The 63,207-nt window shown below is 42.6% G+C and overlaps 3 protein-coding genes across 3 annotated transcripts in view; 2 read left to right on the plus strand and 1 right to left on the minus strand.

Moving 5' to 3' along the window:
- The window catches only part of LOC121617338 (neuronal migration protein doublecortin-like), a 23,787-nt gene extending 9,011 nt beyond the window's left edge, over nt 1-14,776 (plus strand). Inside the window, exons 4-7 of the mRNA XM_041952488.1 lie at nt 8,034-8,136; nt 11,255-11,344; nt 14,271-14,368; nt 14,484-14,776. Of these exons, the coding sequence (XP_041808422.1) occupies nt 8,034-8,136; nt 11,255-11,344; nt 14,271-14,368; nt 14,484-14,540 (348 nt within the window). The 3' untranslated portion in view covers nt 14,541-14,776. The remainder of the gene's footprint in view (nt 1-8,033; nt 8,137-11,254; nt 11,345-14,270; nt 14,369-14,483) is intronic.
- Nucleotides 14,777-22,602: 7,826 nt separating this feature from the next.
- Nucleotides 22,603-31,914, plus strand: LOC121616853 (calpain-5-like). The gene is made up of 13 exons (XM_041951680.1): nt 22,603-22,830; nt 24,714-24,902; nt 25,188-25,319; nt 25,800-26,008; nt 26,216-26,408; nt 26,499-26,689; nt 27,066-27,143; nt 27,231-27,426; nt 27,521-27,643; nt 29,621-29,823; nt 30,304-30,425; nt 30,520-30,656; nt 31,152-31,914. Exons 2-13 carry the CDS (start codon nt 24,738-24,740, stop codon nt 31,332-31,334), a joined length of 1,932 nt encoding a protein of 643 aa, XP_041807614.1. The 5' UTR covers nt 22,603-22,830; nt 24,714-24,737; the 3' UTR covers nt 31,335-31,914.
- A 53-nt stretch (nt 31,915-31,967) lies between these two features.
- On the minus strand, nt 31,968-60,487 carry LOC121616854 (serine/threonine-protein kinase PAK 3). Its single transcript, XM_041951681.1, has 16 exons — nt 60,354-60,487; nt 46,861-47,054; nt 46,633-46,733; nt 44,833-44,986; nt 44,695-44,732; nt 41,924-41,986; nt 40,415-40,570; nt 40,160-40,334; nt 39,420-39,483; nt 38,222-38,270; nt 37,988-38,100; nt 37,076-37,193; nt 36,754-36,853; nt 36,324-36,520; nt 36,074-36,211; nt 31,968-35,559 (listed from the first exon to the last, which is right to left on the minus strand). Exons 2-16 carry the CDS (start codon nt 47,030-47,032, stop codon nt 35,470-35,472), a joined length of 1,728 nt encoding a protein of 575 aa, XP_041807615.1. The 5' UTR covers nt 47,033-47,054; nt 60,354-60,487; the 3' UTR covers nt 31,968-35,469.
- Nucleotides 60,488-63,207: the final 2,720 nt, after the last annotated feature.

A 63,207-nucleotide genomic window follows, 5' to 3' on the forward strand; every position in this document is an offset into this window, starting at 1 on the left:
ATGGCGCCAGTCAGACTCCAGCTTCTTGCCTTCATACAGTGCTTTCATGTGCTTTGCTTTTAAGACAATTAAGAGCAGATTGTGAGAGAGTGCATTAGATACTTGATGTGGCAACAGTTCAATACTACTATTGAAATGAAGTAAATAAATTTCTTGTATAGGCAAGTATCTCCAATAAGATTAGCGGAATACTTCCGTCATAGATGAGATACGTCGACTGGCAATGGGACTCTGTGATTTCAGCTGCAACAAAAGCCCAAGAATGGCAAAAGCTGGTCACAACATGCTTTAATTTTGCCTAAAAGTCTCTCCCTGGGGGAAGACTATTGTTTTCTCAACACACTGGCTAAAAGGACACAATGTTTTATTCATGTTCATGCTTTATTGGAGCAGTGTTCAGGGACAGGAGTGGCCACCATGCGGGGTCACCCACCTGGAAAACTCTGTTAGCTGGACCATCTACCTTTATATCAAGATGTGTGCCACTTTATGAAGTAGTGGATAAAATGTGAGTGAGTGGTGCGGTCCAGCTGTAAAGGTTGGATATGGATAGAGGTGCAGGGTCAAAAATTGGTCCTAAATCTTTTTCTGTGCAGGAGGGAGTGACCCTCTGACTACAAAAACCTTCTCCAGCATCATAAAATGCATCTTGCAGATAAACACAGCTACTGATCTTACCTCTTGATCATTTCAAAGAAACCCACACCTGTCACACCTGTAACTGACTCCGTAGATCAAATACCTGTGCTTTTCCACGCTATTGTGAATCACAGTTAATTAACAGAGGCGGGGATGTGGAGCAAGCGTGAAAGCACGCGTGGATATGAGCGCGGACATCTGTTCCTCCGTCCTCTCTTTGATATGGTTAAATGTTTGCTAATTCTCCTCCGGGGACTTTTCTCCTGTATCGTTATTCAGTACAGATGGACGGGGGATCGTGCCCTGCTGAGCTCCTTTAGGTGTATTTCTTCAGCGCTTTCTTGTCCTCTGGATGAATAAGGTCCGAATCACATGCGGCTTGGAGGAGGGGAGCTGAAATGATAGATGGGGGAGTTTGATTTTAATGCTCTCTCCCAGGGGTGCAGTCTGGCTGCCCCAGGTCTTGTGCTGGTTTTCCTACAGCAGCACTCGCTAAGATGTTTGGATGTTGTAATCGCCTTATGGAATATGATTTTTTTCACAATTCATTGCTTTTATCTGTGAACTGTTGTTAGGCTTGAATTTTGCCATGCATTGGTTTTGATATGTTCCCACAGAATGAATTAAATAGCCGCCATATGGTGGCTGTCCCAATCTGAGCAAATCCTCTTGTCATCACTGTATATAGAGATCGATTATTTCTCAATTAGTGTCCGTGGATCGCTGATTGATCGTGCCGGGGACTCCCGCTTTCAGTGCGATGCACAGAATAGGGAGAAATGCTGCACACGTTATTGCGGCGTCTTTGTGTGCAGAGGCACACTGCAGCTGCTCTGTGGTGGAGGTGATATGGTAGAAGCAATATTGATGCAGTGCCCGCCCCTCCCTGACTCTGCGCCGATCCTCCTCTTCCCATTCCATTGCGATAGCTGCTGGGACCGGTTGCTAGGAGACCACATCCAAGGCACAAAGAGAGCCCAGCTGGTGTGGACTGGTCTGTCAGATACCACATCCTGTAGTGGGTGTGAGAGTTTACTATCAATGCAATCCTTTGGTTTAAAAAATCACATGTCATGTTTCTTTTTTTTTTTTCTTCTTTTTTTTACCTGTATACCTTCCATAATTGGGTGTGAAGCATGATGGACTGGACCGTGTGCATATGTAGCTTTAAAGGGTCCGTTCTGAGATGAAAGGTGCTTCAGGTTGTGTTTTTGTGGCGTTTTTCAAATGCCTACTTTTCATTTTCTTCTTTGCCTCAGTGCTGTGTCGACTCTAAAGACAGCCTGCCCTCCTCTCTTTGTCAGTGTTGTGAACAAAATCACTCCCATTTTCCCCTCAAATGCTGGTGCTTTTCACTTCAATCGGGAAGGGTGGGGCCAGTGGATTCAGGACCCATTTTCCATTCTTGGAGCAAATTAGGATCGTTTTATTTTCGCTGATGGGTAATAATTATTCCCTGTGCCTAAAAAAAAAAAAGAAAAAAAAAAGACTTGATTTGCCCTTACTGCTTCTAAAGGCTACATTAAACCGGAGAGAATTTATTTAATTGCTGGCAGCCATTTTGTATTCATTGCATTTTGATTGATGTGTCTGCATCAGAGAATAGTTCTGATTTGCATCCGCTGCTTGTTTATCTGAATAGCATTTTGGGAAGGTTTGCGTCTAATAGATGCCAAATCCAAATGTCATTTTGTGAAATATGTTACATTGTGTTGCTGTGTGATTTCTCCTCCTGAGTTATCTTGACCAGGCTGCAGCATCGCAGAGGAGTCTTTGACGGATCTGAGTGGCCATTATTCTCGCCCGGTTTAGTATCTGATGTTTTTGGCAAGTCCTTTTCTTAAATTGAAGAAACGGAAGAAAAGAGATGGATGCTTCAGGCACAAGGTCACGTTGTTATTGCCAGAGAACAAAAGATTCCAGTTTGTTTTAAAAGTTAATAACTCACAGAGTGATTATTCACAGAATAGGATATGGATACAGGCATGGGTTCGGGGCTTCTTAACGACTAAAATACATCCAGTAATGGGGATGAAAAGCCTGCTTTTTCCTTGGTTATCAGTGCTCTCGCAGTCTGTCTGCTCTTTGCCATGCTGCAGAAGCAGTTGTCATGGCAATAAGCTCCGCCGTGATGGATTCAGTTTGTGACAATGGCTGTAATACGCTGAGTGTGCTCTTTACAATGGGTCTTACCTGCTCGCTCTCTGCTCCTCACACTTCAGCAGAGCTCACTGCAGCCACATTTCACACACACACACACACACACACACACACACACACACAGTGTTACACAGAGGCAGACAGCCAGGCTGACAGAGGGGCGTGGTCCCCATGATGAAGCATCTCGAGCAAGCATGGAAGCCTGAATCCCCTCACAGCCCCCTCCCCCCCCGTTCCTGCACAAGCGCCACATCATCAACAAGTGAGCATGACCTGGGGAGGGGAGGGGAGGGGAGGAAGCACAATTTAATAATGCTAAGGCCACATCAGTCAGCCAAATGGAAAGCCTGCTTCCTCAGGGTTGGGGAGGAGTGGGGTTAAAACAACATGCACCAGCTGCGCCCCATGACTGTGCAGATATCGCTGCCTAACTGGCTCATCTGGGCTCCAAATGCATCCGGGGCACCTACAGGAGCACACAGACAGACACCGTGCCAGTGCACAGAGGTCACAGACAGGTCAGAAAGGCAACTGGCTTTAACAGTAGCACAAATCACCGCAATGCTCAAATAATGGCTTTCCTTTTTTATTTTGATCTGCTGGATTTGACTTATGTGCCGTAATTATATCCATCAGCTGAGCTGTTCGCTACAAAAGCAAACAACCTGACATGACGTCCGAGCTCTGGCTGTCTTTTGTACTTCGTGCTGTGTGTGAAACCTTCAGCTGAGATAGACAAAATGGAGACACAGCGTGTATTTTGGAGGAATATTCCGCTCGGTGCAGAGGCAGTGATATTGATCAGGTCTGTGTGCCTACAGTGAAGAGATGGTGTGGGAGTTTCCCCATGGGTTGCAAAGCAAGGTCTTTATCTTTTATTTTTTTATGCCTCACTTTTCTCTCACACAGCACTGCGATCCTGAGACTAAACAATCTAATATTTAATGAACATGAATTTGTTAATTCTGAGATTTGTTTTGTCTATTTTGCCTTTTACCTTTCAGTTGAACACTCTGTCTTCAGCCTTACGCCATCCTCAGGATCATAGCCTCTGCTAGCATGAAGAAAACACAGGAACATAGAAAATGTGTTTTGAAAAGATTAAAACTGATCTGAGATTACTCCTCAACTGTATCTTTCAGAGCACAGCAGATAAGTGCAATTGGTTACATTTGAGTCTACTGACGGGCCACTTGCTGACGCATGGACGCCGGTGGTAAGCCCTCAATGTTTGTCAGATAAGTAATAATCAGATGAGCCACCCAGGTCGCCACACACTGTCCAAACATTATAATGCAATACAATGAATAGCTTTAGTTCTGCACAGAGATCAATCAGCGTGGCCCAACAGAGTCGGAGATGAGGCAGATAGTGGACCTGGAGAGTCATCAGACATTCATTCATTATTGCTGTGCTGCTGAAAGGAGGAGCTGAAGTCAAGACAAGCAGCTGCTTGTGGAAGACAAAGGATGCATGAGCTTTGTTTGGAGATGCTTCCTGCGGCTTCACACAAAACCTGAGGCACGGAGCTGCTGTTTGACCATTGTTGACCTGAGATATTTGATGTTGTTTTGCAGACCTGATTGTGTAATCGGTTGGCACTGGTTTGACAGTTATATCTGAAATGATTGCCCTCACAAACATAAGTATCATGAAACTTTTAGGCACTGCCCAGCCCAGATTATAGTTATTTTCAAACTGTGTCTGTTTTATAGAACAAATCCTGACATGAAAAACTGCTCATTGAGAGGATCTATAGAGACCTGAATTACACAGCGCTCAGTTTCTATATTTACCAGTAGACTGCCATGACCTACCTACCATTGGCCAGAGTCCGGCTAAAGGAACTCTGAATAATTCAGTTGGTGGAGTTGGTGGATCTCTGCATAGCTGCTGGTGGTGTTGGTGGTTTTCGGGGGGTCATGTGGTCCTGACAGCTGGTGAGGCAGAGATTAGGGATGGGCTTGGTGGGACAGAGGGTGGTGGGCACCTGGAGTCTGGAGGGAGCCAGTTTTTCAGAAAACCCCACCCACCTGCCTCCAATAAACACACTGATAGATATATAAACACTGAATTTGATGCATGCTTTGCATGTGCAATGAGTAAAAGTGATAGTAAAGCTTGACAGAGCTTATGGTCATCTTTAATTTGAATATCATATTGTCCTAGATTGCCTGGTGGATCTGGCTGACGACGTCAACTGACCTTTTCAAATGGAGAGCGGATGCTTCTTAACCTATATCCAAATGTTCCCAGGCTGGCCTGCCCTTTCCTCACTGCAGCCATGTTTCAAAGACACTCTGACATTTCACATCTGATGTGATCGCATGGAAAGCGGAGCGATTTTCCACAACACTTCTATCAACTGTCGACAGATGTCAGAGCAAAAACTCACTGAGGGTTACAGTAACTATTAACCCCTGACAGGCATCCCGTGTGGCAGCAAAAACAAGTGACAATGATGTGATGTTATTAATCAGGAGGCTGTGCACATGCAGGCCAGCTTTGGGTGATTTGTTGAGGTGTCTGTGGGACATTTGATAGACAGTGTACATGAATAATTTGTGGGCTTAATGATGCAAAGAGGACTGGTCAAAGATCTGCACTGTAACTGTATAGATGATGTGGATCTTGAGTGATCCCTGCAGGGAATAGGATTAGCGGGACTGCTTAGAAGGTTTTTGCTCAGGACTCTTTAGGAGCGTGGGTGCTTTTGAAACAAGGGGTTAAACCCAGGTTATCTGAGAGCATGCCATCTTTGCACTGTATCAACCTGCTTCTAGTACATTGATACATTGCAGTACAACCTTAGATAAGTGTAGTTTTTGGCCTCATCTAGCAATTGAAGTACAAACAATCTTGGTCGGAGATCAGTGCGTCTGGAAGTTGCAGGCAAAGCTCTTGGCCAGACAGGAATCTTTTTTTGCTGTGGAAGCCAGGAACCTGGAGACACCTAACCTCATTCACCATTTGGGATTTTTTTTATTCCCGATCATGTTTAAATGCATGCAACATTTTTGTTTTGAGGTATTTCTATTGAATCCCATCTTAGTTTGGTGCGTGGACAGATAAATAAGCTCTTGCTGCCTTTCAGAAACCTGCAGAGAGGACGGCGTCTTCGTTTCCAACAGATATTCTGTTAAGAGCGATTAAGGTAGCAGTCTGTTGGATAAACACTTTATCCCTTTAATCAGCTCTGTTCTTTAAGCTATTAAAACATGGACTAGCCTCTACCCTCCCGCCCCAAGCCAGCCCATTTCCATCTCCTCTCCTCCACCCGCTGGCCTTGGGGGAAAAAGAGCACTTTAATGCTTCCATCTTATGATTAACTGTCAGGTGCCCTTGTTGCCACACAACAGTTTAACCTAATGAAAGTAACATGTATCTAATCTCTTGATAATGAACACAGAAGAAAACCCAAATTTGCAGCCTGTGAATTAGCCCTGGCTGGAAAATCAATTAGAGTTTGATCCCTCGAGTCAAAATACCATCTCTGTATCTCTACAAGGATCTGCCAGGCCTGTATCCAGGGTATCTTGTGGGACGCAGAGAGGGTACAGCTGTTGGATGCCTCGCCAGCGAGTCACCACCGCACACTTTTAGCTTGTCTAGCAAGACAGAGAGTCAACATGGCAGCTGATGGGGTGGGGTGCTCCCAAATTATCTGCAGCTCATAGTTTGGATGTGTATCACAAAGGAAACCATGATGCATCTTGGCTATGCTGGCGAACGTCCCAACATGGGGTAATCTTTCAGGCCGTGGACCTCTCGGAGAGCCCAGCAAAGAGTCTTAAGTCATTGAGAGTTGTGTGCTTTTTAGAAAATTAGCACAAAATTAGCCCTTTGAATGAAGACAGAGTGAATCATCTGCGGTTCAGTCAGTTCGGACAATTTGATCCAGTAATGTAAGTGAGAAAGAACAAAATTTAAGTGGTGTTGAAAGGCAAACTAGAAACGAGGCTGAGATGCTTTGTAGGAAATCTCATCTGCACCAGGAAAAAAAAACAACGGGGAAGCAGAGCTTTTAGTTTGAATGGCTTTAATAGGCGTGCCTGAGCTGGTAACAGTGCCTGTATAATGGAGAGCAGAGGAGAAGGTGTGGCCCAGAGACATCTGTCCACTAAGGCCATATTGTGTCAACAGCTGCTATAGAGTGAAAAGACCCTGGGGAAGGAAGTGGAATCATTTAAACATTACGGCAAAGGTGTAACATTATACTCTCTGTTTGGGCTTTTTTGTGCCTTTGTGTGCATCTGTTTTGTTATGTGGTGTTTTGCACCTACTGAAGCTAAAGGCATGTTAACATGACAAGTCAGACACAAAGGCGGTCTACTACTACTTGAAGCTGACTAAATCCTTTGGCTGGCGCACAAGAAGACCTCACTTTTACTTTTATTCATGCACATAAGGCCGCATGTTTACCAGGTGCATCCTCTTTTTTTTCAAATGTAATCAACACTCCTCACTTCTGTTATCAAATCTGTGATCACATCAGCCGTGGCGCTTCCTCTGCACGACTATTAGCAGCGCTTCTTCATGCTGAAAATGCCTGCATAGAGGACGTTTTTTTAAATGCACTTTATTAAATTATGAATAGCAGCAACTCAGACATAATCAGATGAATATGAGCAGATAATCCTCTCTTGGCAATTGCATGGTCTTGGGTTGTGTAACTCTTTCAATAAGTGCAGAAAGGGCCTTGATTAGCATTTAAAACTGACATTTAAACCATGCTAGCTTGTGGCTGCAGGGATGGCACTGTCGATCCCGCAATCAGTCCACCACCCATCGCTTATAGTGAAATATCTCAGGAACTTTTGCACGGATTGTGTGGCACATACATCCATTTTCCTCTGAGGGAAATTTTAATAACTTTGTGATTCCTTAACTTACATCTAGCACCTTCACTGGGTCAAAATTTGTCCAATACTTAACTAGCCTCACTTGTACTTTGTGCTCATTGCTTATAAGCAAATGTTAGCATAATAACATGCAAAACTAAGACAGTGAATATGGTGAACATGCAAAACTTAGATGTTGAACATTATACTTGCTTAGCATCAAAATGTCAATGTGAGCATGTTAGCATGCTGATGTTAGCATTTAGCTCAAAGCGCTGCTGCAGTACAGCGTCACAGAGCCAGCAGCATGGCTGTAGACCCTTGGTCCTGCTATGACCCCAGCTGATATGGGATTATTCAGGGTCTCAGGTTTTCTGTCTTCTGGCCTCACAGGTTACCTGCCTTCAAGATTTCTTCGGTGATGATGACGTCTTCATTGCATGTGGACCAGAGAAATTTCGCTACGCCCAGGACGACTTCTCTCTGGACGATAACGGTGCGTGTGACGTAGCTGCTAGGCCTCTAGCTGCATATTTACTGTACATACAGCATATTATTTTATTTATTATTAGTTTATTATTTTTGCTTAGTGCAATATTACTGCAAAATTATGTAAAGTATGCAAGCTTTATAATAATCATACAGTCAGATCAATCTAAAGACAATAAAACATGTAAAAAGATGAATGACTTTGTGACACCTATAAATGTATCCATACACATTAAGGCACACTTGGCAGGCTCATGTCTGCGTTTTGATTTAGATTAATCAGTTAAACTGTATATGTGACAGCAGCTAGTGGAAAGCATCCAGTGGAATTTATGTTTTGCACTTTGTATTAGGAATTTGGCTCATGCCTTTACTGAGTCACCAAGCTGTACAGTGCAGCAAGTGAAATTTATATATTAATGTTATGGTTGTATGTACCAAATGACTGCAGTCACGGAGGGTGAGTTTTCCCAATATTCTGGACTATTACTGTATTACAGAGACTTCTTTACTCTGAAATCTCATCCCATCTGTCTAGTAAACACAATATTGTGAGATATACTGGGTGATTGCATATTTTAGAGAAGGGACTTAAAAAGAACGATTAAAGAAAGAAACTTGAACAAGCAGCAGTGCACTTGAGCACCTAAAATGGATTGTGTGTATATATAAAATGAAAATGTCCACATGTGAGTGAGAGCTCAGTAACTCCTGTGGTGTCAGTTAATATTATATGTTCCAGTAGGGACTCCTTAGATGTATTCTTATGCATTTTTTCTGTAACTGATGTTATATTCACATGCGAAGCTGCGTGCTCATTTATAGTGAGGAGAAAAATTATGTTTATGAGAGGGAGGCCATGAAAGAGAGGGAGTCGACGAGAGAAGTGTGTTATCTGCAGCTGGCAGCAGGGACAGCAAGAGGTAGGGAAGATGAGGAGCCATTAATCTGTCCGGTGACAGGTTTAGGCCAGCCGATCTGCTGGTGCTGATACTGCTGAGAAGTCGAGGAGAGAAAATGTAAAAACCAATCCTCTCACAGAGTCTCCCTGCTCCCCACAGACCTGAAAGCCCTATTTATAACAGCCCACTTCCACCTAATGTCTCCTCCTCCAGACATTCAGTATCTTTCTAAATGTCTTTTAATCTTAACGTAGCGCTGATGCAGGCCTGATTTGTCATTATGCTCCCTTCATTCCTTCTCCTCCCCTCAGTTCCTTGTCAAATCTCGCTCGGATGGAGATGCCGGTTCATTTGCAATGATCTGGGTCCTTTCCTTTCAGCGTGCTCCCCGCCTCTCCCCCGTGGAACCAAAGCTAAATTGTTTCATTCAGTTGAAAATGACCTTGGGGCAATACTAAATAAAATTGCTGAGAGTCTCGAGCATCCAGACATCAGTGAGTTAGCCTCAGCGGAATAGAGGAGGAGAGCCCCGTCTGTGACGCATGGCATGGACACTACGGCAGCCCACGGCTCACTCTGGATGATTTATGGTCAAATCCTGATGTTTTATAAGCCGGTTATCCCTACAAACATGATTAGAATAGATACCCTTGATGTGTTTTCAAGGAGTTCGAGTTATTTTTCTGCAGAAATCAGAAACACAAATGCCATGAAATGTTCCGTCTTTACTTTTGTCTGCACTGGAAATGAGCTTTGTGTGAATAACCAATATAGATTGAAATCCCTTGTGGTTATTTTCCAGTCTTTATGTTGAATACAAGACGTGCAGACAGAGAGGAGCACATGTGCACCAGCAGCTCTGCCTATGCAGCGACAGCATCAGTCGAGAGGGGAATTTTTGCAGATAGACTCGGGGGGCTATTTCGAGACCACTGAGTAGACTAGACAAGCTGCCAGTCTGAAGCACTGTCAAAGGCCTGGTGGCACACCTTGCAAACAATAGCACACGCACGTACGTCTGTATCCAGCAGTGTGTGAAGGTTAAGAGCGCGAAGACAGACGTGGTGCGATCCCAGGAGACGGAGGGAGGACAGATAGTATAATTAGCATCAAAAGTGGAAGAAGGGAGGGAGGGGGAGGAAGGAGAGAGCCTGACAGTACAAACAGAGGGGAAGATGCAGAGGGAGGGGTAGCAGTGTCTGGAGTCTGTCTACGCTGATTAATACAGTGACCCAGAATATACTGCATACATTTCTATATGATTTAACAAACACTCACTGCTCTATATGTCCATGAATTCACAAGCAATAAATATAACTAACAGACAGTAAGATGGCAATCAAACTTTTTACAGTTGGTGCCAGATATTATTCAATTTGGTTGGTATTCAGGTTTGATTTGCATTAATAATTGCACATGAAAGTGACGTCTAATGCCCTGCCAACCCTGCTGCTAGTTGTCTTGTTTCAGCAGTTTGACACAAACCAAAGTGCATCAATAAAATCCATTCTGGCTGAGACAGCTAGAATGGAGACAGCTGTCTAGCTTGACAGAAGAGACACAGCGACATTCTGCAGAGATCAAACCTTAATTTTATGTTTTTCTTTATTCTAGTTTATGTTCTTTCTCCTCATCATGTCCAAGCTTCTTACCATTGTTATCAGGCAATTTAAGCAATTTATTGTTTAGGAATTAGCGAAAACGAAGAAAATCATCTGTTTGCAAACTTAACAGATACAAAGACGATGCACTTTAGAAAAAATGAGGCCAACAACTAAGGAAAAAGGGCTGCGAGTGGTTTCAGATCAGATAAATTAATATAAGAACTGAAAGTGAACTTGCTGTCAGCTCAGGATCACAGCGGTTACCGCACTGGCTTATTAAAACTACACATGATGTTGTTAATTATGGCTGTGATCAGGCCTGAGCTCAGTTTACTGAAACATTTTTTATTTTTGCAGAAGCAAAAGATTTTAATCAGCAACATTTGCATCCAACTTTTCATTTACCTATTTTACATGATCAGGATAGAGTCAGTGTCTGAATCGTTATTTGAAATGTCAGTTCATCCAAATGATTGCAAATAACCCCAAACATGTGTTAACTTTTTCCAGTTTGTGATTAATAGAGCTGCGCTACCAAACCTTAATACATGAGCTCACTCGTTCAGTTTTGGGGGAAAAAAGTGATGATTTGTGACTTTATTTGTGCTTCTTTCCGCAGAATGCAGGGTGATGAAGGGACCCAAAGCTCAGCGTGGTCCAGCAAAGAGCCCAGGTCAGATCAAGCGCAGCAAGTCTCCTGCTGAGTCGAGTGAGCCCACTATTATCTCTCCTCCACTGTGTGATGCTTCCTGTTTAAAGTAGAGCACAAACTGACTTTACCTTGTTCTGTGAATCAAAACAAAGAGAGCTGATGGGGAATAAAACTAGGTCATTTCTGTTCCTGGAAATGGACTCGAATACAACGCGAGACTTAACAGCAGAGAGATGTAGCTGTAAAATGCTAAATCCCAATCAGATCTGGTGGTGCTGGTCTGTAGCTGACCTCGACCTTTGACCTGAGTCTGAAAGGAATGGTGAGCATAAATATGGATTTCTCTTTTAAGATCAATAGTGTACGATAAAAGATGAAAATACCATCAAGCTTGCTTTCAACAAGCACATTTCAGGGATGCTAATGAGAGGAAAACTGTGCTTTGTCTTTTCCTCTTTTTGTAACTATAATCTGCATTTTGGTGTCTGGAATTTGACAAAAGGTAGAGAAGGAGTTAAAATGCTGGTTCCTCTCTGTGTTGTCTGGTTGTGCTTCAAGAGCTGGAGTCAGACTGGTTTTACTGGGGGGTCCAAACGACACCATCTCCTTAATCTCACTCCAACACCTCATAAAAGCCCTCCATTACTAGAGAATGGGGACAGTAAAAAAATCCAGCCTTTGTTTGTTATACTAAATCTTAGTTAAGTATAATAAACCAGCCTTTGTTTTTATACTAATCCAGTGAGGTTTGGTATAATGTTACTCATGCAGATTCTTTAAAAGTCATGAATAAAACATGAAAAGTAAAGACTGTAAACAGCTTTCAGCTGTTTGTTTGACAATCAGGCATTTTAACAATTAATAATATCCAGGAGGCAGCAGAACATAATAGAGACACTGCTGCTGCTCATGCTTGAATCTTACGCTGGAGTACAGTGCTGTACCTCTTTGTTACAATGCAGCATATATATAGATTTTGTAAAACTGTATTAATTCTCCCACTGCTTACTGCAGTGTGGCACGATGGCACACCCACATACTGCAGAGGTTTAAAGCCTGTTAAAGTCTGAACAAGTGACAGTGCCTCCCCAACAGTGGAAAGACGGAGCAGGTGAGCCGTTAAATCCCCTGTAGGATAAATAAGGAGTTGACGCTCTCAGAGTTGGCAGTGTGTTAACAGCAGGTAGTCCACAGGTCATGTTTCACGCCACTTTATGGTGGTGGTGGTGGGGGTTCAGGTCTCCAGCCCTGTCTGTCCTTCAGCGGTCTTGAATATTTTATTGATCACTAATGGGGGATGCCTTGCCTTTAAGACAGCAGATGGTTGGCCAACACGCCGGGGAGGCTGTAAACTGTGGCGCATTAACCACCTCTATAACACCTGAGAGGTCAGCAGGGTGATCAGAGGAGAGGTATGTGACTAGACTGTGTTAACAGGGATTAGTATATGTAAATAATGATGAGTCTTCAGTCATTCAACAAGTATTTACCTTAGTCTTTAGAACTGAAAGATCTTTATTGGAGGGGTTGTGGATGCACAGGTGTGTATGTTCTCATGCTCCAGGCCTCTCGCTATGAGTCTGTGTGAGGTTAAAACAAATCTTTAGGCATCTTTCTTTTCCAACAGCTTAAGATATCAATTAAAAACTGAAAAGACAAGCACATAAAGCCAAATATATTCATCCATTTAGTTTCACTTTAAGCTTTTCCTGCCGTGAATTTGAAGGCTCACCGACATAGAACCTGCACAACATGACAGAAAGTGTAATTATTTTACTTAATATGGGGATCACAGATCCAGGGAGCTGCCACAGAATCTGTATACTTTTATATAATTGAAATTGTACCCAGCCAAAGCACTTCACCGTGCAGTTCTAATCAAACATGGAAAGCTACAAAGTGCTGTATTATGCCATCTGACTCTGGAGTGCTTCTCCTGCCTCCGATTGGCTCGTAGCTGAAATGGAGGCCTCTTATTGGGCCAAAGCTCAACAATAGGTCTGCATGTGCCTTCAACTGCAGGGTCGTGTTCTCCAACATGTTACATCAGGCTAAAATATATGTTGAATTTACAGAGCAGTTACCAGCACTCTCTCCAGCTTCTGGCATCTAAACAAACAGCTTGTGTTAAGGTGCACAGGGTTTAATGAGTTGAATGCATTGAAAAGCGTGTTTGGCTTTGGTCCTGGGACAGAAGCCCCCAATGAAACACATTTATCTTCAATTAAACGTGGCCACGCTGGGATGAGTTCTCTACAGAGGATGAATAAACCTCTCAAATGCAAAAAGGCCAAACCTTTGCTGCATGTAGAGAAAAGTTTGCTCCGCCTGTGCTACAGCTGAACTCTGTTCTGTATGTGTGGCAGAGCTGCTCATGTTTAGACGTCCTCATTCTAAGATTCCAGCATAATAAGACTCGCGATTTGTCATTTTAAGTGTTCAAACAGCTTGTTAAGTCTACATTTGTACGCCTGTTTATCTGGCTGAGTGGTTAAATGAAGCCAGTGGCATTAAGTTGGTTAACAATGAAGCTTTATCCGCGTTGTGTTTTCAACACTCGCTGGCGCAAATTTACACCGGCCATCTGGCTCATAGTCTCCAGAATTCTTTTCATCTCTTATAGACAAAAAACTCTTTTAGGGCACTTAACACACACGGCTACATCACATCGCGCCGCTCTTAGATATAAACACAATGTTCCACACAGAGGGAATCCTAGCAACGTGGTGGGACGCAGAGCGAGTGAATAAAATGTCATCGAACAAACGGAGAGCTTGTCAGCCACCTAAACCTGGACCGACGGCGTCCCTCTGCGCTGGAGCCAAATGAGGCCACGGTTCAGGAATGACTTTCCTCCACAGCCAAGGAAAGAGGTCCAGTCCTCTCTTGCTCACTTTCTAATCCACGCCGCTGTTAACCTCTTTTTCTCCCGTTTTCCCCTCTCCTCCCTCGTCCCTCCCTCTTTCCCCCTCCTCTCCCTTAGCCAACGGGACGGGCTCCAGCAGCCAGCTCTCCACCCCGATTTCCAAGCATTCCCCCACCTCCACCCCCAACAGCCCGGGCCTCAACAACAAGCAGAAGGTACCCGGGCCTGTCCTCCCTCTCCCGACCTGTCATCTTTTTGTCTCCAAATGCATCACTGTTTGCTGCTAACTCTGACTTTAACACCTCTGGTTTTGCCCCTCTGTGTCTGCAGGACCTCTACCTGCCCTTATCTCTGGATGATGACGATTCTCTCGGCGAATCGATGTAGACTCTCCTCCGGCAGCCTGCCTCCTTAATGGCCTGAAACACAGAAGTTTTGATACCTCTGCTGCTTTCCACCTTCACTCACAGTGCCACCTGTTGTGTAGGAGAACCACTCTTTGTCTCTTTTTAAGGCCTTAGCCACCAGGGCTATGACACCATTTGCTGCTTGAGAATAACACAAACTACAAACCTTTTTCTTTTTTTTTTTGAAAAAGATCAGTTTCGACCTTGTCGTAACAATCAGCTCACCAACGTTCGGACATATGTTTCTATGTGGAGGTATCTCTCAAAAAGGGCACACAGTTCACTGACCAGCAGATTTCACGGTGTGAAAATTCCACTTTGGTCTCCCAACGTTTTGTTAAAGGATGCACTTAATGTTTCAGTCACAGAATTCCAAGCAGCAAATGGATATTTTTAGGGGTGTTAGTCAAAGCGGACTCAACTTTTGTATCACTTGTATTCGTGACGTTCCTCCATGTCCTCCTGTCCTTCTGGTTAAAGGTGTGAAAGGTAATGGTTCCTCATCAGAGGAAATCTGTCAAGCCAGATTAAGTCCTTCTAACCCGCTGTAAATACTGTGTATAGCTACCCATCGTAACATCTCTGCCCAATGTCCATTGCTGTGCTTCCATAGCGTCACTACAATGTCTGTCTAACATTTGCTCAACATGATAACAGGGTATGGTCAAAGTAAAAGAAGAACCAAAACATGAAGTCCCACCACAGAGGGTGAGGATGTGTGGGATGCAGCAGCGCCGGACTGGAGAGGATTATTGGTCAGAAGCAAACGCCTCTTCAGTGAGAATTCATGTTCCCAACTGAACATCAATATGAGAGATTATAAAACCAACATAACGACGGAGGCCTCAAAATGTTGGCAATAATTGGCATTCATCTTGTCTGATCAGGGACAAGGAAATAACTAAGAAAAAGCATCCCACAAAGCCCTCAGTGAAGTCTTCTTGTTGGTGTTTCCTCTATTTTGACCTTCTGCATAGACAGTAGGCTATACATGGTATATACCCTCTGTGTTTTAGATTTTCACAAACTGCAGTGCATGATATTAATGACTGATAATGAAACTTTGGGCATGTAAAAAGCTGATTTGAAGGACCTAATGGTGCATAAAAACAACCAAAGGAAAAAGTATTAGGCCATTTTTTTTTTAAAAGACAAAAAAGAAAAGCCAACACACGCTCAGTTTACAGTTTTTATTGACCAAGTCTAAATAATTCCCTTTTAGTTTATCACAACTGGAGGTGACGTTTTATCGTACAACGTGTGAAATTCAAAGCTAAATAAATAAAGGTCTCAAAGCCAAAGTATGATTTTTAGATCAAGAACTATAAGAAAGGGGGAAAATGTGTAACTTTATCAGTTGTAAAATTCTTTAGATATTGTTGGAGGCAGCACACCTGGAGATTTCTGCATGTTACTTTTAACGCATCAAGGTGAAATCATGCTCATCTGAGGATATTAGAGTTTTTTATCAGGGCGCTAAACAGTAGTGGGATCTCTCCTATTTTGCATGGCTCAGCATAGTTCTCAGATTCAGGGGAGATGAAAACGTAACGGTTGTCTAAATCTATGTGTGGGTTTCAAATTTTTATAAAGTTTATTAATTTATATCGAGGGTACTCGTCTAGGTGTTTTTTTTCCTAGTTTTAACTTTGCTCACGTGAGCTGTAAACTCTAGTACTTTTTTCAGGCCTCTGTGTGCAACTTCCTATGGCCATACTTCTTTTTCTACTGAAAAGAGTTTTCTCAGATTTCTGCAGGGAATCGAGCCTGAGAATCGCTAAATTGGACGACACTGAAGCACAAAGCAGGGAGCTACTTGTTCGTCAGACACTTTACTGTCTACTTGCCAGCATTACAATGCGTGACCACAATTAATTTCTCAATATATTGGAAAAAAAAATGCTGCACATGTAGCGTCCTTTTTAGATGAACATCTATGCATTCGGATTCAAGAATAGTTAAAATTATTTTCTGCAGGAATGGCCTTTTTATACCCAACAGCGTAATAAGGAATGAACTAAATCTGAAACGTCCATGCAGTTGTTCCATTGTGATCGTGTGACAGTCTGAAAGTTGTATGTCTTACGAGTGATCCGGTGCCCGCCCTCGGGATGAGCTTGGAATAGCTGTTTTCATCAGTCGCTTAATGCTCACGACGATCCATCACCGAACGATCTGGTGCTGTGAATTCCACCTTTCTCCTGCAGGGAGTGCTGTCTGCCACATCAGCACAGCAGCTACTGCTATCAGCTAATCCGACAGCAGGGACACCTCACTTTACCCGCCATTTTGTACAAAAACTCCCGTTTGTTGTCAATTTTCTCAAACTATCGGTTCTGTATAACCTTACATGCTAATACTGTTCTTGTTTCCTTGATTTGTTTTCTACGGCTTATTACAGCGCTGCAGCATATAAAGCATTAACAGAAAACGTTGGTTGTCTTGTGCTAACCGGCCCGCCGCCATGTAAGATGGACGGTGTGAATTCATCACCTACAGTGGTGCCTTTTTTTTTTTAGATTACTGTCTTTTGATAAAAAGGAATAAAAAAAAATGAAATGGGACATCGAAGGCTTGTTCTTTGTTAACAGCTGTTTGTAAAACATTTTTAAACATCTTGAATGAGGAGGCCTCCCAACATGCTTTGTTTTGAAGAGTCACAGGACACTTTATCACGGTGTACATACGCTCCCTTCCTGTACTCTTTCATATGTATGCCTTTCTGATCGAATGAATGACCTTTTTTTTCTTGGGAATTTACAATGTCCTTTTTAGTGGTATTTTGCAATGTCACAGTGGCTTGTTTCAGTGCTTCATTCAATGTACTAACCGGTATCCTTTTGCAATTAAAACAGTCGTATTTCACCTCTCTGGTCTTGACTTTCTTGCAATGGCTTAATGCCACTTTATTTGTCTCAAATAACTGCAACAACACTTTGCTTTTCACACCTTTATCCTTCTCACTGATGAACCCATCGTTCAGAATTTAACCAAGCGAAAAAAAAGAACAGTACAAGTGTGTGTATGTGCGTATTGTATGTCTGCAGCATTAATGGCAGATGCTAAATGTGTGCTAAGGACCTATTGAGAAACATAAATAGATGAAAGATTTGTGAGTTAAAAATAGTGTGTTCATGTGGAGATCACTACATACTACATCTTCATCACCATGGGAACAGGCAGTCTGTCTCTCACATTTTCAGCGGTGGCCAAACATGTCAAACAACAGCCGAACTGTAAACACTGTCCTTTTATCATTCTAACAAAATACTGAGTGATAATGTTTAAGTTCATTATGTTTTTATTCATTGATATAGTATGATATACCAACTGTACATATATTAACGACTGCTCAAGTTTACGCTATGTGAGTGAAAAGCATCAGTACAAACATTTAGCAGAATAAAACTGACCTGCATTAGATCTTAATTTTGGCAGCTCTTTCCCCACCATGGTCCTGCAATTCTAGTCCACATCACAAAGACTGGGGGCAGTTTGTAGGTTCAGTATTCATCATATACTAACAGCCACCCGGTGATCCCACATGTGTCTAAGATGTGAAATATGAGAATAATATTCATCTGTAAATGATCACATACTCACATACATAATGCACAAAACCATTTATCTTAATGTACATACATGACTGCATGTTGTTTACTGATCAGAACTGCACCTTTTTGTCATTGTTGTATTGTGCTGGAGAAAGCCTGCTCCTCCCGCTGCTACAGTATGACACTGGACCTGATGTGCTCAAGTTTGAGGACCTGCTCTGGCGGCCTCTGCTGCAGGGCTCAAGTATGGACACACACATACAGTCATTTTTCTTAATGAATGTCCTGCCATCTGCTGGCTATGATGTCTGCATGTGTGCATACTGTAATGGGCACTTCTTCCCAACAGAAAAGTGCACTTTAATTCCAATAAAGCTGATTCTACTTTTAGATCAGCGTCCTGCCAGGAACAAAGAAAGACAAACAGGATATCTCTATCTCATACCGCAAATTCACTATAATAAAGGCTGTAAATGTTTAACACGGGCACTGAGAATTGAACGTCTGTCTTTGTTGCAGCCATTCAAGGTTGTGTAAGGTCATAAGTCTGTTTGTTAAAGAACTTAAAACCATCAGCAGCAAAAGGTCATGTTCCTGTAACGACCTTTTTTCTACAGAGGTGACGCCACAGGGTCTGGCTGTTGTCTGGGTTGTTATCAGCTCGTTTAGTTCATTATCAGGTTTCAAGCACGGAAATAGTGATTTATTGTCTGTAGAATGAAATATTAAATATCACCCAAAACAAGCAAGCATGCAGTTTATTAGCCATTCTGCCAAAAGCATAATTTATAAGACATGTGGCCATTTAGTCTTTGAAAGCTAAATATGATGGGAAACTGTCAAAATTAAGCCAACAGTAGAAGAACAGTGCTAGTAAACAGGCTTTGTACTCATTCAGGAATTCATAGCTGTAATTCCTGAGGCCTAGAACTGTGAAACCCAATCAATATTTATGAACAGTGCTATCTGATAACATTATGATAGATTCTGGGCAGCTCAGTTAACATATTTTTTTCTCCTGCTATTCATTTTGTGCCAGAGCACAAACAGCACCAGTTTTATATGTCACATCTCGAGGACATTGAGGGTTTACGTTCACCGCCCTCTGCCTTTAAGAGAAATTGCTTCGCGTTCACAAATATTGGCCGGGCAGATATTTCTCTTTGACCTGTCCCCGTTCGAATCAAATTCAAACAAAGTGTGCCTGCGAGGTGATGAAGGACGAGAAAGATGAGAAGGGAGCGAGTCTAATAATGATATGTATTAGTGTGGATCAGATCTCAGCTGGAGAACAAGCAGAAACCTGTCAGCTGTTGCTTCTGTGACAGCACAGTGAAAAGTCTCTTTCTCTGCTGATAACCCCAAGAGGCTGTAATGTCCCTCATGTCCCACAATCCTAAAGCACTGGACAAAGTACAACACAGTGATACCTTAGCTGTTTGTAAGTTTGCCCTCAGGGTGGCACTACAGGCAGGGACATGAGGTCATAATATCTGCCGAAGCATCAGCCAAATGTTTTTTCAGTGTGTTTTAGTTACTCAGTAAATATCACAAAAATCTTACATTTTGATATCTCTAGAGTTTTGTGCGTGAGGAGTCCTCTGGGGACCGTGAGCATCCACTCCACGCTAAAGAATTGGACGAGAGATGATGAGATATTTTTCTCTGGACCGCACTGTTGGCAGGACAGACCGAATGACCAACATCATCATCATCCTCAGACCCCGCAGACTGGTCGGCCTAAGCTACTATGAGTTTGACCAAACAGGTATGGAGCCCAAACGTGTTCAGTGAGTCGACTTATATTGCTCAATGCCATCATTCCCAGTGACACTTATACGTATTTCATGCCACTTTTCGTGTCATGTCAGCTTTCATATGTCCTTTCCTGTTTCATAGTGTCACTTTACGGGACAGCGTGAAGTCATTAGTTACCACTTCCTGTCCTCCCAGCCTCTCGTAAGCTGGAAAGCTCAACCGCTACCAGGTTTAGCCAGTTAGCTCCCGTTTAGCTAGAGCAACAACAACGTCAACGTTATTCTGAATCAGTCGCCTAGCCGTAAAATAAACACAGGCCAAAGCTAAATCTTTTACTTGGTTTCAACGTGAGGACTCATGTTAACAGCAGTAGCTGGTCAAGAAAGTACTGACATGGGGAAAAAGTGACAGAATATAAGTGTCACAGGAAATAATGGCATGAAATAAAAACACCCTTAAAGATGGTAGTTCTAAATTTTTATTTTGATTAAAATTAACTGAAAAAAAAAATGCATTATTTGGCCACCTGGGGGCAGTAGAAACAAGTTATAACAACACTGACATATCGTTACGTTTTAAGTTGATACGGTGAACTCGTCAGCATACAGCTGCTGTTTATTTACTCAACCAGCAGTTATGGAACAAAATTATCATTTGTATTTCTGGCCAGCTGGTGAATGTAAGTAGAATATTCACTATCTTTTAGCTCTGTGTTCAGTCTCCACCACCTGCTGAGGGAAATATGTGACTCTTTACCTGTTAGATGCTCCACCATGTTCACCAGCTCGTCTCTATAACTGTGTCTGTTAGCAGCTTGCGGCTGAGCAGTTACCGTACTGGCTCCACTGAAAGCTGCTGCTTGCTGCGGCTGAAAACAACACTGAGTGGTCAGAGTGAACCACAACGGTAAATATGCTGCCGGACAGTTAAATAATGAGCCGAAACCTGCTATAAAAAGAAGAAGCAGAGTCAGGTGATAATTCTCAGTAGATGCATCACTGTAAGTGACATCTTTCACATTGTCACATTGTTTTTACTTTGTAATTTCACACGCTGTTGAATATAGCTGCTTTAAAGTGAAATCAAATCAAATTTTAACAATTTTAATAACATTTTATAGTAATGCTGAGTTAATGTCTTTCTTATTTAGTTATTTCACAATTAATTTGATCATTATTATATTTACACAATTTATCCATACAGTACTTCATGATTGATAGCTACGAGGGACATAACTCACTTCATTTAAATGTTGTGGACTATGTTTATTGTGGAAAATTCAATAAAGACATGTTTAAAAAAAATGTTGTGATGTCCCCTGGTGTCATCTTGGGCTTTAAACGTGTATCTCTGTTGGCTCTGCAGGGAGCTGATTGGTGTAACTGGGAACACCTGTGGCACCCAGTGTTCCCAAAAGGTTTCAAAAGTCCTGACTGCAAACAGCTCTCTGCAGCCACAGAGATGTTTGGTAATTTTGGTCCTTACAGCACCTGCATCCACATTCTTCACTATTCTTCACTCATACACATCACACCCCACTGAATTCACTGATTTCCACACTGCTGTTAATGTTAAATAATTTGGTGTCATGATTTGGTCAATTTGGTTTCAGTTGATTTAATACAATATACTTTTGCACTCAGAATCTTCCTTTTGTTTTTGCCACTTGAGGTCAGGTCATAACCATGTTTAAAGAATTTAAAAAGTAAATTTAGAATATTTTGTCAATAATGTGCATAATTTGGCTACATCGCCCAAGAAGTGCGAGTTTTGGTCTTGCTACCCATTTGGTGTTGAGTTTATTTGTGGCCAGCAGCTCATAAAAACTAATAACTAACTGGCATAATTGTGTGAGAACATATACATTACCACAAGGAGGAGACCTTTCGACTTTGGTGACCCTGTGACCCTTTCCCCAGTGCCACCATCAGACCACGCTTTGCCTGCCCTTTATAACTACAGTCAACTGTAGATTATTAGGCTATTACTGATGGCCTGCACTCTTTTAAAGTGCTGCCCTCTTTCTGAATAGGTTCTTGTAGTGTTTTGTGTGACTGGATATTTTTCCTCCCCAAACATGCCTTTTCTCACGAACTTGTGATCATATCTGAAACCGTGCATTGGTCCTCTCTCATATCACTGCTAATCCAAATTATTTACTTTTATTATAGGATTTTCCTCAGTTTCTTGTTCAGCCTATCTGCTTAGCTCCTGCATGGATTTACCCTATTACTGTTGGCTCCCTGCAAACATTCTTCATCAGCTTCCTCTCTTTTGCCTCCAGTTTCAAGGCAGGAATCATCCAGACAAGATTTGTCTGTTAGAACGAGTCAAAGTGCTTCTTGTTCTCCTTAAAACTTAAGCCCGGACCTCTGAGAGCCTGCCAGTTTGTCTCATTACCGCAGTTCACTTACAGCTTGAGGACAACACACAGCCTATTAGCTGTGTTTGTTCAGTTTAACTGACCTCTGGCTAACTGGAAAATTCTTCTTTTTTATAGGCAACAAAACATTTAACGGAGATGGACGTGACAAAACATCCAGCCCACTTAACTGGTGTGTTACGCTCTTATATTAAAAGAACAGACAGTAAGGAGGACAAGTTTTTGCTTGTTTCACCTATGAGTTTCTGAGTGGTGGGAGTGAAGGTGTTCAATTTCAGTCTCCCCTTCCCTCCCTTCTTGTAATCACCAGCCTTTTGCATAACACCTCCTGCCGCAGAGAGGTGCTGGTCAGACCGGTTTTCAGTCACTGTTTCTGTGCCGCTGAACATATTTGGGGAAGCCCTCGCAGCCAGAAGTTCGAACTGAGGAGGCTGATTTGGTTCTGAGGACGGTGTAACTGGGTGTGTTTTGGATAACATATCTTATGACAGAAATGTGGGATTTTTGAACATTGGATACTGGACGAGGACATTAAATGTGTCTGAGCTCATCACTGGAAGGATAAGACAGCTCAGGTGAGTGTTGCTGAGTTTCTTGATGTATGTTTAAACATTCTTATATATTCTGTTTCACTGTGGCTTCATGGCAGGAGCTACATGTGATTTATCGTGCTTTATTTGATGCATTACCAGCACTTTTAAGTCAAACGTCTTCAGTTCCTTTCTTGCCTCAAACCTTTCAGCCTCTTTTTCCTTACTCACCAATGACCTGTACTGACCTGTGTCAGTCTGCATTTAATATTTCACACCTCTTTGTGGCCATTTAATGCTTTATAAATAGGTTTTCTAAGGGGCAATTCAGTACAAACTGCTCTTTAAAATGTGAAATATTTAAACACTACAGCAACCTGCAGATATCAGTTGTCTTATCTGATCTGGTATGTTAATTTTCTTGCTGTGACAACGCTGAAAAAGACACTTCAGAACACGACCGCTGTGCTCTGGCACGTATGAAGGAAATGTCTGGAATGTGAATCGCTGTCACCTTTATTCTTGTAACAGAGATTAAATAGAGAATATAACAGCAAACAATGGTTACAGTCCTCTACTGCACTCACGGTCCACTAAAGAAGAGCAAATAACCAACCAAAAATAACCCGCCTGACCACATTAGCCAGGAACTCTCAAACCGATAACACACACACACACACACACAAGCAGTCTCGCAACCTTTTCTACCGCCTTACCCACACAATGATTTATTTTCTCAATCAATCGATTTGGTAGCCATGACATTTGAAGATATTTTACTCCTTCTTCCCGATGTCATATTATTGAGTTAAACAATAACATACAACAGCACAAACACAGCCAGGGTGTGGCTGTAGCAATGCTCATGCATAAGTAGGCCAATTGTGTGTGTGGGAGGGCAGTACAGGCAGGTGTGACACCTGGAAACTTCCTTATTGTGGAGCAGGAAGGAGTCCTGCTGCTGTCTGAGAGGTACGGTGGGCATTTATTGTTTCTTCTCCCCATTCCTCTTTTCTTCCCAGGGTTTTGTCTCTGCCTCATTTGCTTCCCTCTCTGTACAATAAATACATGTTTTTGAAGGCTTCTTGTGACGAACAAACTCTCTCTCTCTGTCTGTTTAGAGCTTGTTGCTTCCAGTAAGTTACATTTGGTATGCTGTAATTTGTTGTTCCTGGCAAAAATAAGATATTGAGATTTATCCGAAATGATTATACTGGCACGTCTTGTCCAAATGCAGTCTGGAGAAGTCAGCGTGAGGGGACCAAAAGATCAAGAGTTAAAATATCATCATTCTCCAGAGAATACAGCTGTGTTGTTCCACAAATACAGTTATTCTCTTCAAAATCTGGCCTTGAACACCACTCATGTTAATACTATAGGACTTGACAGTTTCGGTCAAAACTGACCCATGAGGTGTCAATCACACCCGCTGTGGCGGCCTTTGTCACCTGCTTGTGAGTGACGGACATGTAACTATATTGCTTTTCTGTCAGTCTTGATGAAAAAAAAATGTTTAATTAAAAAGGCATTTGTAAATTCCTTTTGTCCACAGTAACTGCAGCACACAGGCTGTTAAGTTTACAACTAATGCTTGGTGAGGTGTAACTTTCCATCTGTGGGTTTGTTCCATATAAACCAAGTGTTGTACTGTGGTCAGAGCCCATTTTAGCCAAGATGAATATTTTAGCTTTCAGAATGCTGTAAATAACATTTTATATCTTATCGTACGAGCAGTGTACCCTCATTAGTGAATCTAGACTGTCTAGAGGGACACGGGGTCATAGGCCAGTCTGCTGTTGATCTGGGAATTAAGATTTATAGGATGCACTTCCTCAGGCTTTCTCTAGAAAAATGTTCCTGCCCACATAAAGTACAAATAAACCCAACATAAAGTCAAAAAATGTCTGGTGTCTGTCATGCATTCGCAGTTGCGAGGTTTCAGCGTCTGCACCATGTTCTCCTCTGCTGTCCCGCACAAAAACCAGCACTACAGCGAACTGAGGAGGGACTGCATCAAGGACAAGAAACTGTTTGAGGATCCAGAGTTCCCAGCCAGCAATGCATCGCTGTACTTTAGGAAACCTCCTCCTGGTTCTGTGGAGTGGAAGCGGCCAGGGGTGAGTGGCACAGGTCCTTCGCTGACATCCATCAGGCCATGCAGTTATTGCCGCATAGGGTGATATTTTACTGTATAAGGTGGCATGTAAATGTGATTATTGTGAAATAACTGGGTTGGACACATTCAGTGTAGAGCAAGAGACTTGTAGCTAATATAGAAAGATCACTGAGCCACTTATCTTACAGGTATAATCTAAAAACTAAACTAAACCTATACATTTTCAGTTTCTTATTTTTCTTTCGTTCTTTTAAAGACTTTTAACTTTTTAACTTTTCTGTTGTAGGAAATATGTAATGACCCCCATCTGTTTGTGGAGGGCATCAGCTCCCATGACTTGAACCAGGGCGTTGTGGGAAACTGCTGGTTTGTTGCTGCCTGCTCCTGTCTGGCTTTGAAGCCAAACCTCTGGAAGAAGGTGGGTTAATACAAATATTAAGTGCAGGTACAGCAGCACTGAGGGCTGAAACATGTGACCGGCTGACAGCACAGTGCAGGATCAGGACAGCAGGAATTCACCTGAGGGGATTTGCTCATGATTAACAGCAAAACCAAATTCCTTTGTCAGAATGACTTATCACTATGATACTTTGCTTGTAGGTAGCCTAACATACAATGCTGTATTATTCCTTTATCTTTGACATCTAACATCTAAAACAAATCTGGTAATAGAGGACAATTAGACCATAACGGAACTGGAGAGCTTCTTATCTTTCTTCTATAAATTATGTCATTGAGTTGACTGCTCTATTTGTATCCCTATTCTTAAAATCTACCCGTTACATTACATTCGGGGCTGTGTGGCTTTTCACTCAGCTACAAAATTCACTGCTTCAGCTGAAAATGACTCATTAGTCACACATTTTACATTTGTTGCATTGTGTTTTGTGTGGTTCAGGTAATTCCTGACCATAAGGATCAGGAGTGGGATCCAAAACACCCAGAGGACTATGCTGGAATATTCCACTTTCAGTTCTGGGTGTTTGGCGAGTGGGTGGATGTGGTGGTGGACGACCGGCTGCCCACCATCAACGGAGAACTCATCTACTGTCACTCGAAAGACAACAACGAATTCTGGAGTGCTCTGCTGGAGAAGGCCTACGCCAAGTCAGTAAGCTTAAACCATGCTGGCAGAAATACAATTGCATGTACAAAAATTATTCTTAAAAACAGTTTGGACACTGTGTAAAACATAAATAAAACAGAATGTGCAATCAGCTGTAATCTTAAATATAATATTTTCAATATTGCCATATTTCTGTAACACTTCCAACCTGAGTAAACTTGTCATCCTCCTGCACCGGCTGTGTCCAGGCTCTACGGCTGCTATGAGTCTCTGGAGGGAGGAAACACCGGAGACGCTGTGGTGGATTTCAGTGGAGCTGTGGCTGAAGCCATCAACCTGGAGACAGAAGCATACTATAAGGACCAGAAAAGACTAGACCAGCTGTTTGAAGATCTGCTTAAGGTCTACGACCGCGGAGGAATCATTAGCTGCTCCATTAAGGTCTGTGCTGGTTCTGAAAGTCTGCACCTTTGTCTCTCTGCTTCAGAGGAGCTGGCCATAAAACACTACTTGCTTTTATCATTCCATCAGGCACAGCCTCATGAAATTGAGCTCAAGATGGCGAACGGGCTGGTGAAAGGCCACGCATACTCAGTGACTGCAGTGAAGAAGGTGCGTTTGGGTCACGGGCTGCTGGCCTACTTCAAGAACGAAACCATTCCTCTGATCCGCATGAGGAACCCCTGGGGCAAGACTGAGTGGAAAGGAGCCTGGAGCGACAGGTGAGAAGTGACTGCTGTGTGCTCAGTATGTCAAGAATATGGTACTGACCAGGGGACGAGCAGGAAGCGGGAGCGCTACGGTGTGCAAACCATATTCTCACAAGCTACATGACCCTCATTAGGGTCGTGCATAATGATTGAGATGGAGGTAATTTGCTATCTTTTTGTGAAAATAATGTTTCACATGTATGCAGGAACAGCAGCAAATCTAATGTAATTAACTGCTTTAAACAACCAAACAAACTTTTTATAGCCACATTTTATGACTCAAATAGTGGATTCTGTGTGAATTAGACTTTTAAAGCTATCTATTGTATCAAGCAGTATTTCATAAGTGCATTAACTGTCTTAATTTGCTTTGCTTGCTGGTTGTTAGCTCTGAGGAATGGTCAAAAGTCGGAGATACAGAGAGAGGCCACCTTGGCATCACAGTAGAGGATGATGGGGAGTTCTGGTGAGTTCCTCTCATTACAGCTGTCCACCTGTGGAGTTCATCTCCTCTTTTAGCACGTAATAAAGCATTTTCTGTTCACACCCGCAGGATGTTTTTCACAGACTGGTGCAAGTACTTCACAGATGCAGATGTTTGTCGCCTCATCAATACTTCTGTGATCAGTATCCATAAGACGTGGCATGAGGCCGTGCACTTTGGGAGCTGGACCAAAAACGCAGAGCCGCTGTTAAACCGCTGCGGTGGCTGTGCTAACCACAGGCAGACATTCCTGCAGAACCCGCAGGTACCGCAGACTCTGGGCGGACCCTCTCCTCACATCACCTGTGTTCATGCACACGTACATGTATACATTCACTCCCTCTCAACTTCTCTTGCAGTACTTGTTTGATGTTACAAAGGAGGTCGATGAGGTCCTCATCTCCTTGCAACAGAGAGACATGAAGATCCACAGAAAAGTTGGTCAAGGAGAAAATCTAAGCATTGGCTTCAGTGTTTTCAAGGTATAGTGTAACATTTCCACCATACTTCCATCATACAACCCTGAGTCTAAAAAAGACGGACTAGAGATTAATTTATTACAGAGGAAATGTCCGTCTGGGACGAGGTTAGTCAAAGGTCAGTTAGCTTTGGGGGGAAACGGGGTCATTTCATCACATTTTGGCTTCATTCTGGTCAAAGAGTTTGGCCTTGTTTGACTTTTCCACTCATTTGTTGAGCAAACAGTGAACGGTTGTTGGATATTGTTGACGTGCAGACATTACTTGATTGTTTTGGTTATCAGAACCAAAACAGACCTAAATCATACATGATTGAACACAAAGATACACATACTTTAGTTAATAGTTTCAGGCTGAAAAACAGAGCAGAGCCCAGCATGTTTAATGACCATTTCTTCTGAACTCTGAAAGTTCAGACGCCTGTCTTCTAGTACGGTGCAGCCATTATAGAAACCTTGTGCATTATGAGCAAATGGTGCTTGCTGGAGAAAAAAGAAAGCCATGAATTTGCATCTCTTTTGAGTTATGTTGTACAACACACTTTACATATGTGAAACGAAAACCTCACAAAAAAGCAGAGAGTTCATTTGACTTTTCGACATTAAAAGCTGAATAAGCCGTCGGTTCCAACTCACTTTCAAGCAGCTCTCATCGCTTCAAAATCAGATTCATTTATCTGATGGACTCAAAAATGTTTCAAACATGGTTCTAAATTAATTTTGTACAGCAGTGAAATGAAAAAGTCCATTATAAAAAAAATGTACTTTTTTCTTTTATGTGCCAGAAAACCACCCACATTATCTGCACCCGGTACCTGATCTGCACACCACGGCTCTATATATCAGGAACAAATGCAACCTTAAGTTATGATGAAGAAATTCCAATTACACTTAATTTCAATAATAAAATATTGTGTATGCTCATAATATTTAACATAAAAAGCTAAATTAAACTATTTCCTACATATAATGTTGGCTATAACAACTTTATATGTAGATAACTGAGCATTTATAAAAACAAACTAGTACAACTCAGTGTTTCAGCAGAGGTCTTAACTGAATTACAAAATCACTGCAGTCCTCTCACACAGCCGTAAAACTTGCCGAACTAGATTTGATTCTACTTGCTGGGATTAGATTGTCACATTCAAATGAGGCCATGTAACCGTAAGCGGCAAAACTGACATCACATTTCCCGTAATGTGATTTACTTGTCAGAGATCTGGCTAAGTTCAAACACACACCCTACACACTTTTATCATGCTGATAGAAGAGCTGCCAAAGGGCCAGGTTCTGGGGTTCTGCACAGCAAAGAACACCGGTGCCACAAAGAGCGACTGTGTGCACGCGGCCTGTTGAACTGCTGCGAGTCTGAACCTGGATTTCACCTTTGTTGTCTGTGGTCATCATGCAAGTGATGTAATCCTCCTCCTCCATCTGATTATTACGTTAAAATATTTCTGGCTTTAAACTGCTCTGAGAAGGATAGGTAGTATGACCACTGAGCCAGTCCAACAGGATTTTTTTTTTTTTGCATTTAGGTGAGACACCAGTCATCGTACCAGTGCAATGACTATATTAGCCTGTGCGTTCAAAAACACAGGAGTACAATGTTAAATTAAAGTTCTATTCACTATTCTGCCACCAGGAGGCAGAAGAATCTTTGCAAATAATAAATCCTCTGGTTACTGTTTAAACCCTAAAAATCTAATCTAATCTAATCTGTATGACACTTTATTTTATATATGTGTCGTGTATTCTGCACATACTATGATGCACATAAATTTGGGGAGCATTTATTTAAGACACCAGTTGGCTTGTAAAAGTAAAAAGTGACCTTCATGTTATATCATGATAGTCCATCAAAGCTAAACTAGTGTAAGCACAATATGTTTACATGGGCACTAGCATCCTGGTTTTGAGTCTTGTCCTGATACTCATCGGGTTTTCATGTTTACATGGTATGGTTTTCCTTTTCCAGGTGGAACTGAACAGGAAGTACCGGATGCATGACATCCTGACCCAACAGTGTGTGGAGACGTCCACCTACATCAACGCTCGCACAGTGTTTCTGAGGAGCATGCTGCCACAGGGCCGCTACGTCCTCATGCCCACCACCTTCAAGCCTCAGACGCTGGGGGATTACATGATCCGAGTTTTCACTGACGTGGCCTCAGACTGCAGGTATGTCAAACCAGAGGCAGGTTTGTAGTGTACGAGTGTAAATCAGCAGCTCGGCTGTGTTTCACGTTGTCAGATGTTCACACATCTTACAATTATCAGGTCTAAAGAGACACTGCAGGGAAATACAGAACAAAGCTGTTCTTTTCAGACTCTGGTGGATGGATAATATCCAAGGAAAGCACTTAAATGAGTGTTCTGGAGAACAGAGAATATTACATTGTGTTCATATTAAATCACTTATGAAGTAACATCCCTCTCCGACTATTTTTCTTGGCCAGAGAGTTTGTTTTGCCAGATTTTGACGTTCTTGTTGGCAGATCTAAATACAGATTGTTTGGTCACATACAGGTCATCTAAGCTACGAAACATAGTGTCACCTCCCTCTCCCAATTTTCTGATAGCACCATCTCTAGGCCAGAGCACCAAGTTATAGGGACTCTTTCTCTCTCCCTGTCCTTAAATCTTCCTCTGCTCTCACAGGGAGCTGACAGAGGATAAACCAAGAGTAAGATGCTGGAGTTCATTCCTTGGATACCCACAAGCCGTGAGTCACGTCTACGTCCACGGAGCTGAGGGGCTGCAGAACCAGGACAGTGCAGGAGGTTAGAGGAAATCACAGGAGCCAGACGTTACCCCATCTACTAATCAATGTGCCTGTAGCTCTGTAGTCAACAATCTTTACGTGTTTTCACGCAGGTGCAGACCCCTATGTGATCATCTCCTGCGAGGGCCGGTCCGTAAAATCTGTCATCAAGAGGGACACCTTGCAACCAGAGTTTGCAACCAGCGGCATTTTCTACAGGAAGAAGCCCAGAAAGCCCATAACTGTGGAGGTGAGGTGGCATCTCTCAGTGATTGTTCTGGAAAACATGTATCTCTAAAAACAATGTATTTTTCAATGATCCAGTGTGTTTTCACACACACACAAACTTTCACAGCCTATGAAGACACATAATCCTTCAGTTTAGCTAAGAAATTAAAAATCAGATGCACCACCAAGTAAGTTATTACACTGTCCCAAATATGCTTGTTGAAGGCAGATTTTCGTGTTTTTATATAAAAAAAAATAATTTCGGTGCTATTCCAGGTTGTGTCATATACAAAGCAATCAAACCACTCCTATAATAAAACCAGTGCTTGAATATTATTAGAGCAGAAATACTTCTGATGATGTGGCATTTCTTTCATTAAAAACCACAATTTTAATAAAAAAAACTAATAATAATCTCTGTCATAGCCAGCCCTCTGTCGAAGCCCTGCAGATTACAAATATATGTGACTGCATCACAGAACATTATATATATTTCAAACTGACTGGTCTTCTTCAGGTGTGGAACAGCAACGCAGTAAAGGACGAATTTATGGGCCAAGTGGTGTTGTCCGGGTTGGTGAAGGACACCTCTGACCCTCAGAGGCTTCAGCTGAGGAAGAGCGGGCGGCAGATGGCAGACGAGATGCCCGGCAACATCAGCCTCAGGATCATCACGTCTACTCAGCTGACCGCCATATGACCTCGCCAGTGGCCTGAGAGAAGCCTGAGTCTTTATCAGTGCTAAACTATGGGGTGAACATCTTGTGAAACTCGACACGTGGCATCATCGAGGAACCAAAAGCAGCAGCGGTTCGACCGGTTTACCACTGGATGCTCGTGTGGGAGTGGAATTTTACACTATTAATTGCACGTTGGTGAAATACATGCAAAGTGAGAGGTGAGCTGGGCACTAGTGGACAGACTGAATGTCAATTCCTCTTATTTTTATCCAAATGTTTACTCTTTTTAAGCATCTTAATTGTATTTGAAATCATTTTTGTGTAACTTATGACACATTTTTATATCAACGTTTTGCAAGTTGCTTGTAAAGATATCAGATGTTACACCATAGATACTGTGAGTGATGTGGCAGTAAATTGTCACACAAGTCTTATACATTATACATTTGTCCTCCAGATTCACCTTTATGCACAAAAACTTACCACATGTATGACGCATAATTCATGTATTTTTCTTGAATGCATCTTTGGCTCCTTTCTACCGTCTGTTCATATCATCATGTTTTATTCTCATGACAATAAAGAAAATGCAGAACCCTGCGTGGCAGAAAGAATCACGATGGCCTACAAGCATCGCCACAACTCTGGTTTTCTTCCTCTTTTTATTTCAGTCCAGTTCCCAAACTGCAATATTTTGTTTTTTTTTACACTCAAGACACAGCCATGCACAATTCAAAGTTCAAAAAGTCTATTGCTTCAACCACAATTAAAAATAGTTTATCCAAAACCTTGTTTCCCCGTCGCTCATTTGTCCTTTTTCAAAGATGGGGAAAGGCCTGCTGAGGTATGCCAGATGGATCAGCAGTTTTACAAAGCTAGACAATAATAAGAGTAATAATAATAATAATGATAATAATAATTTAAAAAGTAACATTTTTTGTCTTTGTTCCATTCTCTTGATACACATTAATAGAGGAATTTTCACACCACGTGTACAGGTTTACACATTCAGAAGATAGGAATGTACAGGAGCAACCACAGAAAAGGGGCACGTCAGCGGCGTTTCTCGTCACCTTTGTGCTCATAGTTCAGACCTGTACATGGGGCAGAGGCCAAACGTCCCAGGGCCGGCGGAGCTTCCTGACAGGCCACCCACACCTACCGCACGCACACATACATGTACTAACACTCAGCAGTGGTGCTCAGGACAGACTGTGTGGGCCCGCACACAGAGTGCTGCATCCATCGGCTCTCCGTCCAGATGTAGCAGTGTCCGATAAAGCCCGAACAGGAGAGCCGGATCCAGGAGTGCAGAGACAGCGTGTGTGTGTGTGTGTGTTCGTTTTTCTCTTTTTTTGATTTTACCAGGGTGCAAAACATTTATTGATACATACCATAGAGCAACCTGAATATTGTCATTTTAAGTTACATAATTCTGAAAAAGGGGGGTTTCCCATCATATTTACATACATACATACATATCCTAACAATCTTAACCTATTTGAAGATGAGATACAGTGTATAGTTTGTTTTACATGCATGAATTCTGTTGCATCCTCCTGTCTAACATCACTCCTTTGTCGTCTGTACATTTGCTGTACAATGGAGGTACAATATGACTAAGCAGCTACCCTGCACCTCAAAGTCAAGGTGGACAACACGAGTGAGGCATCTTCTAGTGCAGATTGAGGTAGCCCCCTAACACACACAAGCACACGCGCTCACACACGGAGGGATGCTACATGGGAAATGCCTGACGCAGCTACCAAACACCGACACAAAGTAGATAACTTCTGTACAGGAACGACTTTAAACGCTAACCGGGTATGGAAGGAATGTTAGCAAACGATATGGACCTCTACCACAGTTTCTATTTTCAGTGCTCATCAGGACAAGGTACAATCATGAAATGGCACTCAGTACTTCGCTCAGTGGGTCACATTCCCCCTCTCTAATCTGCCACACGTTCAAAAACGCCTCTACAAAACGTATAGATCATACGAAAAAAAAGTCACATAAGACACCATTAGAAGACAAAAGGACACTGAAGCATGAAGGAGCAGCATCTTGAATACCACAGGAGAGGACGGGGAGGGGGCAGGTGGGCGAGGAGGACAGTTGGTGCCCGGTGCCTCATTAGACATGAAGGTTTTTGTATATTCAGAGCAGGTAGGCCTGGTTTTTGGTTGCCATTTAATCCAAACATGTATAATCACATAATGTGTTCTGCAATACAAGAAGACTTAATGACTCTTCTGCATCTGAAAAAACAAAAAACCAAAAAAAACAGGAATCATTTTCTTCTTTGATCTGCATTTGACATTTCTGTTCACTTTAAAGTTTAGCCGTCTTCCCACACATATCTGATTATACAGTTTCTCCCTTCATGTCACGCTGCAGTTTGCTGTTCTGAGTGATCATTTTGGATTGAAATCAGCATACTTTATGTTTGCATTATTCTCTTTGTCAAGGGGCATCTTTCCTGCTTAAGGTTTAAGGTGACAGGGATGCTCAGGGCACTATGGGAAAGTGAGACAATGTGTAGCACCAGACCTTCAACTCACTGTAGGTAAATAATCACTTGACTGTCTGTTTGCCACTGTTGTAGAAAAAAAAGCTGATTTGAAAGGCTGAAATGTTGGTCCGCTGTGTGCCAGAACCTCAAAAAGAACAATCCAATGCCAATATAAGTATTTAAATAAAAAGATTTATACCTCTGTTTAGTCTCTGATTTTGTATGTATATTTCCTTCTACAGTATTTCACAGCTAGCTGTCTGGTGACATGAATGAAAACAGATGTTGAATTCTCAACCCGATTCTGATCAATTTATAACATTAAAGAATCGAAAATAAAGCCAAGCATACTGACTATCGGTTGATAATCCTATTTGAGATGCTTGCACACAGTGAATGCTACAGTTTATGTATGCACGTGCTTAAGAATGATCTGTGGAATTTGCACATTGCAAGATGAAGCCGGCACCAGTTTCCAGTCATTCTATTCATTTCTAGAGTGTTCAGTACCAAATGTTTGTACCAAACATCATCCACAAGTCAGAGCAAACACGTGTCTAGAACTGCAACCCCGACTGAATATGCAATACTCTCCTACATTGTACTTAAGATGAAATATTTGCATGTGTGATCTACAGTTGAGTCACTATAATTATACATGCTGCACTACAGTGCTGGTTCAATTTATGTAGGCAAATTGTGCACAGTGTTTCAATATTTAACAATGCAGCACATTGAAAACAATACGTAGCCAGTTAGAGAGAAAATCAGCAATGAACTGCAGCTAACCTGAACTCCAGTGACTCTACAGCAGAGGCTGTCTGAGACTCAAATCAAATACAAGACGACATGAAGCGGACCAATGAAGGATGCTTAAAGCTGGCATTATCATGTGAAATTATTCCTGACTCTTTCCCCTGTAGCTGCACCCCTACACACATTCAATCACACGCATACGCACATAAATATGCCACCTTGAGATGTGACAATCTGCGGAGGAGTAGCAGTGTTTCTCCACAGAGCCATAGTCATGCAGGCAAAGGTTGGGTCCCAGTGTCACTCTCTCACATCAGCTGGTTACTGCAGGTGGAAGTGTGGCCTGATTGTGCTCCATGGAGAGACTGGAGGAATGAACACCAAGCCTAAAGCTGGGCAGGGAAGGAATAACAGGCTCTTTAGTTTTGTCAGTTTCTTCCTGCTGACATTTCCTCTTGAAAATGAGCACATTTTCTTTTCGATTTTTTTCGCCGTATTTTCTTAGTTTGGAGAGCGACTGCTGCCAAACAAGACATATGACACAAAGAGATGTGCACAGTTTGTACACACACGCGCACGCACACACGCTCACGCACGCACACTTGTGATGGACTGCTCTACATGTACAGAGTGCTGGAGAAGTAAACGAGGAGGCAAGGTCTGTTCAGCAGCGTGGGCCGAGAGGCTGCAAGGCCAGATGTCCGTACTACATATGAGGCCTGGGGGTCTTTTGTCCTTGTGCTGTCACTGTAAGTCACACAAACCCCCTCCTTGTGCTGTCGCTGTCACGTCACCCACCACCCATACACCCAAGCCCCTGCCCCCATGAACGCACACATCACAGGCAGGGCTCCAGCCGCGGGTGGGGACACCTAGGGCACACCCTAGCGACTGCTGTTCTTTATGGCTTCCTTCGCAGCTACAATCAGAGGCGTCAGGCTGGATAGAGGCTTCGCCAGCTTGAGGAAGGAATGCTGCAGAGGACAGGAAAGACAAAAAATGTCAGTATGGAGCTAAGGAGAGATGCATGCAGATAAAGAACTGGGACTGGATGATGACTTTTGCAGGACATTAAGGGAGAATTTACATGTGCATTTACACATTATTAAAATATTATCATTAACACAAATTGTACCAGGTAAGATAAGGAGCTTTTTTTTTTGGTTTTATGGACTTTTTCTTCTGCAAGATCCTGAATCCTAAAGATCTGAGAGGAGGCAAGATCTGGTGTTTTGAACTTCGGTCCAAAAATGAATATGACTGCATCCGAGCTATGAGTGTGCAGTTTTCCCCTCCTCCCTCCATCTTCCTGCAAACCATTTTCCAACTAAGGCATTCCCCAATTTCCTTCAGTTGTACAGTAAGTTTTAAGTTATAACACTGCCTGGTTGATGCTATATCACCCTTGGTTGTACCATGTTTCTACGTTCAGATATTGTGTGTCTGTATGTGCATGCATGTCTACTGAAGATGGAGTCTCGGCTCTACCTGGAGCAGCTCCTTGGCAGAGCCTCTGCGGTCCACATCCATCTCCAGACAGCGGTTGAGGAAGTCTCTGAACACAGATGACAGCCTCTCCGGGTTCTGCAGCTCTGGAGTCCCGTTGGTAGCTATCAGGTACAGCGCCTGGAAAGACGGACGAGGCCGAACAGACCATCAAATGAGTCCATCACAAAATGTGGAAACATGCTGTACGACCACTAGAGAGGAAACATCATGGCTCCACTTTGTGTCTCACCCTGAGTGGATTCTCATTCAGGTAGGGCGGTTCTCCCTCCACCATCTCTATCGCCATGATTCCCAGAGACCAAATATCCACTTTTGGACCATAAGCCTTCCGAGTCACCACCTCTGGTGCCATCCAGTAGGGCGTTCCCACCATTGTGCTGCGCTTGTTCTGCTCTGGAGTGATCTGGGCACAGAAGCCAAAGTCGGCTGCAGAGGGAGACAGAGGGAGGGAGGTGCAGTAGTGTGTTATATTCTTTATTAGTTTTTTTCTTTAGCACATTGAAGATACAGTTTCTACTTTGCGTCTACACATATTTAATTTAAAACCATCTCTCTTCACCTAAATCTTAAACACTCTCTTTGAGATGGTTCTTTCTACTAATTCTACCACACCAAAGCCAAGGGCAAGTTTATGTTTGAACAAAAAAGCGAAGACTTACTGAGCTTTACCGATCCGTCCATACCCAAGAGAATGTTGTCACTTTTTATATCTCTGTGGATCACCTGGTTGGAGTGTAGGAAATCCAGGGCTTGAAGACACTGAAGAGAGAGACGAAAGCTTAAAAATAAATCTGATAGACACCCACACATAAGGGAAGCCTTTACTCATCACACATTTGGACAGGCTTTTTCTCTTGGCTGGGTGAAGTGTTAAAATTTTTGTTCCATTGTCTGCAAATGTCCACCTGGATGTAGGGGTCAGACCATTATAGCCACAGAAGCAGTGGGCGGTTTTGCTGATGCCTAAACTTGGCGTCTTACCTCTCTGCAGACTGCAGCAATCTGGCCCTCGTCCATGCAGGTCTCAGTCACTACATCTGTCAACGAGCCACCGGCCAAGTACTCCATCACCACCCATAGCTCATCTCCTACCAAGTAACTAAAAAAGGCCAGAAAGAAAAAGAGAAACGCAAAAATTACTTGTGGTTTTAGTGTGACATGCATTTCATGTTGGGGTTTTTGGTTCAGTTGCTGCATTGACAAATCAATACTCTGGGCATACTGGCAGAGTGTGCAGAGAACGAGAACAAAACTTTCCAAGAAAAAGAGCACGGAGAAGCATCTTTACAGTTTAAGACTTCATGATGCACAGTCAACACACAGTAGGCGCTCAAGTGTTTTACTGACGGCTGAGAACAATAACAGAATGTAATGAAATCTGAAAGCTAAGTGAAATAGACGCTAATAATGATGGAAACAGAGTGGTTGCGTAGTTTAATTCTTCTCTATGTTTTATAACAGTAGGTGGCAGTAATGTACTTTCCGATGAATGCTGACTACCATTATAAGTTCAAAGGAGGAAGAAGAAAGACCTGAAGAAGAAGAAAAATGATCTGAAAAGCAGGCTCAGAGGATCCCTCAATGTCATTATGGTAGCAACATGCACTGACCTTGTCTGAGCTCTGACTGCATATAAGTTGCTATTGGCGAATGAATCAGCTACATTCAGACTGCATGAGTTCATTTCTGTTGTAACCTTCAACCATCTTTCAAAAACAAACAATGCAAAAAATAAAATTGTATATACGCTGCAAAACCTGTGATGTGATGGCCTTGAGATTCCTTTTTGAGGCGATCCAAAATATCTCTTAACAAAAACGACCATAAGTAGGCCTTGACCTCAGGTTTATGTTACCGGTAGTGTGAAATGTAGCCCTGAATGTGGAAACTAACCTGTCCAGGTAGTTCACTATATTGGAGTTTTTGTTTTCCCTCATCACCAAGATCTCATTGATGATCAGCTCTTTCTTGGGCTGCTGCTGCAGGTTCATCTGCTTGATGGCCACCTGAGAAAACAGACGAGGAATCTGTGGCTCAGAGCAAGAGTAAGCCCGATGGCTCAGCAAGGAACGAGAAATAACATACAGTGTGCGAATGTTGTATCGTCAGCGTTAGAGTCTGACTTACCTCTTGGCCGGTTGCTATGTCGATGGCAGTGTACACAGTGCCAGACGCCCTGGTGAAACATAAGGTCAAAATCACATAAATGATATGTCGTTTAAGCATTTTAAAATCACTTGTAGACGCTGATAATCACGAACAAAATATGTTTCACTGAATTCACAATTCCTGTGCTCTGTTGTGTTATCATATAATCACTCTTTTGCCGGTGGTGTAAGGTAGCTTTGGAAATTGTTTATAATCATTTTGTGCTGCCACTAAGCAACACAGTGCCACTTGTTTTCTAACAGACTTAGGAGGACACAGTATGATCTACTACTATTTCTAGATCAATCTGCTGGAGATTCATTTTAAGTTGCACACATCTAATTTAATTTACTAGTTAACAGTCAGACAGAGACACTTTATAACTCAATTAAACCTAACAAGAAGCCCAAACTCTGCTGGGACGTAAGGTGGGGTGTACAAGTTAGCTTGTTAGCATGGCTAAACGATTTTATTCTGGCTTTACTGGTGCCAGAGGTTATTTTTTGGGGCTCTTGGTTAAGAAACTGTATGTGCTTATTTTAGCAAAGATAGTTCACTGCTATTAAATTTCTTTAGCAGTGATGAGCACAAACACTGGATCTACATAAAACTTATGGCTTCCAATAGTTGTTCAAAGGAATGGAATGCAGCCATTCTGTCCTTATTTGGAGGTGCACCTCATGACACTGAAAACCTTCAGCTGTGAATTTCTGCTTCTGGTCTTTCTCTCTTCCTCTTCGCTGCCAGCTACACCTGTGCACTGTCGGGAGCTATGAATAATACAGTACAGTTCCCGGCACTAATAAGTTACAGATAGCCCGGCAGAGAGTAAATAGACTGTTATCTGCTGTTTAAGATAGGAGCTTCCTGATCAAATATGGAAATAGTGAGCACGAGCAGATAACGACCACACAGTTTTTATCTGTGCAGATGTGAACAGAGAGAGCGACAGAAAAGAGAGGGAGAGATGGCTGAGCTAATCTCGCCCTGGGCCATTTCAGGATACAGTTCTCATTTCCTCTCTGCTTAGTTTTCTCCCAGTCATTCAACCTGACCCTGCCTCTGTCTCGCTGAAGTGGTCGCTGCAGCTCCGTCTCTCCTGGCGAGACTGACTGCTCCTGAAATTGCTCTATTTCAATAACTGTAACGACTGATTTATGACCATGGATGGACTTACCCTTGTCCTATTTTCTCGAAGCGTGTGTACTTCTTTTTGGGATCCCCCACGCTCACAATACTCCCTGAGTCAGAGAGAAGGCAGATATATAATGATTGAGCTTGTGTGGGCGCGCACAGCCATGGACAACACACAGAAAACATCACCGAAATAGAAAAAGTTCTGCCTTCCTGTTTCAAACATCCCCTGCCTCTGAGTGCGGCATCTCTCCCTCACCATGCATGCTGGTAATTTGTCTATGGAAGGCCACGGTTAATGAAAAAAAAAGCACTTCTTTTTCCAAATTTGATTACATTAGTTCTCCCTGCTCTTTGCATAATTTCTCAAAACACACAGAATTGGTGCATAAAAGTAATATGTGGAAAACAGCCACTGGAAACTTCTGAACCACCACTCAGAGAATTATTCAACAGCGAGGTCAGGTCCTCAGTGTTGTTTTTGTGAATGTGCAGACCTTAGGAGGACTTCACACTCTACAGTTTTGGATGATTATAATAAATGACTCCATATATTGAAATTTTACATTCAGAACTCAAAAACTGAAGAGATGTAAGGATTTCTCCACCAAAATAGCTCCTTGCAGTGTGGAGAAGGCTTTTTACACTCATTTAAAAAGATGCACATGAAATATAAGCAAATAATTTAATGAATAACTAAAAATGTAAATGATTAGGAAGTTTTTACAGTTTACAGCTTAAAGATGTCTCAGTATTTCTAAAATGAGCTCTGAAGACACGTACTGAGTCTCTCCAGAATCTCCTCATCCGTCATTTTGGACTTCTTCCTCTGGCGGTCAGTGTGGCGATACATTGTGTTGGACGTGTTCTCCGGCTGGACCTGCGACTCTGGAGGGGTCAACACTTCCTTCACGGGGGTGGGAGGCTTTGGCGGGTCCATGACGGAGCGCGTGTAGATCTGCGAGGAGGACAGAGTCAGAGGCATGCAGAGGGGATCGCAGTCGCAGCAGGGGGGGTTTCACCGGCATGTAAACTCACAGATTTGGTATGCTCGGGCCGAGGCGCAATGACCGGCGGCAGTTCGTCGTCGTCATCCTCATCTTCCTCCTCCTCCTCCTCTTCCTCTTCTTCCTCATCCTCCTCTTCTGACACAGGTGGAGCGATTGGGGGCTCTGACGATGATGTTTTGGCAGCCTGGGGGATGGAGATGTAAGTGAGTGTGGATGCATGTGCCATTTAGCAGTATGGAAAAAAAAAATAAATCTCCTTTTTTTCCCCCAAATCAAACAAAATAATTATTTTCTCAGCCTGCAAACTCCAAACCAGCCACGTGCAGAGTTTGAGTTCTGGCCAGCGGAGTTTCAAAAGAACTTTCTCTGACCTACAAGCTGTCGAGATGGTGAATTAGTTTTGAAATTGTATCGACCATATAGAAGATTCAGATCATATCATCAAACATGTTATTCATTGTGACAAAAATGAGCACATGTCATCAGTGCAGTAATATACAGTCAATCTGTTGTGCTACAGTGTATCTGACATTTTGTGCAAAAAAACAACAACAAATGAGTGAGGTTAAATTGCTGGAAGCCATTCTGTTAATCGTGGAGGGATGTATTATGAGTCCAGTGAGAGCTAAAGAGACAAAAGAGTGAGCTGCCATTCAGTGCAGTTTATCTGAAGGTTTTTAAGTAACAAACTGTTAAATATTTAACTGTGCTATAGGAGAAAAACATGCTGCCACATTGCAGTGATGTGCAATATGCTGATGAACTGTAGACATCCTCTTGATATGGAAGATACCTTTTAACAAGTGTGATTAATAAGCCTCAGGCAGATCTATTATGCCTAATGCTCAGCCTTTATTCCCAACCCCCATCCAAAACTCTGCTAGCCTTGGATCATCTTCCTCTTATGGAATGGAAACATTTCATCCATTTCCAGTCCCGTCATGCATAAATGAAGCAGTGCAGCTTAGTTCTAGTGATTAAAGGGAAAGGGTCTGGCTGAAGGAAAGTCCCAGTCCTTCATTCAGACATACTGGGCCTCTGACCTGCTCCAAAGGGGGGCTGGGCCAAGACTGCAGTGCAGAAATGAGCGTCTAGCTAACTGTAAGCAGTGCCATGTGTCTTTTCTTACAGAGCCATGCGGTAATGTCTACAATGGGAATGAAGTTACAGGCACATTATTGGCAATGTGGATCCAATTGTGAGGAATATGAGCTCATACATGCATTCTGACAGTCATCACAACCCTCTGTGGCATGCGCCCCTGCCCTACCATTTCAGAGATGGTCCATTTGAAAAAAAAAAAAAAGATAAGAGGTGCTCTTGTGGAAGGTAATAAATACATCTATAGCATTAAAAACCGATAGATCCAATCATAACCCCCTGGAAATTTTGATGCAGAGAGTGATGACGCCTCTAAAATCAAATATTTGTATGCATTTTGCATTAGCCAGTTGGCATAATCAAAATTAGGAGATCAAATTTAGCTTCAAAGCCAATGCAGAGATACATCATGTGGAAAGTAATATGGAGGAGTTACCTTGTCAAATAATGCGCTGCAGGTTCTAAGGCTGACAGGAGGCCCAGATGACAGCAGTCGGTTCTGAATGTGAAGGTTGAGAATGGGAGGATTTACTCAAAACAAACCCACACAATGTTTAAGAGTAAGTGGACTTCAGGGAAAAGGGGGTGGGTGAGGGGAGGGCAGGGGTACGCTACTGAGGGATGGACGTTAGATCCGTAAATTGTCCTCTGATCTCCCGGCACGAGGAGAGGACATGATAGAGACAAATCATGCCACCTGAGGACTGTCCTTGCCCAAGTCAAGAACATATTTTCCTCTCCGCTTCCTGATTTCTCCTCAGATTTCTGGTACAGAATGTTATTTTAAACGGCTTTTCTTTGGAAGCTGCAGCACGAACAATAACCTCCACTTCTGTTCATGCACCCATAATGTTGCTCTTTTGAGCACGTTTTGGCTTGTTGACATACCCTGACATCAAGCTAAAAGTTGACAGTTTTCAGAGTCACCTTGCATTCGCAGGCAGGAGAGTACTGTTATTGAAACCAGTGGTGTGTATTCACTGAGATAACGAGGTGAAAATTTCAAAAGTTGTGCTATTTATTACTGCAGGATTCCACACGAGGAGAGTTTGCTGTTTGTGGTGTTTATGTATGCGTTGGACACTTGAACATAACTGTTAAAATGGTTTCAGTGTTGATAAGAGAGAACGGTCACAGACTGGCCCTATTGCGCTCTGATGAACATGAAGTGGCTGCTGTTATTCATCTGAATGGATAAATGCTGTTTGACATTTTCCATTCGACTCACAATCGTGACCACATAATGAATTAACATTGCAGCTTGTGACAACTTTTCTTCAGTTGCAGTGCGGTAAAGCTGACACTCTGATAAACAAACTCCTAATGCTTTGAAGGTAGCTATGTGAACAGTGGTCCTGCTGTCTGTGTTGACTGACAGATGAGTCCTGTGGTCCGACACGCTGAAGCTAAATATCCAGGACTTCCTGGTTAGCAGCAGAGCGTAGAAACAACATTTAAAGCACATCAACAAAGACTGAACAATCTAATCTGAATTAGAATCTAATCTATCATCTGGTAGAGGCGGACACTGAGAATTTTCTTACCACTATTTAATCCAATTGTGACTTTTTGGTTTGATCAAAGCTTGAATTAGGATGCAGCCATGTGTCCCCTACATGTAGCGCCGTTATCCACGGTCACAAATGCACACTGAGCTAAGGTCAAGATGAGGCACTAGTTCGATCTAAAACAGAAACAGCTGGCTCAAATGGAAAAACCAGAGATCTTACAATATGACCAGTGGATAGTAATCTCTTTTCCATCAGACCAAAAACAGTTCTGTTTCTTTTTAAATCTTACTGACAAGACACGAAGACAGCAGGGGACACATGGACTGCAGCAAATGATTAGAGGATAAAGCATGTTGCTCTAAGAAAGCAACACGCCAGCTCTCAAACATTTACCTGCATTGCAGGTTAGTAGAAGCTGGCGTTCAAAATTAGCTGACAGAGAGCATCAGGTAGCTCATGATGGGTTACAGTTTGCTTCTATAGACCGAGTATTGGCACCTCTCCTGTAGTTCTGCTTGCCTGAGACACTGCGGTTCAATCTTTGGATGAAATCTGTGGCACCGTAGCCAACAGCTGAGTCACCTCTGCAGACTGTGGACCACTGTGACAGTCCAAGGCTGAGATGCTCTCCAGTACCTTCACTGGGCTTGCACAACCTTTTAGCACACCGCCACACCCGCTTGCCCTTCGCTGGCAAAGAGCTCTTTCATGCAATAGCCCTGCATTAAGCGATACCACTGTAGCTTGCCTGGGGCAGCGAATCCCACTGAACAGACTTGGATTCCACTTCTTCACCCGGCTGAGCGTGTACAGGCCGAGGCATTCAAAGCATAGATTACTCTGGTCAAAGCCAGGAATGAGGTCAGCACAGCGGGAGTCCTTCTAGATGCAGTTGAGCCTCCAGTAAAGCTTGTCTATGGGTATTTCAAAATCTGGTTAAGTCGATTGGAAAAATAAACAATGAGCAGCAGTAGCTCTCACAGCAGTCATCATTTCTGTGCAGGAGCTGCAAACTGATTGGCGTGTATGCAAAATTCAGGGCATTATGCCGCATAGTGAGGGCAGTAAGCCTCAAGAGGGGAGCGCACACATTTTGCCCATTAGAGGCGATGAACGTGCAAGAGAGTAACACAGTCTATCCCAGAAATTCCCAGACAGAGTCAGTGAGAGAAAGATTTACTGCGGCGTAGTTGGAGAAGTTCAAGACGATGAAATAAAGCCACATAATGTTGCAACTTACCTGTTAGATTATTACACTGTTATGTGTCCATAAATCCAAAGAAATATGTTCCCATCCATATATTACTTTGATTTGAGAGTTTTTCCAAAGCAATGAAACATGGCAGAGATAGTGCATGGCTGAGAACCAGAGACTGGGCTGATTTGTACTTTAGTCTGTAATGTTTTTACTATAATAACCAGACAATCTGGAGAGGTCATGATATGCAGTGCAGCAATGAAGTCCTTAAAAAAGCAGACAGAGGCGCAACCTCCAACAAAAACAGCCATGTTTAATTAGCAATGCCCTGACGCTTTTAAAATCCACCAATACATAGCAGTTAAGTGACATGTATTTTGTCAGATTATCATTTTCTAGTGTTTTTCATTTAACAAATATTCTTAACAGCCATCAAGTGTATCATTTAGGCTTATAACCAACACTAACTAAAGTAAGCTTGGATGTAAAACAACTCACCAGAGTGTTTGCTGCTATGTACCCATGTGCCGACTTGTCTGAAACAGAAAGCAACAGTTTACATCAGAAAAAAAGTATGATTTTTTTTTTAAAATGGCGGTTGTTATTTCATTTCCTCAGTATTTTTGCGTTGCTTACCTCCCGAGGTGAAGCTCATGTACTTCTGGTTGTTGACAGTCTCTTTGGAGTCGTAGAACTTTAAGACGTCCAGGACGACCTGCGGGTTCTTCTTCTGCTCCAGCTTGGTGATGTTCGAGGTCTGCAGGAGCCGTGCCCACTGCTCCGGGATACCCTGCGCAAACGGACGGAGGCCAAATGTTGAAGAGGTCGGAGAGTGACGGGGAACATTTTAGCTTGAGGAAAGAGAGTTCAGCCAGAGCCAGAGAGTGTTTGTGTTGTAGCACGCAGGTGTCCTCTTCTTTAGCTTAGCATACAGATTTAAAGCAGTGGGAAACTGCTAGCCTAACCATTAATTGTTGTTTTCACATTCAATCTGTACAGAGGTTAAATAAACTAGATATAACATGATAAATAGTCAGCTATAGAGGTGCTGGTAGGCAGGTTTATTTTCTTACTTTTAGAGAGAGCTAAGCTAGCAGTTTCCCCCTGCTCTAAGCCTTTAGGCTAAGCTAACTGGCTGCTAGCTGTAGCTTTAACAGACATACATATGAGAGTAACATTGAGCTACAGTAACTCTAAGTTTATTTCCCAAAATATCCAACTATTCCTTTAAGGCATTTCCACACGTTTAGTCTCTGTTTTGCATGTTTTAATGGCAGTTGATGGACATTAAGGCTTTTATGGGGGCTGAATGTAACTCAACAATGGGTTTCATTCATGCCGCCTTTGTAAACTTGTGGGTTGCTATTTTTACACTTAAAGCAACTGTCTGTTGACAGAGTGGCCCACTGTTCTGTCTCAGAAAAAAGATGACACTTAGATCAAGGGGCAAATCAGTAATGTACTGTATCCTCCCACCAAACCATGAAGGAAGTGAAATCAAAGCAGTTTGGTTTAAAACTGTCTCAATGGGACTCTGTGTGTCACAAGCTCACAGCTTATCAAACGTACAAGGAACTATTTACTGATGTCATGGACTGAGTGCTGTTCATTTGGAAGTCAAATAGACCAGAACAACATATGAGCGGGTTTAAAGGGGAATGCTGCTCATCCATTATTTTATTTGGCAACAAAAAAAAAGCTTACTCTCAAGCCTGAACAAAGATGATTAGATGTGAAATTTAAGGTATGTATTGTGCACCTTTAAATAAACCATATACAACAAGGCAAATACAACTCAGTGAGCCACCACCACTGACTTGGGCCTCAACAATGAGCTGAACAAACATCTCTGTGAGATCAAAAGCTGATCATTAAAAGTTTTGTTTTGTGGCTTTTGTATTGAACCACTCACTGGATCATGTCAGACGGATGACAGTGCTGTGCTGATGTTGCATTTCTTCCTAATATACTATGTGTGCTTTGAGTACCTAATTGTTGGAGCTCTGCACAAACTCTAAAAACACAGAAGGTCACTTCTCTATGAACAACTGGATCAGATTCAGTGTTAAGAACATTGAACAGAGAGAATAAAAGACTAGGGAAACAGTGAGTCATGGTATCATATATCCAGGCTTGTTTTAGAATTAAGCATCTACTACAAAGTGAAACTGCAGCCACAATGTCATTTACCCAGAAATGCTCAAAGACTCCAGTGCAGGTTTAACCTGACAGGAGAGACGGAGTCATTATCATTCAAGTCACTTGCATCACCAACTTTATGTGGAGGAAAATATATCATTAGTCGACTCTGTCACCTCAGGGAACTGCGATTTTAGAAATGCGTGCCTGGGACTCTGTTTTCAGATGGGATGAGAATTTCAGAGGCGCATCAGTCCGTGTTTATGTCCCTGATTGTCAGGTGAAAGAGATACTCACTGTGAATTCTCCTGTTACAGCATCAAAGCCGACATGAATGGTGTGTTCAAAGTCTGAGGGTAGGGATATCTCAGGACGTTCCTTCTCCTTCTTCTTGTTTGCTGCAGGAGACGAAACAAAAGCTGATTTCAGGCTTATTTCTCGTATGTTTATGCGCAGGAAGCCAGTAAATAAGGCGCATCAGCGCAGCGCCGAGCGTGAGGGTGACACGTGGAGAAGGATACTCACTCTTGTCTCCCCCGGGGAAGATGGAGCGCAGGCGGACTTTCTTGTTTTTCTCTTCAGGAGCCATTGGAAGCGGTTTAGAGGCGTGATTCAATGATGAAGAGTCTCGGGAACTACTGTTCATTCTCAAGGGGGGGGCTGGTGGTTTCTCTTCAATATCAACACTATCAGACATCTTTAGTAGCACTCACAATGTCCTGTGAGAGAGAGAGAAAGAGAGAGAAGTTCAGTGTTCGAAAGTGTGGGTACAGATCAGAGGCGGGTAAAGCAGGTTACAAAATCTCTCTGGATGCAGCAACATAATAACCTTGAATTTTGACTCGTACCTCGTCAAGTAAGTGCACCAAACACAATAATATCAAGGGAGTAAACTGAGAAATCCAAGCTCGTTTTGGTCGATTTTTAAATGCAATGGCGGCCGACCTTGTTCGACGCCATTTGGCAATGGAGAGATGCATTATTATTATTTTTCTTCGATGACATGCATGTCCTACAACTATAAAATAATCTATAAAATATGAGAAAATAGTGTGAAATTATCCATCAGATTTCCCACAGCCCAGTGTTCAGATTGTGTCTTTAGCCTGATGAACAGTCCAAAACCCAAAGACATTAAATCTATAATGATATACTACATACAAAAGCAGCTAAAAGTGAATTCATATGTGAAAGTCTGAGACCAGAGCTGGATAAACAACTTCAACAATTAATGAATTGTTGGAATTGAGTTTTCGTTGATTGTTTAATCAATTGGTTCTTTCAGCATTGCAGCGCTCCGAAGAGTTTGTGCTTGTGACACAATAAAAGTCTGCTGCTTGATAAAAGTCTGACATTTCTCACAATACTCTAATTAGGACAGTGGTGTACAGTAGGTGTTGCAGAGGCTGAGGTGCATTTCTTTCCTCTGCGGCTGGCTTCTGAAGCAGCAGAACTGGGCTAACATGAATGTGACAAAATGTCAAGACTTGATTGCTGCGTTCAGACAGATCTAACGCCTGCAGAAGACTCCTGGTTATAGTTTCAATGGGTTGTATTTTTGGAGCAGGCACACTGGCTGCACGTATGGAAAAGTCTCATGAAATCATCCATATATTCAGTTCTCTGCCAGCACATCTGATTGCACAACAGATTTAGAGATTTTTCAGATTTAGATGGAGATACAGTTCCTGAAACTGTCATTGTGGTGTAGGAAAAAAAAATGCTGTTTGAATGGAGGTTGTTTGGAAGCAAGGTCGGGTCCAGACGTCCAGTGGGCCTGTTCAGCTGTGAAAACGGTAACCAGGAGCTGATCCTAAGAGAAGCTGGCAAGAGGAAACGTCCCCATCACCCGTCCTCCCATCTCGCATCTACCCACTTCCCACTAACATCTTAAACTCCTTCACTGCCTCACCCCGAGGCCAAGCCCATCATGTGATGTGCAGCACAACCGTCCCAGAAAGCGGGCCATCCAGGCCGCCCCCTTAGTGGAGACCTACATTAGCAAACAAAGACCACTCCTCTGTGCTCACTGCCTCTGACAGCTCACACATGTGCCTTCACAGTGGCCTTTACAATTTTATGTAACCATCTCCAGCAGAGGACAAAATATGGTGACTACACCCTGCACTTTGTTAACGTCCCCCATAGAACTGGTTTGGAATAAAAGAATCGGATTAGCTGAGAAGTGTAACATACATCGATACGATGATAAGAAGCTACAATTTAATCACATATCCCGACAGTGAGTAATCACACCAAAAACCTCTTTGCTTTCCCCTCTGCTGCCTCAAATCTTGAAAAAGATACTCCTTGTGAAACACATTTGTCGTTTCCTCATAAACCAGTTTGGACAAGACAACCAGAGCCAATAAGATCTCACAGATCATGTTCACTGTCTGCATAACTCTGCAGAGACTCTCTGACTGTTGTGTAGATTTTGATATCTGATAAAAACCTAACCCAACTTTATCATTACTATTATTGTATATGGGTATTTAAATTTCAGTCCTCTGCCTTGTTTTTTTTAGTTTACTCTATATACATAACAGATAACACGTAAGCGCAATTTAAACTGGATCATTTCCTTATTATCTCCTGGATAAATACAGCTTTGTGTACACACTGAACTTGACTTAGTCAGCCTATTTAAATCTTCTTTCCAGAAGAGAGGAACAGTTTCTCATCTAATCTAACACGTTTTCTTCCCTTGAATAACATTAATCATTAATGTGTCATTAGGCTGATGTTTAATTCATATCAACTAGATGACAAAATATTTTCCAATACGTGTTATGTGGAAAAAGGCTTGAAGATCAAACACTGGTCTAAGATAAAAGACTACCAACATAATCTTGATGTTTTCTAATAAACTCAACAGTGTTTTTTGTTCCCCTCTGCTCGTGATGTGATGGGAATAAGGAGATTTTTGTTTCACTTGGCAGGAGAATGTAACACAATAACTGCATTGTGACCCTTCCCATTAACATATGCTCTATGATCACTGCAAGAAATTATCTGGTAGATACTTGCTGCCCTTCAGAGCTCACTGTGGATGAACTTTCACGTCTTATCTGTGTGGAGATGCAACAAATGCTGGACAGCAGTGAAGATAATAAAAAAAAAACATGCATCTTTTTTTCAGATTGAGATTACAATCGTACCCATGAGAAACTAGCGAGTTACTCTTTCCCAAAACAGGTCGCTCCTGACAGATCAGTTAGCTGTACAAATAAAAGTTAGGTGTTGATTCAGCTTTGCAGCAAGGCACGCAATATTTGCGAACAACCTAAGGAGAAACACTTCATGATTGTAATGTGCATTTTAAGATTATTTTCCTGGTGTGTCTCCGGGAGCTAATGAGATATACTCGTGGTGACAGTTTCTGTCGTGCTGGGGGAGTTCAGACAACAGCAGCTAACAGGTTCTCTTAGGTTGGAGGGTTAGGCGTGTCGCTAACAACAAAACCCTGTAAAACTCCACTGTTTACAAAAGAATGTCACCATATTGACATGCTAAAGCGACAGAGAGTCGCTGACGACGTGGCTGTCAAGCCACCCGAGAGGAAAAAAGCAACAGGAATTTGCCAAGACAATAGGAAGATACGGTGGCATGTCCTGGAAGCCTTACAGCACGTTACTTGACACAACAAAGCCTGCTGTATAGGCTAAATGAGGAAATACTGTGTACAACTGACCGTATAGATTTGACCATGCTGGCACACAGCTGCTTCAACAAGCTTTTTCAGATTTCATTTAAAATGCCAGTTGTGGAGCACCTTGGTAGTCAGATGGTGACAGTGCATGCTGCATGGCCGCATGGTTACCATACAGTTGCTTATCTTCATTATTGAATTCTACTGTATTAATGTTATTAAAAATATATATTTCAAGTATATATCAAGTTTCATGTCTGTCAGGACATAACATTTTGTGAAATTATGATAAAGCATTTATTATATGATCATTCTTTTAAGAGTCATTGTAACTGATAATAATAATCATAATCATACTAATAATAATAATGTAATACTGAACATTGGAAAAGTATGATATTTTCTGAGATTGCACCCTCAAAATCTCGCACCATTGCAACTCAAGTCACAACTGTTGGCGGTTTGGTTCCAGCCGGCGACCATTGTTGCACTGTTGTCATACTCCTCTCTCTCCCCATTTCCTGTCTGCCTCTTCACCTGACACTGTCCACTAAATGAACAAAAATACCCAGAACTAAATGCCAGTTATGGATCAAAGCTAAATGATTATCAAAAACAAACAGAGCCCAGTACACAATGAAACCATTTGAACCTCTATTAACATGACCACTAACACAAGCTAGCTCACATCTGTAGCACTGCTACTCACAGCGTATCATTGCTTGAAAACAATCCATCTGACGCCTCTGTTAACCCATTAACATGATCTTCTGAACACATTCTCGCCAGCTACAGTCTGTCATACAGCTTCTACAGTCGTGCACAGAAGTGGAGTCACTAAAATGCACATGAGCACAAGCAAGACCTGACATCAGCGACTGGGATCTGATCAATCAGGTCACTATCTGGTCAGCAAAATACAGAGGACAAAAATCAATGGCTGTAGCATCAAACAATGACGATGTAACAGGAGGTTTTTAACCCTTTACACAGAAAATTGATATTCTCTTCAGGTTTATTGGCTGAATCATACTGTACGCTGTCACCACATTGATACTCACGCCCTCCTTGGGAGCACGCGACACAGAGTGCTCTTCCATAAAACAGTGAAGGTATAGCACGCGCTCATAAATATGAAAATTTCAGAGAAACTGCCATCGGAGAGCAGTGGGGATGAATTATGCAGCCGAAAAACATGTCAGCGTCTGACTTTGGTCATTTCAGCATCAGGCAGCGGTGACAATCTGAGTCATCAGCTGAAGAATACAGCAGGAACCCACAATTTTATACAGTACAGCTCTGTGGCTGTGGTCCTCGCTGCCGTGCGGCTATCTGGCTAATCGCCTGACTCTAGCCGGCCGCCGAGCGGTCAGACGGCTGGAGATGGCAGATTCATGGAGGCCCAGACATCACTGATTCTTCACTCACATAAAACACTGACCTATTTACTGTGCAGACTGACAGACAGGCGAGCAGTCAGCGAGTGCACCGTCCCTGAAACAAGCAGCTCCTATTTCTGAAACACACATAGGCTGGCCTCTCAACATCATAAATCAAGCCCACGTCTGTGCTCTGCCTGATACAGATAGTCTTTCATGACGCTGAACCATTTCAGCAGACGAGGAACAAAAAACATCATCAAGCGAGCAGTTTTTGTCAAACAGTACATCTGCAGCTGTAACACTGATCCACAATATGCTAATTTGTTAGAAACTACACGACCAAACCTCGCTGAGCCTGGCTCGCTTTGGTACGATGTGACATTTTGATAGCGATATATGGATGTCTAAAAAAAACACACACACAGAACGACCACAGACAAACCAGCTCGACTCAGACATTACTGGGGATGTTTTCACATTTCCTCCCCCATCAAATATTAATCTATCCATGAAGAGAAGGCATTTTCTCCGCTCTTTCAAACATTAATGCTGAATTTGAATGGCTAACACAGGAAGAGGCTCTAATCTTGAGCCCATGGCGGCCCAGTAATGGCCCCCGCAGTAGGGGGGGAGGGCTCCATAAGCCCGGCTCTTCATGCCCCCGATTAGGACACGCTCTCTGTTTGACTTGGCTTTAGCTTTGGCCGTGCTTCTTTGAAGGATGCTGATTACTTGGATGGGATGGACAGCTAGAGGACATTCAAAGGATAAGGAGGAAGGGGGGGGGGACTTCAGAGCTGCAGTTTAGCATTGTTATCTCCTTTATCTTTGTGCTGTTCATACAGTACTTCTATTGGCCACTGGAGAGAGTTTTATAAACACTGAGTCAGATAAGTTGGCCTCTTCTACTGTTGGTAAGAGCAAAGAAAGACCAGTTCACTTGACAACCTTTAACACACACACCAACACAAAGACAACACAACAGAACCCACACACTTCACCCAGACATTAAGCACCGGAGGCTGACGACACACAGATGTCAACATGTTGCTGCACAAATGCTACCTCAGAATAAGACACACACAGTCACATGTAGTTGCCATGCGATGCCATCCCCTTTTCATGTCAGGTGAAGGTTGGAGGAGGAAGAGGAGGAGTTTGGTGCTGCAGTTCAGTTCCGGAGATCCTTATATCTAATTCTAGTTTTATTTTTTAGCTTATAGAAAAATAGAACATTGAGCAAAATGGTGGTTTTTGACTGGGCTCACGTGGGCAAACACAAACCTGGTACACCACAATCTGTACCCAACCTAAACCGAACCACAGCTGTCATGCACAGACATCGTGCAAAGAAAGGATTATAAAAGTGTTGCCATTAAATGTTAAAAAACATGAATCTAATCCAGGCTTTTGCCGAATCAGCCAAAATGTTGTCTGGCAACAGGGGTTAGCCTGGCTCTTTCCAAAGGCAACAGCAGGCACCAGAGGAAATCTGACGACATATGGAACATACATTTAACCTGGAACTTCCAAAACATTAAAATACATCTGGCTATTGTTGCAGACCATTGATGACTGTGACTTGGTTACTGTGCTATAATCATTTTTGACATATCAGCTTTTGTCTGATGAGGCTCCACCTCTTTGGTTTGGCCCCCTCCTTCTACTGGTCTCAGTAACTCGACTTTGCATACAGCTGCCATGTTTGCTTCACGAAAGGGACGAGCCACGGCAAACCCATCGGTTTGCTTATAACAGGGGGAAAGGTTAGATAGGGTTTTGTAAGGTTGTTCTTAACTCCTGAACTAAATCTCACTGAGATCACTGTAAGTGCCAAAGCTCCTGTTTCGTATTTCATTGATTGCAGCAGCAGCAAGCATCAATAGACAAACAACAATTAATATAAACTCAATTGCATACTAATGGTGCTTGAACAAGAGCTTGATAAAAGCTTTACTACATATTCATAAATATTGATTCGGCTGTTGTCACCTTTCAGAAAGTGTGAAATTGTTCCATCCATCGTGCATTAATTGCTTCACAGGAAGAAAATCATTACTGGGTTTCACTGCTGAATGAAAATGCCAAAATCAAACTTTTTCTTCCAACTTCTATTTTTAGCCGCTACACATGCCTCGGGAGGAAGCCGTGAAAATGTTGAACATGAACATCTTTTAATCATGTTGGTATAAAAGGCTTATACCCGTTCATAATATGCTAACTAGAGCATGATTACACAATATCAAAGGCAGACCACTTTCAATGTCCATCCACGCTGACCTATTACATCCCTCTGAGATCTGAAAAGCTGTTGATTCGCGTATCATCCCAACAGGATTATTTTCACTGAGACCGAAAGTGACAAGAAACACTTCGATTTCTTCACGCAGTTGATGTGATGTTATGCAATCGTGTCTTACACACTGCAAAGTGCATAAACATCTCTAACCAGGGATCTATTATTAGCCACCGGTGCATTTTTTTTTATGGATCGTCTTGAAAACTCTACATAGACAGAAAATTTACACCACGGTGAAACTGGGTCATACAGCAGTTTTCCACACAAAAGACAAGTCGGGGTCCTGGACGCCACAGGAATGCCTCCACTGCATATCTCAGGTTGAGCTGTTTGAGTTGACATTTTCCAGAAATCCACCTCAAGACTACACATTCATTTCTGATCCAATCCTCATTTAATCTAAATTAACTGAAAGCAATGCACCTTTTGTTTGGCTGTTAGAGCCACATTGATCTTGTTGTCCAATGTTAATCAGCAGCAACACTAATGAGAATGAAAAAGCATGATGATAAATAACCTCCCTGGTTGACTTTCTTACTATTAACTAACCGTCTGTGGGATAACATTCCTCATATCCCAAACAAAGCAGGAAAAAAAAACAGGTTAGTCTGCACTCAAAACCCATTTATTCACCGCAGCCTGCGATCCAGCATGACTCTCATTTTACCAGCCATGATCCTTTCCCAAACTCCCCTGCTGGGGAGGCTTGAGAGCTCGCTGCGTCATTTAATATTTAGTTTGGGTGAACTTCCCCCCCAGTGCTGTTCTCTCATATCCACACATGCACGTGTATGCGCAGACACACACACACACACACACACACACACACACACACACACACACACAGTTGGGCTACATGTCTTCAACCTGTCATGTTAGTCTTCTCATTTTCATCAGATTTTTGATATATCAACATGTCAAGATAATAGTTTTGGGAGGAGTCTTTCTTTTGGCGAGGACACGTCAGCAGCAGCAGCAAACAATGTTAAAAAGCATGAAATAAAACTGTTGAGCAGTCACAGCTGACAAAACTGCGGTGCACCGTGTTCTGACAGTTTGTGCTGCGCTCTCTGGATGAGTTAACAGTTGAATAAATGCTCTAAAGTGATGCACTTCTCCCTGTGGAAAATGAACTACCAGTAGTAGAAATGTGCTGAAAAATATCACTCATTCTGTCAAGTGGACCAAAGATATTAAAAATGATAAAATTAGCTACCTTATTTCTAAACTCATTGAGGCTGCTGGTCTGTTTTGACAGATTATTCCTCCCTGACAGAAAGGCCTTCTTTTATTCAAAGCACATTTCTATAACTGCTAGTTTATTCTGATGGGCATTTCCTGTCTGACAGACTATTTATTGTACTGATGCATTATGATAGCTTTTCCATTCTCTCTGACAGAACGAACTGCCTCATTTTCAGTCTTGAAATATGAAGTCCTCTGAAGGATTTCTGCATTTTGCGTTGAATTCAAGGCTTCAGAAATTATAAATTTGAACTGTCACGCACACGATGGATGCAAAAGTTTGTAGCTGCTGTTGACTTGGTTCAGTGGTTTATGTCACTAACTCCACAGCTTGAATACCTTTTATGTGATATATTGCCTTTATTTGAAAGCTGGAGGCTCATGGAGACTTGTGGGTAACAGTGGCAGAATCAAACAGAATACACTGCTGTTATCAATTATGCATTGTGGACCACTAGTCCACAGGGATTCTCAAAACCTTGAATACTTCATACAATTTCGACATTCCAAGTAGCCCTCATAGTTATGTCCCATGTTGATGGCTGCAACCCATGAATACATGAATGGAATGAATATGCTGGAAGTAACAACCAGAAAATATATGAGTATTTAACATGACAAGAAAAACGGTTCCCTGGAGGCGATTCAACTGTCCTTCACAGCTTCAAATATTATACTGTGATATTGAATTTTATGAGTATTTACTTCATATCTTACCTTGAACTTTGCATTGGGGCATGTCAGCAATCAGACAGGCTATGCTTGGTTTCATGTGATCAAAAACTAAGCAAAACCTATTCTGACTAACAGGCTCTTCTACTGTAACAGGTCATTCTTGAGCCCAACTTGGAGCCTCTTACTCTTACTTAGATGCTTTGAGTTACAAGTTTGTACCTAACAGGTACGCCGCTGATGTTGTGCTATCTGCTTTAAAGCACCAAATAGGTTTTTTTAGGTTGCATTAGTGTGGCATGGGTGGGCATGTTTGAATGCCAGCTGGAGGCAAAGAGGGGAGTGGGTTCCCTCCTGCAATGCCAGCTGGTGCACCTGCAAGTTGAAAGGGTTAAAACTCACCCACTGTAAAGGGGACATGGGAAGAGTGAAAACAGCTCGTAGATATGTACATGCTGTCACTCTCTGCAGTCATTTTTTCCAGCACCGTATAGTTTGCATGTATGCAAAGTCGGTTATCTGAAGCGTGAAATCCCTCATGTATGGGGGAAAATAATCTGCCTCTCTCCATTGTGTCTCTATACGGAGACAGCCTGGCTCTGTGTTCTACAGCTACAATGCACATAATGTACTCCAGCCATTGTGTCATTACTACAACCGGCTATGCATTTACTTCTGATTACCTCTCGCTTGCCAAATACATATAGCTGCACTACGATTTTGCATAGACAAATACGACCATGAGAGCACTGTTTGGTTCAACAAGTGAATCAACTGAGAGGCGGTGTGTTTCCACACAAGGTAGTTGCACCTCCATGCAGCTGAGAAAAGAAGCTGAATTCCTTATAGATTATTTGGAGGCAAAGAAACAGCGAGACAACACTGCTCTGGATGATCTCCACTTCAAAGGTGTTATTTATTTGTGACAGATGAGTAATTCTCATCTACCTGGAGTCACAAATCCTGGATCATGTGGTCTTGACTACAGCTTTTCTATAATTTTGCACCTTTTTCACAAGTCAGCTTAATTTTGTGAGCATAACTGTTTAATGCCACTGGCAAATCGTAATGAAACGTGAAGCTTGCTCCATTTAAAATTAAAGTCTCTCACTCTTTAATGTAGATACAGGAGCTGGAGCACATGTAAAGGTCTCACCTCAGGAAACACAGCCAGGAAATCCACAAGAGGGCAATCGGAGCAATTCTTTAATAGACGAAACAGTCACCTTTTGAACCGCGTCTGAGCTCATCTGCAATCTTTCCCGTCTCTGAAAACTCATCCAACATTTTACATTCTGCAGCCTCTTTATCTTCAAACAAATTCAAGTTCAGAAGCCCCTCCACAACTCTCCACAAACTCTGGAACCAGTGAAACTTGTTAATCTCTTAAACCACCTGAACCCTTTTCCTCCTCTGCAACATTTTATCCTTTCATTCTCTACAGCCTCTGTTCACCCATTGCACCATCTTACTGTAACGGCTGTCTTACTTTCTGGAATCTTGAATCCTCCCGAGACGTCTCTCGGACTCTCTTGAAGCCGCGTTTGCAATTTGTGTTTGATGCGCCAGAAACAGTGTAAGATGGACTATCTTTGTCACAAACCGACAAGTGCACAGAGAGACACACGTAAACACACACATAGGAAAACACACAGACAAGCAACCCTGTTCTAAGTAGCACCAGACATCAAGTAGGGAGATTACGGAGGGAGCTGTGTCAATGTGTCAGTGTGTGAGTGTTTCCTCTGTTACTCTCTCCCTGTCTCTCTCCATCCATCTCTCTCACTTACTCCCCCTCCCCTTACTGAGACAAAATGGCCAGATGGCTTCCAATCCTACATGCTAATCCACAACACACAGACTGTAGCCCTGACACACCTACCACAGGACTACTGCTCCGCTTCACACAGCCATGCCCTTAAACACACACAAACCCCACATGAGGCCACTGCACATTTATAAACTGTCAACAAGCGTCCTAAACAGTGCCGGACAATAGCAGAATAACTCATCCAGACTAAGTCCTCAACAGATGGAGGCCGACTTGCGTGTGCTGTGTGTCCTACTATCATATTTCAGGCTGCCCAGTTAGCAGGCCACAAGCCAACATGAGGTTCTGTGTCCACTGCTTTTGTTAGCCGAGGTGAGGTAAGAGAAGCTGTGTGTGTTGGGTTACACTGGCCAGTGGAAAACATGGGGAAGCCCAGAACTGCACACTAAGCCATGGAGACATGCAGGCAGACGTACTGAAAAAAGACAGGCTTCACATCGCTTCAGCGTGCAAATAAAGTTCTGCTTTTAACATTTGCTGCATGTGGCCATGTTAAATAAAGGTGTGAGGCAGTTCATGTTTATGTGTGGTGGCAGATTAGATATTTACTGGGCAGATGCTTATATCAAACATGAATTAAACAAAGGAGAATGAAACTTGTACATTTTTCCAAGTGGCTACAGGATAAGAAGGTCCCGGTAGGCTCCTCAACAATACTTTTTCTAGTATTGCACAAAATACCTGCCTGCTAGAATAAAATATTTCATTATTCAAGCAAAAATGTCACATTTCTGTGGTGAAGCAAGGAAAGCCATACCCTCATTTATCAAAATCCACATTTAGATTGTCATTAAAAGCAACAATCTAAATGTAGAGCTTCCTGTGATGATTTAGTAAATGACGTTTCCCTCCATACAAGCCTGCATTCTGTCTAATGCGAGCTGTTCACCTGAAATTATGTGATTAACAAAAATAAAAGTAATTGTAGTTTTGGTTGTCTTAGCTGATCATAAGGGTCAGTTGTGAAAACACTTGCATAAAAAAAGCCAAACCACAATAAGCTTGGATTTTGCCTGCACCCTTCATGTTTACACCATAAACAGTATATGCATTAGGGTGCAGCTTTACTGCTATTTTCAGGAATACAGAGCGCACATGTACTGTATATCAGACCTGACACATTACCACCTTTTGACTGGCAATGGCTTGTGCCTGTGCTCTTTCTTTGCAAACATCAAATTTTCATGAGGGGCATGTAAATTACACAGAGACACACTGGTGGAAAGCAGCTCTACAAGACCCACACAAACATGCAGAATACACAGATATTAATTGTCCAGATTTCCTGCAACAGGCCTGTGTAGATAAAGGTGTGATGAATACATAATGCCAGTGGCAGGTGAAGCGCAGCGTCTCAGCAACAGTTTGCCAGATCCGTTGAACACCAGGACATATAGATACCAAACACTTGAATCACAGCATCTCTGTCCGACTGTCTCCCTGCCTTGTGACTGTGACACTGCATTACATTACTACTGTAGGCCTGGTGTCTTTTCTGCCAAACCCAGTGCTGTGTAATGTGCTGTACTGACACTATCTATTTCATGCACTCACACATTTCCCATTGCATTTCAGGTAGGAACTATAGATTAGATCATCAAACTGAAAAAGGACAAAGGAGCAGCCATGACAGTTTATGTTTTAGCACCTTAATATTTCCATTAAAAAATGCAGCAGTGGACACAAACCCTTGGATGCACAGTGAACGAAGAATGGAGTGCAGTCATGGTATTGGATGTCTGAGCAGTTAGATAAGTGGTGAATGGAAGGGCATGTATCATCTATCATCTATATCAATATAACAGGCCAGTGTTCAGAGAGAGTAGCACCTTTAGTATCCCATCCCCCAATCCCCTCTACAATCATCTCACCCTCCCTTCATCACTGACATGACTCCCTAACATCCCTCTTTCACACGACAGCCAGACAACAGGTCTCCCATCAGGCCTGGCTCCTCACAAACCGGAGGATGACTGCGCTTCCTGGGAGAGGACCCTCTCCCTCCCTCCACGTTAGCTCTGACACCACAATCCAAATGAGCAGAGGTGATGGGGAGACACACGCTCAGCTCGTGCCGCACCAGCCAACCCCTCCATCCTCCTCCACCACCGATGGCTGTGGGAGAATCCGAGACAGAATAGCTCAGCTTTCACAGGACCGGCCCCCGCCCCCACTCCGATCCCCAGTGAAGTCAGGTGACCAGATGTTGTATATCTCCCTGTCACTACAGCCGCCATGAAACTGCTACACACATCCATGTTAAAGCCAGGAGACAGAGGCACGTCTCTGCTCTGTGCGTGTGTGCTTAATAAAAGACAGAAACGGAAATAAAAGCCATTTCTTCGTGAAAGCCTCCCTAGAAAGGCCATAGGTGAGGCAGTGCAGAGATAACAAAAGAGCATCCATCAGCATATTAAGCATCCATCACCCCCCCCATCCACAGCACATACAGCTCTGATCCATCCGTCAGCCTCGGGTCTACAGACCCAAAATAGCTTTGCTTCTTTTTTGTTCCAGTGTTGCCACTGCAGCTGCTGCATTTCTCTAGGACTGACACACACACACCGACACACACACAAGGCCCGTACAAACGCCACCATTGATTCTAACACCTCCCCATCAATAAAGATGCTATTGGCGAGGCACAAGGGAGTGCATACAGAGATGATGTGATGCAGTAGGGGGGTATATGGTCATACAAACACGTTCAGCCCATCTGATGCAGGCATCCATTTCCATCTCGCCCTCACGGACAGGCTGCTGATGAAACAGCTGCCTCCTTAGCAGAGCAGAATGCAGAGTGGAGGAAGAAGAAGGGGGAAAAAAGGCTACAAAGCACCCCTACATACACAGCCTCCCCCTCCTCCTCCTCTCCTCTCCTCCCTCCTCTGCCTCCCCCCTCCACATCCCATATTGCATACACAGAGAGGGAATTACCTGAAATATGTCTTCACATTCTCTTGCTCAGTGTTTCGCCTTTGAGCCCGGAGCTCTGGTGGATTCATCGTCAACCATACAGTCCTAATGACAGTTTAAAGGCAGGATTGCCATTCTCTTGTCAGACCAGTTCCTGACCCTAAAAGCAAGCTTGTTCGGCAGGCTGGATGCTTCACTGGCTGCTCGCTGTTCCCTAGCCCATGATGTCATCCACCCTGCTTTGCTCATTGGCTGAGAGGTTGAATATTAATGCAGGCAGCAGGTCTGGGGGAGGAGGCAGCCAACGGGCAGACGGAGTTGGTTTTGCGTTTGACAGACCAAACCTGCTGAGTGAGAGGGCCAGGAGGGAGGGATTATTATTGTAAGGATGTGATCTATGTGGCCAACCTAAGAAAGCCATGTAAAACTTGACACAACAGATTTAAGAACAGGCTTTGCAAAGGTTTCTTTATATGCAAATTTTGAACTGACAGTGTATTTAAAGGGCTGTGTTTCATGCAATGGCATTTAAAAGTCACAGTTTCACGTAGTAAAAACATACTGAGCACAAAAAAAGGTACTGATGACAAAAAGCAGAAACTAATCGCCTGCCAGGATCTCTGCATTTTGAATATTTCTCAAATTTATCACAAACGCCACCCAAAACTTCATAGTATCTGTGTTAAGTAGACTATTACAGGTTAATTTTGTGCAGGAAGAGGGTTTTTTTCATTTAAAATCATCTCAGTCCCCAAAATAAACAGAGATAATAATCTGTTAATTCTAGCTATATGTCTACAAGTTTTCTTTTTTACAAGTAGAAGCTGCTGGAATGTATAAGAAACTCACCCCGGTGCCTATCATCTATGTCAAACTACAAACAGAGACACAAATACATGACATAATAACAGGCCTCAAATTTAGATAAAAACAGTATTTAGTTTCCCTGTGAACTTATACTGGTGCTCATCACTTAAATATTGATATCTCTGATTTCCTGTCACTATAAGTTATGACATATAGGATCACTTCAGGCAAAACCATGTACTGTTGATGTGATGTTGTTAATTCACTGTAATGCTACATCTTCACTCCTGTAATGAGTTTTGTCTGCTCGACAAGTTGTTTAAATTCAGTATCTGATAAAAATAAATACAAACAGATTTGTAAGGACTCTCCAGCTTTCATATCAAATTTTCTTTTTTTCATGTTCTTTTAAAGATTTTATCAGGGCAGAGTTTCAACTTTTGGAATACAAAATTCAAAACTAAATCTTTTCTTGATGTTCAGATTTATCTGCCTGCATTCTCCTTCTTTCAGAAATAAATGACTCCGAGTTCATAAGCAGGCGGAGACGACAACCAGAGAACTCGCTGCATTTGCCCTAATTTGCCTATGATGTCATCTTTTTCCTCTATCTCACCTGTGATTGGCTGACTGGCACAGCATCTGCTCAGTCTCATGGCTAGTGCTTCTAGCCCAAGGTGGAGGCCTATCTGAGGCTCTGTGAATCATGGCTGGTTGTCCTGACAACCCCTGTAATGTCGATTCCTTGTCGGAGAGTAATATGGCTGTTCTGTGACAGTGCTCGCTCAAATGGGGAGCCTGATGATTTCAAGAAGACAGTGTCCATTATAATCCTTTATTCACACTAGAAGGTCGCCTTTGAGATGTTTTTAATAAATTGCAATCATATTTTATGAGAGACTCAAGAATAAAATGGAGCTTGGACATAATTTGGATTGAAGAATAAAATAATTATTTGTAAATGTCTGAGATTTGTACGGGCTGTGCAATAATCCAATGCACATCTTTTTTGACAGTATATATTTTTTATCCAGCTTTGCAGGCACGCATGTGTTGCAATAACAAGACCTGATTGAACCCTGTCAACACAGACGGGAAAGAGAAATGCAAACGTAAATTGAGTTCAGCAGTGCCATCTACATCTGAATGTAGAGAAGAGATTTTGCTCTGACTCCTGACGGCAGACACTAAGGATCACTGTACACTTACACAGAGCCGATGAGGCACAGCTGATACAGGAAAGCGTTGAAATGACACAACTCTTAGCCTCTGAGATGCTACACTTTCAGGACATCGACCGCATATTGTATTCAGATCTAACCCTACCATGGGTTTCAGACAGCAGCAACAGCCACTTCATTAATTTTCCATGCTTATGACCTCCATACATGTGACTGTAATTGACTGCAATTATGAATAGTCAGCGTCTCGGTGGGGCTGCCCCAGCAGCCGTTCGGCTGATGGGGAGGAAATACCCTGGACGGGTCAGCTGTCCATCACAGGTCCAACACATGGGCAGACAAACTCTCTCAAACATATAACCACTTGAGGGTCACTGTTAACCTAATCCACATGTCTCTGGACTCAACAGAAACCCATACAAACACAAACGTGCAAAATCCAGCGGGAGGAAGTCGCCCCTGTGAGGTCACACTGAGCCACCATGCTGCCACATCAAGAATCAATCAGTGTTTTGTTTCTCAGACCAAAGCAACCACAGTTCTGGCCAACAGATTTGTGTTTATGACATCGGCAGCATGGTAAATGTCACGGTGAAATGAGCTTTCCTCCATTGTTATAAAGGGCTGTTAGTTCAGTAACTGAAACCCATCTGTTGCTGTGAACAGGGTCAGGCCTGATATTTATGGGGGCCCTTATGAGGCCAGAATAAGGATGCTTCAGTCTTCCTTTAACCTTTCTTTTCGCTTTCATGTTGTAGATTCAAGTAGATTTAACAGTGAAATGAACTAAGGATTATACATTTCACCTGGATTAATGTTCTTAGTCCGCACCATGAGACGAGCAATGTGAAAAAAACAAACTGGGATGGCAACAATGATTAGAAAGG

Source organism: Chelmon rostratus, chromosome 14 (assembly GCF_017976325.1).
Source record: "Chelmon rostratus isolate fCheRos1 chromosome 14, fCheRos1.pri, whole genome shotgun sequence".
Lineage (NCBI taxonomy): Eukaryota > Metazoa > Chordata > Actinopteri > Chaetodontiformes > Chaetodontidae > Chelmon > Chelmon rostratus.

Coding starts and splice junctions, on each gene's coding strand:
- LOC121616853 (XM_041951680.1), top strand. CDS start 24,738: ATGTTCTCCTCTGCTGTCCCGCACAAAAACCAGCACTACAGCGAACTG. Junction 26,009..26,215: donor CTGGAGAAGGCCTACGCCAA/GTCAGTAAGCTT, acceptor GGCTGTGTCCAG/GCTCTACGGCTGCTATGAGT. Junction 29,824..30,303: donor GACGTGGCCTCAGACTGCAG/GTATGTCAAACC, acceptor CTGCTCTCACAG/GGAGCTGACAGAGGATAAAC.
- LOC121616854 (XM_041951681.1), bottom strand. CDS start 47,032: ATGTCTGATAGTGTTGATATTGAAGAGAAACCACCAGCCCCCCCCTTG. Junction 46,734..46,860: donor CTTCCCCGGGGGAGACAAGA/GTGAGTATCCTT, acceptor CGTCTCCTGCAG/CAAACAAGAAGAAGGAGAAG. Junction 38,271..39,419: donor TTCGAGAAAATAGGACAAGG/GTAAGTCCATCC, acceptor ATGTTTCACCAG/GGCGTCTGGCACTGTGTACA.